The 72,089-nt window shown below is 43.3% G+C and overlaps 3 protein-coding genes across 3 annotated transcripts; 2 read left to right on the forward strand and 1 right to left on the reverse strand.

Annotated features, from left to right (window-relative positions):
• Positions 1 to 12,927: 12,927 nt before the first annotated feature.
• On the forward strand, positions 12,928 to 27,673 carry LOC149328948 (uncharacterized). The gene is made up of 2 exons (XM_089559148.1): positions 12,928 to 14,448; positions 27,641 to 27,673. Exons 1-2 carry the CDS (start codon positions 12,928 to 12,930, stop codon positions 27,671 to 27,673), a joined length of 1,554 nt encoding a protein of 517 aa, XP_089415274.1.
• A 4,260-nt stretch (positions 27,674 to 31,933) lies between these two features.
• On the reverse strand, positions 31,934 to 37,030 carry LOC149328949 (kappaPI-actitoxin-Avd3c-like). Its single transcript, XM_089559149.1, has 4 exons — positions 37,014 to 37,030; positions 35,206 to 35,300; positions 33,589 to 33,615; positions 31,934 to 32,112 (listed from the first exon to the last, which is right to left on the reverse strand). The coding sequence occupies exons 1-4, from the start codon at positions 37,028 to 37,030 to the stop codon at positions 31,934 to 31,936; spliced, it is 318 nt and encodes a 105-aa protein (XP_089415275.1).
• A 17,435-nt stretch (positions 37,031 to 54,465) lies between these two features.
• LOC149328950 (kunitz-like toxin PcKuz1) lies at positions 54,466 to 58,541 on the forward strand. The gene is made up of 3 exons (XM_089560613.1): positions 54,466 to 54,541; positions 57,259 to 57,285; positions 58,288 to 58,541. Exons 1-3 carry the CDS (start codon positions 54,466 to 54,468, stop codon positions 58,455 to 58,457), a joined length of 273 nt encoding a protein of 90 aa, XP_089416739.1. The 3' UTR covers positions 58,458 to 58,541.
• Positions 58,542 to 72,089: the final 13,548 nt, after the last annotated feature.

Here is a 72,089-nt window from a genome sequence, read left to right on the forward strand (position 1 = left end):
CTCGCTTTGTGTGTGCAAAGAAGCCATATGCTCCCTTTCTCTCTACCGTGGGCTCTAATAAACGAAAGAGGACGGAACAAGATAAGCCCCCCGCTCGCCCAGAGAAAGAGTCCTCATGCCGAAACGTTCGCAAACATCCTGAGGCTTTCCCCGCTCTTGTTCACCTCGTGTCTTTGTTTTATTTGTTAATGATAACGATGGCTATAGTCGAACACGGTATTACAATTTTCGGGATACTGTCGTATCAGCAGAGCACGGGTTTATTACATAGCGTTCACGAACTTTGAACTAAAGAAGCAGGCGAGCTCAATCTCTGCAAATGAGTCGGTGATTTCAACATCTTCAGTATTGAAATTGCATCAGTGCATTCGCCTCGGTATAGAAAGTGTTGGACGGAGTCTGCGGCAAGCAATAGGCAGGCCACGAATAGGTGATGCAGACGGAGCTTTTATTAAGCACTCATTTTTACTCGTTAGTATAATCTAGCATCATGATGTTGAGACCAGCGACCGCGAGGATTGGTGCAATTAGCGCGCATATTTCTTTTGTTAAAAAATATTTTAGAGTGTTCCAGTACGATAGTGCATAGACATAGGCAAGCTTTCTTTATATATTTCAGTAACATAACAAAAAAAGACCACAGAGGGGTTACCGCTCGCAAAAAAGTAGCTACGCTTTGGTCCGTGCTTCCTAGTCTGGTAGTGGAGCACTTATGACAACCCCCCCCCCCCCATTTTTTTAAATTCTAAAATTGTGTCAGGTAATGGCAACCTTGTCTCTTGCTTTTGAGACCTTTTCATCTTAGATGTTTTGTATTGGCCTCACTAGAGGAGGGGCAAGCAATTCCCTTTTCGAGGTTACTTCTACCAAGACGGCGCAGCGGTTATCGTGCTCGACTGCTGGCTCAAAAGACGAGGGTTTGATCCCACCTTCGGCGATCGAATATCGATGGAGGCGAAATTCTACAGGCCCGTCCACAAGATGCCAGTGCATATTAAATAACCTCAGGTGGTCGAAATTTCTGGAGCCTTCACTACGGCGTCCCTCGTTACCTGACTCCCTTTTGGCCGTTAAACCCCCATTGACCTTAGGTTTGTAGAAAGATTTTAAGATCGTAAAAATTGACTAGATCGATTGTTTTCAATCACCGATTGAACCTAATGAACTCACCTGGCCCTTAAATGTATGATAAATTTTTTGCATAGTTTTGAATAATTCATTTTTTAGCCTAACATTCTTGGTATTTTGAAACGATGGGCAGTGTACACGCAAACTGTTGTGAGTAAATTTTATTAATTTCCAGTCTAATGATGCTTAAAATGTATCAATTAGTATGGAAGAGAAATAAAATAGGAGCTAGTAAGCAATGAAACATAAAAGCTGATTTGGTTGAAGGGGTACATACTACATCGTATCTAAAGTACTATAGGGATACTGCTTGATACAGTGACGAGAGTCGATAGTTTTATCCGGCTATACATGATTTATTACATCCTCATCGCCTTTCTGCCATTTTTGTAGTGCAAGCCAAAAAAAATCAATGCTTAAAAACATACTGCGCGTAATGCATATTCTTTATGAGTTAATGGATACTTGTGCCCAAAAGGTCTGCATTACGCTAAGATTTGTAAAGTAGTACCGAAGTTAGGTATATTCCGTACTCATCAAAATAAAAATTTCATGATGCTAGGTTGGCGAATTTTGAAAACACTACTGAAATATTTAAACACTTTGTTGCCTTCCGACTCACTGCTTCTGTCTGTTTAATAAGCTGTTGCGTAAAATCTAGGTAAATTGTGCTACAGAATCGTGAAACAAAGCGTCTGAATGCGTTAAATGGTTATATGGAGGTTTGCGGTGGTGCTCGTCGCTGTCGACTTCGGCGGAAGACAAAACGCCTTCGCGTACAAAGCACGTACTTGAGAATGAGCTTGGTCAGAATTTGTTCTCTTAATACCTATTTTGTTTATTTGCTAGCATCTTTGAAAGACATGTGATGAGTTTGTGCTTCTTCTACGCCTGTATTCTTTTCATTTTTGAGTAGTTTCCGTAATAAACTCGTAAATACGATGGCGGAAGAGTGTTATATACAAGTGCTATCTTAGATGATGCGAAGTGGTCAAGCAATGGTAATTATTTTTGTGAACTTGGATGTGTGGTATGTTAGTGATGCTTTAGGCGAAGTTGGAACTTCATATTTTTTCTAGGTTACAGATAAGAAGGCTGTTTTTGTGATCAGTTCTATTCCTTATTTCCTACACCATATCACAACGACATGAAGAGCGCTGTTTAATTTGCCATTCCCAAAAATAGAGTTAATCGGGTTTTAAAGGATACCGTCATCAGCAAAATGCTTCAACTCAGGAGGGAGAGAGAAACACTTGATTAGCCATAAGCAATGAAATTATAACAGTCAGATTTCGACTATACTCAGGGTTGAAAAAGCATTGTCGAAGAGATCTTATGCTTAATTAAAAACTACTGAGATTGCTTAGTTATGTAATCGTCGATCCAACTAACAAAATGTCGTTACGTAAAGTGAAACCCAGGTTGCGGTCTAGTTTTGTGTTAGCTGAAGTTTGAAATGGCTCATTAATAAATTTAAACTATCTAGACGCTTTCACGGTAAATCGATTATCTCAGTATACTTCTTGAGAACAATGGTCTAGTTTTGTGTTAGTTGCAATTTGAAATGGCTCATTAATAAATTTAAACAAACTAGACGCTTTCACGGTAGATCGAGTATCTCAATATACTTGTTCCGAACAATGTTTACACCTCGAGGTTAACATAATAGGCCATAACCCCGCTCTGTTTACCATCAAACAGCTTACACAATCGCAAAAGTATCTCAGAGTACAATAATAACTGGACAAAGACATCAAGAAATTCCAATCTTTACTGCTCGACTATAAAAACAGTAACAAATAGAACATCGCCTATCCAAAAAAATTTTTTGATGCTTATAAATACCAGTGCATGAACAGTTCTTCGAAGGTTAAAAATTGCCGTATAAAATATTTCTCACCTATAACCCTCGGTAAGCAAAACGCTTCGTAAACTACATGCGTAAGAATAATAACCTATGCAAAAAATGGACATCTTTCAACCTCCCTCTAGATTCCTGGTTTAGAGTAAAGTACACTTTAAGTTTCTAATAAAAGCTAAAAGAAAATTCTCTGAATCGAAAATAACCAGCTTGGCAGTCACTAAACGAGAAGGGAAAAAAGTTGAAACATATTACATCTTATGAAAGCTCATCTTATGAGTCCAGGTTAGCAAACGAGCCGAACCCTTGCCAATGCGGTGGTATAAAGTTGCCTGATGCCACTTTAGTGCCCTGCTAACAATCAGATGTCTGGTGCACTCCGAAGGAAACTCAAATGTATGACGGCCGCACCTTCAGTGAATTCTTTTATATATACTTTGAAAGTTTTTTTTTTATATATGCCTAGGCAGGGCTTCACAGCAGAGGCTCTCTGAACCTGTGTGCCCAACACAGTTATGTGAGCGACTACGCATTGGAACAGCATACAAAAGCCCTAGAATTGCGTAGTGTGCACGAGTAACAGGAGATTTAAAGAAAAATTCAGGGGGCACTCTGACTGTCTAAAGTGCGTAGAGACGCAAGCGTTTTCCGCACCACCTTGACTGCTTCTGTGGCACTGGTGGCGTCACATATAATTGAGTACTAATTACTAAGTGATCACTAAATATTTAATTAATGGTTAATTACTGATAAATGCCTGAACAGTAATTAACTGGTAATTAATAACGCTTAAGCTTCGCCATTAAGAGTGGAACGCGACGGCGTGTTGTAGCGCTGCCAGAGAGTCCACGGAACCCCACCACCCGTTCGACGTGATGCCTTGCCCTTTGGATGCAACGCTTTTTGAGGAAAGGAAATGGCGCAGTAATTCTCTGCTGTCATCTCGGTGGACACCTGAACCGCACCGTAGAGGAAGGGAGGAAGTGGGAGTGAAAGAAGAAATACAAAGGGGGCCCCTAATGAAGAAAATGAAAGTTGTATTTGAGGACAGGAAATTACGCAGTAACTGGCTCACATATCTCGGTGGACACCCGTCAAAATTCAGGAGGGCACTTTTATGACCTAAAGTGCGGTCACTGATGTGTGGTTAAGATGTTAACCTTCGCCTCTAAGAGTGGAACGCGACAGCGTCTTGCAACGCTGCCAGGGAGTCCATATAACGTCATCGCCCATTCGGTTCTACTCGTCGGTAAATTGATTATTGAGCAAAGGAAGTGTATCTATCTCTCATATCTCGATGGGCACTTAAACCTCGCCGGAAGGGAAGGGAGGAGGATGGGAGTGAGCGAAGATACCGTATTCACTAGACGCGCTTTTGTTCATTCCAAACCATCGAGCTGGCATGGCGGAGTGGGTAGCATGCTCGTCTCGCACTCCGAAGACCGGGGTTCGATTCCCGAGCTCGACCAGTTTCCTACTCGGTTTTATTTATTTATATGGCCTGACTAGAAAAGTTAATTAGGCTAATTGGGCAATTAAGCAATAAACTAAGCTCAGTCCCACTTACTTGGAGCATCACTATAACGATCCCTTCAATTGGTTGCATGGTTACTAGCCAAAGTATAATTGGCCCCGTTTGAAATTCGCGCACTGTGACGTCACGACCGTTTCGACCAATTGAAAAGCGTGACATTTCTGTCGACAACTGCTGCTTACAATAATGAGACATTAAAGGCTTCCGCCTTAAAACCTGTCCGAGCGAACTCTACGCTGTAATCTTTAAAAGGCGGACTTTGAATCTCTCAGTATGACACCGGGCTGAGCCGAACAAGGCCATATCTTCTTTGAAGCCGCCGTTATGAAGTTTGTTAGTGATCCACAAAACGGCACCTTAAAACCCCACAGCAAAGCATGTTTTCGCTTTTATTCATTAAAACCCACAAAGTTACTCACACTTGCCAGAATGTCAGCAGGCAAACAAAATAGTAGGTGGTTTTGTATATTCAAGCTCGCCCTGCCCACCGCTGTCGAAAAGAAAGCGTTTCAGTCGCGTAAGAACGCAAAAATCTGTTTCTTAAGGCTACAAACTACAGTTGCCCTATTTCGAAGAACTCAAGATTGGGCGAGTTGTTGGTTATCTAGTGTGTTATTTATTGTTTTTTTTTTGTCGTACACTCGGTAATTTATTTTTCATTTTATGGTAGAGTTCTTCCAAGCTTCTGATACTCTTGAGGTCATAAGGCATTGCATGTACAAGGAGGCTAGTTTTTCTAATACTATCTTCTCTCCATCCTTCAAGTAATATGCTGTTGCCTAATCCCCTTACCGTCTGCTTTCCCCCTTTTTATTGCTCCTAGAGCTTTCTTTACTTCCTCTCATTACTGGCGATATGTCCCAGTGTTGTGGGCTAATGCCTCTGTCATTGGTGTCCTGATTACATTAGCTTCTGTATAGATTTGTGTGGAACACTTCGGACAGTACTTTAACTGTATTTACATTATTACTAATAACATTGCCTTCATGGTACATCTGGTTTTGCCCCAGGTTAGTAGCCTCTACTCCGCTTTTAGGCTATCTCCGCTCTTTATACCATGCTGGATTACCTCCATATTAAACTGCGTTATGTTGGCCACCTTCCGCTCATTGATCAACCTTGATAGCTGTACCAGTTCTATTTATCTGTGGTGTTAGATGTCTTCATGCACTAGCGTTTCTTAATGAGATCTTTTGTCTCCTGAGACAGCTTGTCGGTATCCAGCAGATGCAACCTACCGCATACTTCTACTGCGCATTCCGTAATGAGAAGTGCGGAATATTCGTTCAATCTTTATCATTAAGATCATCTTGCTTAGTTAGAGCCGAATATCAGTCCTTCAGCGATATCGTGAATTCTTCTATTCCCCTCTTGCCTATAACTTGGTAATGGGTTTCCGCGTCCATTCGCTAAGTCTGCGGTAATACGAGACCGCACCATCTTGTGATCTCTGCAACGCACCTGCCTGAGACACCCATATCCTGCACAATGCTAGGCTGAGCGCATAGTATCAAGTATATTGCCGTTTCGTTCTCACCATTGGGGTTCTTCCACGCCCACTTCAAGTTTTCTCGTTTGCGGAAGAAGGTATTCTTGATCCATAAAATATCCCACTGTTCTAAAAGTACTATTAACACCCCCGTGCTATTTCATGAGGCTATTTATAGTCCTCAACCTCTTGGTCTCCAGCCTTCTTGTTCCCTATCTTGGAGCTGATTTCGCTATTAATAGTGTGTAATGTGTTTTTACTTTTCTCATTGCCGATTCGACGATGGCGCAAATTGCTAAGATAGGTAATCAAAGCTAGATGTAGGAGCGCAGGCCTGTTCCACCTGCAGTTTGTACCTGTTACAAAACCTAATTACGACAGCCGCCAACCTCTCGTTCAGGCTGCTCTATACCTCTAAAACTGGAGTACCAGCTTCCCTACACTTCTTTCATAGTAGGTGGAAAATTCCAACTGAACCATCACGAAAGGCGAGAAGTGTAATGATGCACTACACAGCGCCACAATTCATTTATCCCTGTGCAACCATTTGGAATGATGTTAACCAGAATTCAAGCACGATGTCTTCAATCAGTTTTGAGGAAACTGCATGTTTTACCAGTTAAGATTTTGGATCTTCTGGCTCGCCTTAATGTGCGATGATCAATTCAAAGACAATTCAAGACTTTGTGGAGAGTCGTTCCTTCTCTATAGAATATAAAGTGCCGAAGATGTCTTCATGGGCTGACCACGGGTGTTGCCATCACATAAACTTTTGAGCATACTCCCCTGCAAATCCGTAAGGAATGGTATCGTTTGCTGGCTGCTTTCGAAACCGCCTCCATGGTAAAACGTTATACCAGCGAAATATCAAGCGCAGTGGTTGAACACAGAAATACATCGATATTCCGTAACAACCAGGCATCCAAACGCAATTGTTTTTTGCAGTTTATTTTTTTATGCTCCCTCTCTTTGTGGTGAATGGGAATCATGGAGAGACAACTGCGAAAAGCACGTTGTCATTACTTGCAGTATTTCTCACATTCTTTCTCACTCAGGAAAGTGTTGCAGGTTGGGCAGCAGTCTAGTCCAATTCCCATATGGAAATGCTCACACTTCTTGGTCTTAGGATTGAAATAATACCTGTCGAATAATCCCTGGTCCAACAAGCATGTTCCTTTGTGGTTCGGTTCGCTGCAACCTGCAAAGAAGGGTCATCATAACTACAGAAGCGTATACGTTTAACAAAACTGGCTGCGTCTTTGGTTTGCCTAAAAGTCGTCAAAAATGCTTGTTCTTTACATGAAATCTGCATGATGCGCTGCAAGGATGAATTTCTGAAAAATAATTACATTCGCTACACCTTTGTAAATGGTGTGCACTGTGCAATGATCCACTTACCAGAATGTGCGCAAACAAGGTAACATTAGCCGCAGAAGGAAACAAGTCCTCTCGTCAAATTGTTGCAAACACACTGAAGCTTCTCCCTACCCTGTTCAATTTGTGTAGTCAAGAAGCCGATCTAAATGCCCTCTCTCTACCACTCGCCAATTAAGTTCGTTGTCGTATATTTGTGCATGTAGTGATAGAAAACTGTGCAGATATTTTTAAACCAAGAGATCCGTAGAAATGTTCTTTTCTGTGTCCCTCCAGAATTCGACAAAATCATCAACCGTTCCTGCCGCTTCTGCTCAGCTTCTATGCCATACCGTACTGACGTTTTGAGGAAGAAATAACGAACAGCGTTCGAGCTTTTTACAGTGAATTGCCTGCCCTCCCTCTGTGCCACACTGTGGCGTTCTTGCTAAGCTGGTGTTTCGTACTTCGATGTGAACGTTCAGTCAGTATTCAATTCACCCTACAGAATTGCAGCAACACAACCGCAGAGTAATATTTATCAGGACCTGAATATTACTTTCCAATCTTAACCTGTATTTTACGCTAAATGACCCCCGTAAGCGTTACCCACGAGCTTTTTTTCTTTCTTACAAACATAAGTACCACCTGCATCTAGTAGGCGTGTGTCGGTGTTCATCATTTCTTATATTTCACTGGTTCTCGCAATTTGAAATTTCGTTTTCATCACGCTGTGCGCACACAAATGGCAACGCATCTTTTGATGTCTCCCAATTGTATTCTGTTTCAGGGCAGCAAATTGTACTTCCGCACAAAAAATAGGTCTCAGTAACACTGTAAATTAGCGCGATAAGACAGCCTATTTGTGCCTTCTCATAATGAGAGAAACCTGAGGCATGCTTCTTAAAGCAATAAAGAAATAAAGCGCTGGCCTCGTACCTGCAAACTGTACGTTCTTATGATTTTTTACTAAGAAGCAGCAAAAAACGTTGGAAGCATTAATTCTCAGGAGCAGTTTATATCTTTTTTTAACAAAAGTTTGTTTTAATTCTTTTTATGTCGTTAGATTTTGAATTCCAGGTTCTGCAATGCTGCTCATGCAATATCTTAATCAAAGCTAAGTTTTTTCACTGTACGACTGAAATCATATCTCGGCTCATATTACAAAATCTGCTCATAAATGCCACTGCGCTTCCAGTTTTTGATTCAGGACACACTCTGGTGGCCTGCGATTTCAGGACAGCTTTAATATCATGTATTAAATTTGGAGGAGTGACAGATTCTTTGACATCGAATAATTATTGCAGAAAGATTTCAAAACATACCTTTTGGCTAGGTGCATTTTAGATTGGCTGAAAGAAGATAAAATGCATAAAAAGGTTAGTTTGTCTTTTGCGCTATAATCACGTCACGTCCTGCACTACCTCCTTTTCTTTTTCTAACATAAGAAATTTTTATAACACATTGTGTTAGATACGCCTTCGTCTATCATCTACTTCGCATAAATATGCGTGGTAGATGCCAAGCGCCCCGCCCACAGTGCTTGTCTCATGAATATCGTCACCAGCCTTTAGCTTGTCTGATTATCTTCGTACACTCTAGTATACGTTTGTTACACCCTGCAATCCTCAAGTTTTTAATAATGAAAAGCAAAACCGGCAATAAAATGCGGCAACTTCCATTTGTGGAATGAAGAGGTATAAGTTTCGTGATGGAGTCCACTTAAAAAAATTGTGAAGTGAAAGGGGTAATTTGCTCCTAGAAGCATCTGGTTCAGTGCAACTCTAAGGACAGCATATGGACCACGCATGTGTATGTGTAAGCTTTGTGCGGGATGGGCCTAATATGACAGTCTCTCACCAGAGACGTCAAAATAAGGAAAAATGGCAGTTCATTCACCATGCAGAGATAAACATTTGCATTACATTTCATTCTCAGCACTGTTACAAATTCTCACTGTCTCAACCTATTTCAAAAATATGCATTCGATCTTCCCTTCCAAACTAGCTGGAAGCTTTGAGGTGTATTGCTGGAAAACCATAGACGCCTCAAACATGCTCCTTGCTGCCCACACTTCACCGCCAGATTTTGCTTTTTGCTTCAGAACCCAGCCCTGTTCGCGGCCACATCTCTTCTGCGGGCTAGGCAGCACGCTAGTCACCTTTGCAGCTTTTGCGACTTGACAAGCGCACTTCACCGCCTGCATGGTTCTCTCTCTTGGACGCCTTTGAGGGTTTACGTGTCGGAACTTTTACAATCGCATTTTTCATGCTGCGCACGATACTCAGCGCTCCTCCTTGCTCTCGCTGTTTAGGGCGCCACAGCAATACACCAATCATAATCGATCGCGCATAAGGCGTCTTTCCTAACCTTATCAGCATAACCGGTTTCCGTGTACACCACTTAACTCAACAGGCTAATTGTATATAAATGGCGGCAGCTCATGACCGAAGCGATGAAACGTTGAAATCAACTACTTGGCACGTGTCCCTCCAGGAACAACAGGCCAGGAATCGCAGTATTCGGAGCACGCTGGTCGTCATGTTAATCAAATTCAGATGACATTGCCTAGAGTTGGCCGCGGAATCTAAACGAACTTTAGGCTTAAAACTTTGCTCTTACTCATTATTTCGAACATTGGCGCGGCAAGTGTGTGAGTATCGAAGAATTCTCCCATTTCGAAAGCGTATTAAATATAAAAATACGCTTAATTTTTAAGAGGGGCAGGGAGAGAAGTGCAGGAATAAATTCTTGCTGCAAAAGAAGGTGGAGTCCCCATAATCGACGGCAGCCAGAAGTGCCACCGCAAATAGAGCCAGAGCTGCATTCATGGTGACAAAAGAAATAGTTTTCTGGACATAAAGAGATGCCTGCTCTTTTATACACTGATCTTGCATCCGAAAATAGAAGACACAGTAGTAATATGGAAGATTTTGTCAAACTTTTCCTCCACGTGGGATGCCTCAACACCCCAGTTGTCGCACGTGCTCTAGTATTTTTTTCCCGGGTGTTCCATGGCATGTTTGTCTTTTTTTGGAACCCAGCAGCCCAACCCACTGTACACATTGAAAGCTCATGCAGCTACCAGACACGTGTTGATTGGGGATAGGCGTAAAGTGTGCAAAATATTTTTTTCCAAACCAAGGTTGCTGCTCGCGAAGAATTTGAATAATACGCCTGGTGGAATATTTTCAGCATTTATTTTATGTAAACCATTTTATGATGTATGATGTACACGTGGGTGTAGATAGCTTCAAGCCGAACGAATATAGAAAGTTGCCAAGAAAAACATGCAACTAACTGGAGGTATTTTCGTTGACCCACGCTGACCATTATTCGCCGTGGTTTGTTGGTCAAGCTTCGCAGTGTGCCTTACGTAGAGCATGGGACTACGAGCAACGCTTGTTTTTCATGCAGCCTCATTCCCACAGTCGAAATGAGGATATAATTTAATGCATCAGGCGTAAGAATCATTCTCGCGAAACAGCCAGGACCAAACCTGCGTCCTTCTAAAGTTTGAACGCTCATGCCCGTACAGAATGGGGAGCTACTGATTTCAATGGTGACTTCACTCGAAACGCGTAACACCTAAAAGGTATTTTCAATTCCTTATACCATGGAACCGGCATGGCTGAAGCACTGCCGCTCACGGTTTTCCTGTTACTTTTGCAGACACATGGCGTCTCAGCTTTGAAGGAATGTTGCGGTTGCGCCGATTCGTGTTCATCACCTACGAGTTCACCCTTTTCGTCTGGGATATGCGCCGACGGATCAAGGAACGCAAGTTCGTCTGCTGCTGCCAGGGACGATTCGACGTGCATCGCCGCTGACTTCGACAGATGTGCCGTACCGGTCTATGAACACTGGTGCAGTGATTGCCTTATCGACAGCCTACAAATACCGGGATCTGGCAGTCAGCCAGGGGGGCGTGGAACCGGCATGGCTGAAGCACTGCCGCTCACGGTTTTCCTGTTGCTTTTGCAGATACATGGCGTCTCAGCTTTGAAGGAATGTTGCGGTTGCGCCGATTCGTGTTCATCACCTACGAGTTCACCCTTTTCGTCTGGGATATGCGCCGACGGATCAAGGAACGCAAGTTCGTCTGCTGCTGCCAGGGACGATTCGACGTGCATCGCCGCTGACTTCGACAGATGTGCCGTACCGGTCTATGAACACTGGTGCAGTGATTGCCTTATCGACAGCCTACAAATACCGGGATCTGGCAGTCAGCCAGGGGGGCGTGGAACCGGCATGGCTGAAGCACTGCCGCTCACGGTTTTCCTGTGGCTTTTGCAGGTTAGTAACACAAACTTGCACTGTTTTCGCGCGCATTTCGTTTTGCCGGTTCCACCCCATGTGTTATTTGCTTGTCTCAGAACTCGCTCGCAACCCAAAGGTTACTCGCGTCGTCGTTTTCGGTTATTGCGTCGTATTTCCTTTTATCTGTTGCTGCTACTTCTATGTGGTGATGTTGAGCCTAACCCAGGTCCGTCTACCGCAGAAACTCTGCAGATGCTCCTAGATGGCCAAGATACGATTAAGGCCAAGTTGAGTGCAATAGAACTGATCCAAGTTGAAAGTAAGAGAGCCATGCATGATCTCGGCAGCCGTATTGCATCGATAGAGTCAAGAATAGCGAGCCTTGATGAAACGAACTGTGCAGTTGGTGAATGGAAAAACCGATTTGAAGATCAGCAGCGGATGTTGAGTTCAGTAATGGCAAAGGTTGAGCATCTGGAGAACCAGAGGAGGCGTTGCAATTTGCTTTTCTTTGGTGTCGAGGATACAAAACCAAACGAGTCAAATGAAGACTCAGTAGAATGCGTAATTGACGTGTGTAATTCGAAATTAGGTGTTCAATCCGTAAAACTAGAAATTGCTCACAGGTTAGGCAGATTCAAGTCTGGTAGCAACCGTCCTTTAAAAGCGATTTTCGCCTCATACGCTGACAAGCAGAAGGTTTTAAAGAGGGCTTTTAAATTAAAAGGAAGTGATGTCAGTATTTCAAAGGACTTTTCTGAGGAAGTACGTAGAAAGAGAAAGTTTCTATGGCAGTTCGCAAAATCACGAGAACAAAGTGGCGACAAGATCAGCCTCAGGTATGACACTCTTATTATAAACGGCGAGAAGTACTTGTTTGATGATAATACAAATGAGGTCGTACCGATAGTAGGTGATAAGGCCAGTGCTACAAAGGAGGTAGTACCGGTTGTGTGACGGTGTCGTCGTAATGCAACGCTTGTTTCCTTTCTTGTAATTAACTGCCGTAGCATAAAAAACAAGGTTGATGAATTTGCAGCTCTAATTCATATGGTGAAGCCGTCTGTTATTCTCGGCACTGAATCATGGTTAGCAAATGAAATTGCAGATGGTGAAGTATTCCCAGATCGCTTTAAATGCTATAGAAAGGACACACTTGCATGGAGGAGGTGTATTTATTCTTATGGATGCTACAATTTCTTCTTACCAAATAAATGTTGCAGATGAATGTGAAGCTGTATGGTGTAAACTGGGCTCGGTGACTGCACTACGGCGCAGGCACCTAAACCACTCACTTTTGCGATGCAGATGACCATCCTTGGGTTTGCCAGCCTGCTGCTGCCGTCGCTGGCGTGCCTACCTATGGGGGCGTCATCGCCAAGCGTACTGCCATGCACTGGATATGGATACGGCTACTACAACCAAACACCCGTCAGCCGCACTCCCCCGCTGGATCTGCCGCTAGAGCAACTCCCGGAACTCACCAGACCATGGGCTACCGCATCATCATCGACATCACGATGTTTAAAAGGGCGTCATCCGCCGACACGGCTCTGTGGGCTCGGTGACTGCACTACGGCGCAGGCACCTAAACCACTCACTTTTGCGATGCAGATGACCATCCTTGGGTTTGCCAGCCTGCTGCTGCCGTCGCTGGCGTGCCTACCTATGGGGGCGTCATCGCCAAGCGTACTGCCATGCACTGGATATGGATACGGCTACTACAACCAAACACCCGTCAGCCGCACTCCCCCGCTGGATCTGCCGCTAGAGCAACTCCCGGAACTCACCAGACCATGGGCTACCGCATCATCATCGACATCACCATGTTTAAAAGGGCGTCATCCGCCGACACGGCTCTGTGGGCTCGGTGACTGCACTACGGCGCAGGCACCTAAACCACTCACTTTTGCGATGCAGGTCAGTAAACCGTATGTCCTCTTTGCTAAAAAATCAAGTAACTATATGCTAGTGCAGTTCCCGAGCCCCCAGTGCTGTGTTTCCATTGCTGTTGAGTGCGTTTGTGTAATTCATTCTTTGTTAATGCTATCAGGCGACGTCGAAACTAACCCTGGTCCCGAAGACACGGCTGCTGTACTGGCTGCATTAGAGAAATTAACCGCCGGCCAGACACAACTGATTGCCGAGATACAGGGCTTGAAAACCCAGCTAAGCAAGACGGATGAAACCATTACAGACTTAAACAAACGAATGGCTGAACTAGAAACACACTATCAAACACTTAATCTCTTAAGAACAGATATGGATGTCATGCAAGCAGACGCAATAGCCATGAATAATAAGATACACGAACTGGAAGCACACCTTGACGACGCAGAAAACAGATCTCGCAGGAATAATCTTATTTTCTATGGCATCCCCGACAATAGCACTGAATCATGGGCCGAGTCCGAAAAACTAGTTATTGATATTTGTCAGAATAATCTAGGTATACAGGTAGAACCTACCGACATAGAAAGAGCACATCGTCTTGGTAAACACTCAGCCGATCGAACTCGTCCCGTCATCGTCAAATTCTTATCGTACAAAACCAAAAACGCTCTTCTATCAAATGGCCGGAAATTGAAAAACACCGGTTACAGTATTGGTGAAGACTTTTCCCGCCCCGTTCAACACGCACGGAAGCAATTGCTAACATTCGCCAAAGCACACTCTGACAAGTACTCTTTACGCTTCAAAACACTGCATATAGGATCAAAACGCTACACTTTCGACGCATCGTCTGATACTGTTAGAGAAGTCGCGCAGCAGTTGCCCACTCACCGACCATCAACAAAACGTCGACCCACCACGCCCCGCAATGTTCTTTCGTTTTCCATAATATTCACTAACATCCGAAGCTTCCTTCCTAAACGTGAACTCGTATCAAACATCATCTCGTCATCCAGGAGCAACATACTCATATTAACAGAAACATGGCTAAATAGTGATGTAACAGATGCTGAACTCCTAACTGATTTGTCTGATTTTAATGTTTTTAGAAATGATCGGAAAAATTCGCGGGGGGGTGGTGTCCTTGCTGCAATTCATAGGGATATATCTTGCTCTGTTGTTGACGTCACTTCCGACATCGAATCATTATGGCTAATTTGTCGCACTGCCCCCGTAACAGTACTGCTCGGCGTTTGCTATAGACCTCCACAGACTAATCCTGACTTCCCACGTCATCTCAATAATACCATTCATAAACTTCGTTCCACATATTCAAATGCTTACATCCTTCTTTTTGGCGATTTTAACTACCCTGACATCGACTGGCAGAACTTATCTAGCTCTGAAATAACATGCCATGCAGAGGCAAAGAACTTTATCGAAATGTGTCTAAATTTTAACCTTACCCAATTAGTATCACAGCCAACCCGTGTGACACAAGAATCAGCAAACACACTCGACCTGATATTAACCAATAGCCCCGAAAAACTAACATCTATCAGTTTTCTTCCGGAAATCAGTGACCACAAAGTCATACATGCTCTATTTTCATTTCACTCTACTAAAAAACAGACATCTGAAAAAACAATACGTCTATACGATAAAGGAAACTACAACGCAATAACTGAAGATCTTAGCACTTTTTTTCCCGAATATGAATCCGCATTTCACACTCGCTCAATTCATGAAAACTGGTCAATCTTCAAGAACAAATTAAACAGTCTAACTGATACGTTTGTCCCGACGATTACTTTTCACACTAACCGCAATAAACCCTGGTTTACTCGGCCCTTAAAACGACTAGAAAACAAAAAGAAACGATTTTTTCGCTCCGCCAAACGCATAGACACACCTGCCGCATGGGAAAAATATTACCAAATCGAAAAATTATACTTACATTCCGTTCGTGATGCCAAGCACTCATTTTATCACCACGACTTACCAAACCTACTAATAAGCAACCCAAAGCAATTTTGGCAGGTCCTAAATCCTACGCACCGTTCCCATATTACGTTAACGAATGACTTGAATGAACCTGCTGCTGATAACAACTGTGCAGATGTTTTTAACAATGCATTCGCAACTGTCTTCACCACCGAGTTTGACGCGCCTCCACACTTATCATCCTTTAACTTGGAATCCTTCATGCCGGCTATCGCCTTTAGCGAAGAAGGCATCTCATCCATAATTCATAATATGAAACTGTCGTCTGCAGCTGGTACAGACCTAATTAATTCAAAACTTTTGAAGAACGTGAACACTATTTGCGCAGCCTATTTATGTCTTCTTTTTTCACAGTCACTGTCTTCAGGAATCATTCCAGCTGACTGGAAACAGGGCAAGGTCGTTCCAGTCTACAAATCGGGTAACAGAGACTCACCTTTGAATTACCGCCCCATTTCCTTAACTAGCGTACCGTGTAAAATAATGGAGCACGTCATATACTCACAAATCATGAACTTCCTTGACGCAAACGAATTTTTCCATCCTTCACAACACGGATTTCGCAAGGGCCTCTCATGCGAAACCCAACTAGCACTCTTCCTTCATGACTTACATGCTAATCTCGACCGTAACATGCAGACCGATGCTATTTTTCTAGATTTTGCGAAAGCCTTTGACAAGGTCCCTCACCGCCGACTATTACTAAAACTTTCGCAGCTCAACCTACACGCTAATATTTTAAAATGGATTGAAGAATTTCTAACCAATCGTTCGCAGTCTGTCTATGTTAACGGCCACCTGTCTAAGTCCGTCCCAGTAACATCCGGTGTCCCACAAGGATCTGTCCTTGGTCCCCTTTTATTCTTAATATATATTAACGACTTGCCCATGCATGTTTCCAGCAGCATTAGAATGTTCGCCGATGATTGTGTCATTTACCGTACCATTAACAATCGCGATGATCAACACACCCTTCAGGCAGATCTTAACAGTGTATTAAATTGGTGCAATAATTGGTTGATGTCCCTTAATCCTACTAAATGCAAACTCATGTCTTTTTCTCGTCGTCGCAACCCTTATCGTTTTTATTACTCTGTTTCTGATACACCGATTGAGCTAACAGAATCGTATAAATATCTGGGAATCACCGTCTCTCCTGATCTCTCATGGCGCGCTCATATCAGTAACATCATTTCAGCATCAAATAAAACACTAGGTTTCCTGAAGCGTCACCTCCGTCTTGCCCCACCTGAGGTAAAGCTGCTCGCGTACAAATCATTGGTAAGACCAAAATTAGAATATGCATCTGCCATCTGGAACCCACATCAAGTATATCTAATCACTGCATTGGAATCTGTTCAAAATCGTGCCGTCCGGTTCATTCATTCCTCATACTCGTACGACACCAGTGTTTCAACTTTGAAAGTGAAATCCGGATTGCCACTCCTTTCATTTCTTCGCCGCATCGCTAGCCTCGCTCTTTTTCACAAGTTTTTTTATTCTTCCCTGAATCAAGCACCGTACATCACAGCCGCAGCACGCATATCTCACCGCACCAGTCATCCATTGCAAGTTGCACGCCCATCGTCGCACACTACTACTTTTTCTGCATCGCTCTTTTCGCGAACAGCTTCAGACTGGAACGGCCTTCCCTATGACATCGTCGTCATCGCTTCGCCATCTGTTTTTCAAGCGCGTGTAACAAATCATCTTCAATGTTAATCATTGCTGTTTTTCAAGTGTATTCCCACCCTTTATGTAACACCCCCTGAAAAGGGGGCCTTTAAGGAATAAAACTGAACTGAACTGAACTGAACAAAGTTATAACTGTGTGTTCGTTCTACCGCCCGCCTGATTCATCCGTTGATGTGTTTGCGCAGCTGGCGGGGACAGTTGACGCAATTCAAACAGATTTTATGGTGATCGGAGGTGATTTCAATCTGCCTAGCATTAACTGGACTAATCAGCCTCACTTCCAGCCCTTTACGAGTCGCTCCTGCCAAGAACTGATCAACTTGGTTGAACTTTATGCATTGCGTCAAGCGGTTCTGGAACCGACACGTGGGGATCACATCCTAGATTTGTTGTTCACAAATCAACCTGAATTCGTCAATTCCACTCAGGTGCTACCTGGAATAAGCGATCACAGTGCTGTGCTTTGTGAAATGAAAGTTGAACATGTAAGGAGCGCTGGTACAGCACATAGGCGAGTATATAACTATGAAAAAGCAAACGTAAGGGAGATAAACGAAGAGTTGAATAAGTACCGAACGATCTTTGAAACGCATGCCGATAACTCTAGAGTGGTTGAACTATGGTCTAGATTTAAGGATAAGATGTTTGAACTGAGGCAGTGCTTTGTTCCGGCATGGATATTAACGAAAAGGAGGAGTAAAAGCAAACCATGGTTTACTCGGGAGCTACGCAGTCTTACGCGCAAAAGGCAACGTGTTTACGTTAAATTTAAAGGAAATGCGACGTGTGAGAATTGGTTCAAGCTGCAGGAAATTGCCGGAAGAATGAAAGTTGCTGTGGCAGCTGCAAAGAATTCGTTTGGCATTTCAATGAAGACGAAATTAAAAGAAAATCCAAAGGAATTTAAGAAACATGTAAAGAGAAATGGCAAAGACTCTGTAACTATACCACCTCTTGTTTCTGGTGACACCTTTGTTGATGATGATGCACAAAAAGCTGAGTTCTTTAACAAATATTTCAGCTCTGTTTTCAGCTCTGAAATCGAACATGCGGATATAAATACCCAGAGTTTCCATTCCAGCCAGTGGCGAGTGTTATGGATGATGTTGTGATCAGCATCAACGGTATACAGTCTCTGTTGCAGAATCTGAACATTGATAAGGCTGGTTGTCCTGATGACTTGCCAAACAAATTCTACAAACTGTGTGCTGAGTCGGTTGCGCCCTACTTAAAGATAATTTTTGAAAAATCGCTTGAAGAATCCTGCCTTCCAGATGACTGGAAAATTGCAAGTGTTGTGCCAATCTACAAATCTGGCCCTCGCAACACTGTATCAAATTATAGACCGGTATCTCTAACTTCAGTTGCGTGCAAGACACTCGAACATATTTTGTTCACCAGTATAGCAGCACATATGGACGCACATTCATTGTTTAATCCTCGTCAGCGTGGTTTTCGAAGGGGCCTATCGTGTACTATGCAGCTGACTGAATTTGCGTACGATCTGGCTGAGGCACTGGACAGGCGACTTAGCGTGGACTGCGTGTTTTTGGACTTTAAAAAGGCCTTTGATACCGTGACGCATTCTTTGCTAATTCAAAAAATGTCTTTTTACAATATTAGCCCTCAAGTGATATCATGGGTAAAAGATTACCTATGTTTGCGGCAGCAGTTTGGGGTTATGAACGGCGCCGAGTCTCAAAGAGTGCAGGTTGTGTCTGGTGTTCCCCAGGGCTCCGTGTTAGGACCACTATTGTTCCTGCTCTACGTGAATGACATTGGTGACGGAATAGTATCCCAAATGAGGTTATTTGCGGATGACTGCGTTCTTTATAGTGTTGTCACTAGAAGATTTGAACAGAATCTCAGAGTGGTGCGTTAAATGGAATATGAATTTGAATTTGTCCAAGACTGTCCATATGAAGTTTACAAGAAAGAAAAACCCTGATGTGTATTCATATGTTATTAGGAACACAATGTTAGAACAGGTATTCGAATTTAAATATCTAGGCGTTTATTTTACTCCTGACTTGAGCTGGCGCCGTCACGTCGATTATGTCTCTGCTAAAGCATGCAGAAACTTGGGATTTCTTCGCCGAAATGCAAGCACTTTTCCACTGTCATGTCGTGACATTTTATTCAAGACTTATGTCAGGTCGGTTCTGGACTACGCGTGCACTGTCTGGGACCCGCCTACTGCTAGAGATAAAGATAAGTTGGAGAGGGTGCAGAACATTGCCTCTCGTTTCGTGTCTGGCACTCGCGGGGCTCGTTACAGTGCATCGCGTACGAAGGATGCACTCAACTGGGAATTGCTTGACACGCGCCGAAAGAAGTTGCGTCTGAAGCTATTTCATACTGTTTATTATTCAACTGTTCGGGTTGAACGCGAAAGGTATGTGCAGGAGCCTTTTTATAGATCCAACCGTGTTGACCATGTTTTTAAAGTCCGCGAATTCGCGGCAAAAACTGAATTGTTTAAAATGTCTTTTTTTCCGAAACCCATTAGAGAATGGAACAGACTACCGAGCGATGTTGTGAGTGTGACATCAAATGATGCGTTCTTTCGTTCTTTAATGATGTGATGGAATTGTGATGTGTTCTTTTGAAGTGAGATGTACATGGCGAACGCTTTATGCTTGTAACTCTGCCTGCGAGCGGAGGTGTCATGTGTGCTTCTTTTTTGTACATTGCCCCCCCCCCCCCCCCCCCCCCCCCACTGTAATGCCACGGCGATGTGGGTTCCTTACTAAATAAATAAAATAAAATAACTAACTTGAGTTACTTGGTATTCTTATTAATCTCGCGAAGCAAAGGGTATATACCAAGAAGCGAATTATTACTACTAGCGAGCTTCATTGATATACCATGATTTGATCAAGCTGGAAGTCGAAAACTAATCGAATCCTCAGCATAAACTCGTCCTGCGGTTCTCGGATGGATCAGCGACTATCAGTTGCTACTTCTACAAGCAGTAGCTACAGCCGTCGAGGTCTACACGCTACACGGCCACCATGTAGACGAAGGAAGCATGCATTAAACACGTCGCTAGTTCTCACACTTCTGCAGCAGATATTCTTATAATTATACCTGTTACATTATACATGCAAGTTAAGTGTACTGCTGAAAATGAATTGATATAATTTTTGCAAAGCTTTGGTACAAGAAGCATGTCTGTTTCTTTAATGGTAAATCGAGCACCTGCGTAATATAACACAAATTCAAAAAATATATTTAATTAACTGTTTTCAAAGTGGTCTTCTGCACTACTTTTGCTTACCTTCTCGTGGCCATCATCTCAGCGGTGATAAAGCAGTGAAGAAAATTTTTTATGAGCCAATATTGGTTTCCTAAGCGCGTTTTGTTACGTGAGGTATTTACTGGGCCCCAGCGCCAGTTTTCAAATACCACCTTCAATAAGTTATACGTTGTGACGTACCATGAATCAGGACATTTGGTTAACGTAGCAAAGGATACCTTTAGCTCAGAACAATCTCGAATTCTGCTCCCTATGTTGATGCGGTACCAGTTTACTTCGAGACGAGACCATGTCGAATCCTGTCTTCGCGTTTGACACCACTCGTACACTTTATGTGGCGAAATTCATAATAACATTGTTGAAACCAGCGTTCCGTACCAAATTTTTTTACCTCTTGAGAAAAAAAAACGTCTTCTCACAGCCCTGCTGCAAAGTGTACACTATAAAATGATCCTTAACCCTACAAGCCTCGAAGTTACCAGGAGGACAGGAGCCACTTCAGCACGGTCTCTAAGTAAAACTATTAGGCTTTGAACAGACGCAGTATCTGCATTGCTTTGCGGATCACAGCACGCATATACCAAAAGCTGCACAGAAAAATTAAAAAAAAACTGCAGCGGCGCCTACTCGGATCAGGTTGGCACACTATGTCAACAGGTAAAGAAACCTGTGCGTTGATCTAAACTGAAGGACTGCTGAAATTCATCTCGTTTCGATGAAGGTAATTATTAATGACGCAGATACTGCAGCTGTTCCTCATATGCAGCAGTATAAAAATGAGGCAGCAGCATAATTTAACTACATAGCTCATGCAAAACAAAAAAAAGTCTACGTCTTGCTTTGTGTATAGCTGTTGAACAACCATTATCTTTTTTTAAGCGCACACATTCCAATGTACAGCGAGATGTCAACCGCACTTATGTGCATAACAGATTCGTTTCCCAACACCACATACCACTGGCGAAGCTGAATAATTTCTTTTGACTACGGTGCTTACTTTATTTGAATTGAATTGTAAATCCAAAAAATATATACGAAGAAACTGTGAAGCGAAGTAAACCCAACAAGACAAAAAGAAAACACGACGCCACACCTTTAAGATAGAATCGAGGCACTTGCGAGAAGGTGACAAAAATCGTGCGTCTGTCTAATTTTCAATAATTTTGGGTATACGCGCCCTTGACGTAGGTAACCATTTGCAATGGGGACTTTCAACAAAACAGGCTCGCAGTGCCTCATAACCACACAAAGTTGTAATATGCCGCGTAACCCATAGTGAAAACCCGTGCGAATCACTTCATGATTAAAGTGTTTCGCAGTACGGGTGCACATTGTGCATAATTAAAGGCATACAAATGCCTCCACAGAACCTCCCAAAAGTGCATCACAGCTTTACAACTGATTAAGCAAATTTGTTTCAAAAACATTCCAAAGAAAACTACACATACTCAAAAACAATCGTTCGTCTAAAGACTGGTTGTGCTAAAGTATTTTCTCTCTATGGAACAATCCTACATAATCATGCAAGTACTGCTAGCAATGAAGGTAATACTAGCCGCATTGATTTTACAAGCCGGCCCCGGAAATTCAGTTGCCTAGTTCCAGACATACGAGGGTCGTTTGATAAGTGTGGTAAAAATACAAGAGATGGCGATACAATTGTGTTTTCTTCTAGATGGCACGCGAGAAGCACACTTCATATGACGCCACGACATGTTTAGGCTTGTACCGACAGTTAGCAAGCTTCCGACAGCCATTGGCGCAGACCTCTGTGGTGATAACATAAGAGTAGCGCAAAACCAGGACGACGGCCACAAGGGGAGAGAACACACACCAACAACACAGGGGGTATATGGATCAATACCGACTTGCCCAAATTTCCACCGTGGTGAATCTGTGGTGATTCACGCCAAAATGGTAAATTTCGAATTTCTAGCAGTGATCAAACATCTTTATTTAAAACAGTGGACGGCTGCCCAAATTAAAGCCGACTTGAGCGAAGTTCATATACACTCTGCACAATCACAGAAGATAATTTACTACTGTATAAATCAATTCAAACATGGCCGAACTTCGACGCAAGATGAAGCACATCCTGGGCATCCAATGGAGGTCACCGCGCCAGAAATGGTACCGAAAATTCATAGAATGGTCATAAAAGACCGCCGAGCGAAGGTACATTAGATAGTTGAAATTGTAGGCATCTCAGCAGAGACAGTTTCCAATATTCTTCATGAAAAATTGGAGATGAAGATGGTCTGTGCACGTTGGGTGCCGCGATTGCTGACGATTGACCAAAGGCGCATCAGGACAGACATCTCGAAGGAGTGTTTATCGACGCTTGATCACAATCCTCAGGACTTCTGGCCAAGATTTCTGACAGCTGAGGATACAGGGGTGCATCATTACACTGCAGAGTCTAAACAGCAGTCAAAGCAATGAACTGGGCCCTATTAAGGTGCTCCTAAGGCGGCAAAGACTGTTTGTTCAGCCGGAAAGATGACGGCGACCGTCTTTTGGAATTCACGTGGAATCTTTGCAGACTGCTTACAAAAAAGCTAAATGATAACAAAACCATATTATGCGACAGTCCTAGAGCAACTGAAAAACAAAATTGCGCACTAAACGACTAAACGACGAGTCCTCTTTCACCAAGACAATGCTCCATCCCACAGATCTCTTGTTGCAATGGCCAAATTGCACGAATTAGGCTTCGAGGTGGTACCTCATTCATCACATTCTCCGGATTTGGCCCCATGCGAAATTTTTGTTCTTGCAAACCTAAATGATTGGCTGGGTCGAAACAAATTTTCTTCAGATGAAGATGTTATCTCACTGGTGAATGATTACTTCAAGGGCATCACACCGTTCTTTTTTTCTGAGGCAATGAAAAAATTGAAGTGAAGTGAAAGTGAAGGAATTTCTCCTGAACCACTCGCAGAATTTTTCTGAACCTTGATTTCCACCCTCGACATGATTTTTAAAGCATCGCTACCCAAGAGCAAACGTTACAATTCAATGCTATTGTTGAGATGTCTACAAAACAGCTTTAGTTCCCATACTGGTCAAGCACGCAGCGCGAGAGATTGCGCCCGTGGACAGTCCCCTTACGTTTTCTGTCTAGCGCCGGAAAGCACTGGCAAGCGGTGATACTCCGTTTTCTTCAGAGACAGTTTGTATCCTGTTCAAGAGTGCAGCACTGTTCCAATTTCTCAGTTTGCGGCTCCCTCCCTTTCCATCTTCTTCTCCTCCTCCTCGGTTACATTCTTTTCAGAAGCCGAAAAATTGAGTAAAAACGAAAGGTCAGACTTCATGTTTTTTAAGTGCAGACGTTGTTTTGCTGATTGTTGCCGAGAATGGAGAAAAGAGCATTTCTTTCTTAAAACGTACCTCAGGCTGATTATTCCTAATAATCCCGTATATTTGGTACAATTTCTTGTCGGGCTGCAATTCTAACAACACGGAGTTTGGAAATAGAAACAGGGGCCATGAGTCAGTTGAACCAACAAGACTTGTAAACAACCAAGCACCCACAAGGGCATTTTATGTAGGACCCTATGTTTTTCGAGGAACATTTTCACATTGCTTTACATCTTCTTCCCCTGTAATTAAACAATCTCGCCTGAAAATATTTTAAAATCCCCGAGAATTTTACTATACTTTACCGTAAAGTGAGCTGGGTTCTCAAAACTGACGAAGGCTTCGGTTTACACCTACTACTTTGTGGAGTCTGAAATTACATTTTCATTTGTGTCGGTCGCTGCTTTGCTTCCTTGCGTGTAGGGCATCGCTTGCGTTCTCGAGAAAATTTCACACTTTTCAGCCAATTAGGAGCGGTGGATAGCGGGGGCCCTTTTTTATTTTGGCTTTCGCAACAGTTGTGACGAATTATATCCCACAAAAGATACAAACATTGACCTTAACGTCCGCTCCTGATCTTAGGTAACAGTAGCCCTTCACAAGTATCGTAGAGGAAAAGCTTTGTAGTAGACGCTTTCCGCTGGAAACAACAAGATATCAGAATTTCCTTTATGGAGAATATTCTGGGTGTTTCAATTTAATCATTACAGATTTTCCTTTTGAAATGTCGTGATAAATCAGTCTGTGCGGGCGGTGCATGACGACTGTACTTCATGGTGGACATTACTTGCGTAATAGAGTGCAAAATATTTTTTTTCATAACAAAGCCGTAAGTAATAAGATATGTTTATTTAGGGGAGGTAGTGACAGGTGATCAGGATCATGAGAGGGAAATAACTAGAAGAATAAGAATGGCGAGGAGCGCATATGGCAGGTGATCTCAGATCATGAATGGCAGTTTACCAATATCCCTCAAAAGAAAAGTATACAACACCTGTATCTTACCGGTACTCACCTATGGGGCAGAAACGTGGAGGCTAACAAACAGAGTTCAGCTTAAGTTAAGGATAACGCAGCGAGCTATAGAAAGCAAATTCATAGGTGCAACGTTAGGAGATCAGAAAGGGCAGAGTGAGTGAGAGGACAAACGCGGGTTAATGACATCCTAGTCGAAATCAAGAGGAAGAAGTGGGCTTGGGCAGGGCATGTAATGCGAAGGCAAGATAACCGCTGGCCCTTAAGGGTAACGGAGTGGATTCCAAGAGAAGGCAAGCCCAGCAGGGGGCCGCAGAAAGTTAAATGGGCGGATGAGAATAAGTAGTTTGTGGGGATACGGTGGCTGCAACTGGCGAAGTACAGGGTAAATTGGAGAGGCATGGGAGAGGCCTTTGCACTGCAGTGGACGTAGTCAGGTTGATGATGATGATGAACAAAGGTGTGGTTCCAAAAGCGTGAGAAAAATACGAATATTTAAATCTTTTATGAAATATTGCTTCTAAAAGTTTTTATTCTCGATAATGCCAAAATGGGAGATGATAAGCTACAAGCAGCACCAATACAAGATGTTGGCTAAGAAAACAATGAAGAAACCGTCACTTGAAACTTACGGGCTATTCTTTGAATCATGCTGGCCGCTACTAGCCACGGTTCATTGCTCAAGATTGCTAGTCGAATTAAATAACTGAGTGATCCACCGAGTGATGCTCAGCTCTCGATGTGGCTGTATAATTCCACACTGCACTTGCGGAACAGAACTTTTCATGACACAAGGTTGTCGAATGAATGTATCATTGGTCCGTCCTACGTTCCACATGATCGGTTACAAGCTGCAGCCTTGACCATACGTTCGAGACGGCAGCGTTAAGCCAGAAGTACCTGGCCATTGACGCCTCCAAGGGAAATGGGATGTCCTCCAAATGTGCAGCTGTGGCTGAAGAACATTTGATAATTGCTTTGGCGCGTCAAACAAAGAAAACACGCATACACGCTGGTCGGTATGCCCAACGCAAAATGATGCGGTCAAATTTGCTGGGGCATGAAACATTAAATTCACCAAAGGTAGAGAAGCGGCTTTTTCTATCGCGGATTCCCCTTATTCTGTGCAAGCCGCAGCCACGACTACCTGTGCTGCCTAGCTCCAAGACGTGAACCGGGCAAGAACAGGCACCTAAGTGAAGCAGACGTAATCGGTGTCACTGCACTGCCCTGCCTAGACTGAGTCCTTGCCGACAATGTCCGGGGAAACGATTGGTTTGTCCACTGACTTCGCCACTGTGACAGCAAGATGCATTAATGTACGCCATGATGTATAAGGCGCGCCAGTCCAAACCGGTGCGGCTGGAACTCTCCTTTGAGCTTCATGCACTTGAGCTTTCTAGTTACTCTTAGTTTCTATATATTGTAAGGTTGGGATTACTTGGAGAAGCTTCGGAACGTGGGGAGGGTGCACACCACTCCGAAATCAGCAAATCCTGCCAGGAACATGCACTAGGCGTTGGCCATGCTCATCGCGAGTATGCCAATCTTTTTCTTTGCAATGGCCCCCGGGGAGAAGAGGAGCCATCCTCGCCTCATTAGAGACGGACACGACGGCGGGGAATAGTAGGGCTTGAAGCGCTTGATATCTACAGTATCGCGGAAGCGGCGTGATAGATTGGGAACGAGTTCAGTAGCTCAGCCGTATAGCTGACAGATGTCAGCTTCAAGATGCAATAGAGGCCGTTATATTTAGCTGTAAGTTTTCGGGAGAGGCCCTGAGTACGGGGAGGCATCCATATCCAGACAAAAGAGCCCGGTGGGAAATGCTGGGAAGGTTGATCGTTGTTCGGGGGTATTGGAGCTAATGGGTGGCTGCCGCGATCGACCGGGCGATCTGGCGGCAATCTTCGGCGTGTCTGGTGGGATGCGAATGGTCGTGCACGCAGAAGTGTCAGTGTGGTAGGGGGAAACAGAATTGATGGGAATGGATGGATGTCGACCGTAGAGATGGAGAGGAGGAGAAAACCCTGTCGTAGACTGCGTGGCGGTATTGTACGCGAAGGTAAAGTAGGGGACATTCAGGCCTTAGTTCGTGCGGTTAGAACTGACGTACATAGCCAGCATGCACTCATAGTGTGGTTAATAAAGCGTTTAGTCAGGCCTATTGCTGAGGGTGGTAGGCAGCGCAAGTCCAATGGTTGACGTTGGACTCATACAGCAGGGCATTAATGACGAAAGGTAGGAAGACGCGGTCTTTGTCGTTGAGCACCTCACGAAGGACAGCGTGTGTACGGGTGAACCACCGTAGAAGAAAGGATGCCGATCGCTGAGATCTGAGTCAGTAGCCGCTGTTTCTTCTGTATGTAGTGTGATTGTCGGTCCATCGTCTGGCTGTCTGCTGCGAGTCCAATGCCAAGTAGACGAGCACCTTGAAGGAAACGAGTAGTGAAGACGGAAGAACTGGGCGGCTTATTGTGAGAATAGCAAGATAGATTGATTTGGCGGATTGTGCACAATCGGCGGCAATTTTGTTCCCGCTCGTTCACGGTTACAAGAGCGTTTAGCCCATAAAAAAATTAAATGCTTCGTTCATTGACGATGTAGTTCAAAAAGTAGTCAAAAAAGTTGTGTTTTAGTCCCTATCCTCTCGACATTCAGCTTAGGAGTAATTTAAAAGATAACCTCGAGGAGAAAAAAATCATAATAAATGGTTTTGTGAAACTCAAAGATTTCTTTTTGGGTTACACGGCATAAGGAGAACCAGTGCGGTACAAAGGTGGTGCTATTCACATCTTGCTTCGGAATTCCAATGTGGCCTCTTTATAGTGCCTCAAGGACGCACAGCGGCCAACATTGTGAGGATCTTATTGAGGCTAAACTTTTACTATCTGGTCGTCAATGTGTTTATTATTTGTTATAATTCTGTCGACGAGTTTTGAGTTGTTGCTTTGGGTTTCTGTTGCATAGTAGTTTCTTTTATTCCTTGAAATTGTCGACGTGTTTTTGTTGTTGGTTTAGTTTTTTACTTTTTCGTAGTTTCGTTGCGAATAGTTCCTATCAGTACAACAGTATAATTGCGCTATATTAAAAACTATCCTGAAAAAATCACCTTGCTGCCTCAGTACTTAAAGATTTATATAATCTGATGTGCTCTGAGGTAATGTCCGGTTCTCGCTTTGTTCATTGGTGGTTCTTATGGGTAAAGATGCAACAACTAGTTGGTTACAAATGAAGGAAGGAATAAACCGGCTTTCGTTTGTCAGCATGACTATGTTCTTTAGAATTTTTGGAACTGACTAAATTGACTCTCGCATTGTTACAAAAACTGTTCAATCTCCGTGACTAGGACTCACCTTAGCGCAAAAAGCAAATGAATTTCAGTGTTCCTCCTGTCTTAGACCAATATGTTTTTTTTTCTCTGATTGTCAACGTTGGCATAGTAGAACCGAGCAACTGGATCTGAGGTGTTGTAGTGAAATTTTGTCCGAAGCTGGTATAATATGAATGCGGCAACCACCTTCGAGAAAGAAAACACTGCGTCTCTTGTGAGCTCATCATTACTGGCTACGGACCATGGTGAAGGTCTTCGTTACCTCCAAGAAATGTTCCTGTAACTACTTATGCTAGTTTATGGGGCACATTGCAGGCGCAGCTTTGCGGGGCCCATGAAGCGAAGGCTCTTTTATTCGGAGATAAATAGAACAAGACAAACGACATGTTGTCATTTTTGTTTATTGCACGTGTGTCGCACGTGCATTTTCCAAGAACCGTAATAGCGAGCAGTCGTTGGGAATAATGTTTCATGATTATTGAGTGCATTGTCAAAGAGTAAGCGGCCACCAGGTGAGAATAAGTATTTGTTTTGTATTGAGCGCAAATGGCTATTGGTCTAGGCGAAGATCTACTAAGGAATGTTTCCTCAATGCCTTCAGTAATAGTTACTATCATAGCGTAAAACTGATTAAGATTTAATTTTCTAGATTAATCTTCCAAAAACCATCTGGCATAAAGGACCCTAAGCGTACAAGCCACATGCACACACCAGAGCAATGTTTGCGTAATTTATGTTTTATTTATTTTAGCTCACTATAACAAGCACAGGAATGACATGGAGTGATGTACATCTATTTGAAATTAGGAACTGAAGAGCATCTTAAAATTTTGATTGCTTGAAGATGCAGACACAATTTTTAGACGTTAGGCATTCAACACGCCTACGTATATTGCCAATTTAGTGCGAAGAAGCGAAATCATTTTTCTCAATAAATCTATTGGCAAACGAACTCTGACAGTGTTGCTAAACTGAGCATGGCTACAGGTATAAAGCACGGAAATTCTTACTTGTACTGCGCACTCAAAAGGTACCAAAGTTCTTAACTACCTAGAACAATGAAAACCAGCTCAAGTTCTATAACATGTCTCTGAAGTGAAATTCATTGGCCTCCAAAAGTTTCATGTAGACTAACGGATCTGCGTTGTCGTAGAAATAGCAGCTGAGAGTGGTAAGCCCTTACATAACTTTTGTGACATTTCTCGTGAGTTTCTGTGAAACTAGCGAATGGTTTCCAGAGCCTTTTTTCTATATACCGATGGCGGCAAAAGTTTAGTCATAATAGCTCAGGAAAATACCAAAACCTGACGATTCGGCTTATATATTTGCCTTATCAGTCTAACTGAATGACATAGCATTTTAGGGATCATGGTTTAGCGGCAAGTTCCCTTCAATATCTTTCTCTGTTCTTAACCAAAGCTGCCCGAACTTTGAGAATTCTGAAGCCATATATTTGCTGATTCCGACATCATGATGATTCCTAGTTTTCTCCGGTGCAACAACTAAGAACGAGTAACCCTAATGTGACGGCAGGCACACGAGCAACTAAGCCTCTTTCGTTGGCCTGCGCACAAAACTGAATTTTATTGTGAAGTTCAAACATATAACGGCGACAAGTAGCGACCAGCTTTGGACCTTAGATATAACGCAGCTTTCTCTTCACTGTAATTTGAAAATTTTCCTTGCGACAGTGTATGTTCGTTCCGCTTTAAGCCAAACTACTCCCACGTTGTAATATTCGAGAAGATTTTGAAAAAGCTATGCGGGGAAATGTGTTTAAAATTTCTCTTTCTCTAACTTTTAGGGAGCCTTGATCGGCAACAATATTTGGCTGGCTTTACACCACAGCTCACTTTGCATGGTTCAGTCAGCTTCCTTATTATAGAAGGTTAGCAGTGGTTCGGGCTGTTGGCTGAAAAAGACAAAAAAATGAAACGCCGCGCCATGCGCGGAAAAAATATGCGATGCGCACGTGCTAACGCGCGAGCGCTGAGTTGTGACCCGGAATGAAATATTGTCTCAGTACTTCCTCGTTTTTCTGCGTCGCGGTTTCGAGCATACGTGTTCAGCATTTAAAACCGCACACTGTACCTCCGATTAATAAAAAAAGTTCATTTGATTTCAGCAATGCAGCTTTGGCTTTAGTTAGATTTTGTGGCGGTTATCGCTATCTTGAAATTAGATATATATCTTACCTCTTGCTTTCGTACATTGTCACTCCTCGTTCCTTGCAAGTGTTAGAACAATTTTCGGCGCTACTGTTTTCCTTTCTCGAGTACAATGAACCATGTAGCCCACATAGAAGTTCTTCTAAACAATACGTTAGAACAATGCAAACTTTACCCCTTAATATGCGATCCATCACTTTCTTATTCTCCTAGTATTTCCCTCTCATGCTCATGATCAGCAGCCACTACCTACCCTGAGCACATGTATTCCCTTAGCACTTTCAGCCCCTCGCCATCAATTGTGAAGTGCTGGTCTCTTGCGAGACAGTTGAAGATTACTTTGTCCTTTTGCATGTTAATTTTTAGCCCTACTGTGCTCCTCTGCCTGTCTAACTCACTGATTTGTCCTGAGTGTTAATGTCCTGAGTGACTTGGCAAGGCAATGACATCAGTGAATCGTTGATTACTTAGTAATTCTTCATTATCTCTTATGCCCAACTGTTCCCATTTCAGTCTCCTGAATACGTCGTGTAAACAGGTGGCGAAGAGCATTGACAAAATCGTGTCTCCCTGCCTGACACCCTTCTTTATTGAAATTTTATTCCTGAGAGTATGAAATATTATGTTAGGTGTGCAGTAGTGCTAGATATCTTCCAGTCTTTTCACATCAGGCTCTTCTACATCCTGATTACGCAGTGCCTGCATGACTGGGGAAGTTTCAACTGAGTCATCTGAGTCGATTGGAACTCCGGGAGGATTCATCGAAGTGCTATCTATTGCAGGAGGCAGTACCAGAAATCTTCTATGTCCAGGAAATGTGGAGCGCTAGAGATCCATTAAGAACGACGCACTTTGGCTCAAAAAAAAACCCCCTGGGCTCCAAACATTTAACAAAGGCTGTACTTCTTCATATGTACTTTCATGTCCACCTACCTAATTATGCCTGCCTTCCCGAGCATCCGTGCTTTCACAAAATCATTCATTCATGAAAAAAGCTCAACCATTTCACTGATTGAGCGAAACAGCTAATACCGGAGTACCAGCTTCCCGACGCCTGCTTCATAAGAGGCAGCGATACTAACTGTACCATTAGAGAGCCAGGAAGTGTTATGATGCCCCCCCCCCAATTATTTTATCTCGATACAATTCTTTTGGAATGATCTGAACCTGAAATCAATCCTGATGTCTGTAGTCATTTTCGAGGAAACTGCATGTTGTGCCAGCTTATCTTTCGGATCTTCTGACTCGCCTTAAAGTGCGATGCTGAGTTCTGAAGCCAATTTACGACTTTATGAACAGTATTTCCTTCTATATATAACATAAATGGCCGGAGATATCTTCATAGGTTGACCACAAGTATCACAGCCATATAAGGTTATGCGCATGCTCACGTGCAAAATCGTAAGAAATAGCACCCGTTGCTGTGTGCTTTCGAAACCGGCTGCACGACAAAATCTTATTCCGGCGAAATATCAAGCTCAGTGGTTCTACAAAAAAGCATCTCGATATCCCGCACCAACCAGGCATCCAAAGACAATCATTTATTGTAGTTTATCTTTTACACTCCCTCTCTTTGTGGTGAATGCGAATCATGGAGAGATAACTGCGCAGAGCATGTTGTCATTTCTTGCAGTATTTCTCGCATTCTTCCTTCTTTACGAATGTGTTGCAGGTTGGGCAGCATTCCAGTCCAAATCCCAATTGGAACAGCTCGCACTTCTTGGACTTCGGATTGAAATAATAGCGGTCCGAAAAGTGCTCGAAGTAGCATTTTCCGGTGGACTGTTGTTCGTAGCAGCCTGCACAGAATAGCCATCATAACCACGGCAGCGTATACGTTTAACAAAACTAGCTGCGTCTTTTATTTCCTCGAAAATGGTTATCTTTTCATGAAATCCGCATGATGCGCGACAGGAATGAATTTTCCAGAAATATTTGCATTCGATACATCTTCGCAAATGGTGTGCGCTGTGCATGAAGCCACTCAACAGAACGTGCGCATACAAAATAACTTAAGCCGCTGAAGAAGACAAGTACTGTTGTCGAAACGTTACAAACACACTGAAGCTTCTCTCTATATTGTTCACTTTGTGTTTTCAAGAAACCCGTCTAAATGCCCTCTCTGTACCACTCACCAATAAAGCTCGTTGTCGTACATTTCTGCCGCAAGTGATGAAAAAATGCGTTGATGTTATTAAACCAAGTAACACGTAGAAATTTTCCTTGCCCTGCAGAATTGCACAAAATCGACATTCGTTCAAATAGCCGCTTCTGCTCAGCTTGTGTGCCATACCGTACCGACCTTTCGAGCAAAAAATAATGAACAACATTCCAGCTTTGTCCCAGTGAATCGCATGCCCTCCCTCTGCGCCACAGTGTGGCGTTTGTACTAAGCCAGTGTTTCGTACTTAGATGTGAGTGTTCAGTTACATTATTCAATTCAACCTGCGTAATTGAAATACCAGAACACCACGGTAATATTTATCAGAAGCTTAATTGTGTCTTCAAGACTTAATCTGCATTGTACTCAAAATGACCACCACAAGCGCTGCCCACGAGCTTTTTTTTTTCTTACGAACAAAACACCACCTGCATCTCGCATGCATGACTCGGTGTTCATCATTTTTTATATTTCACTGCTAGCCGCAATTTGAAATTTCATTTTCATCACGCGGTGCTCACTCAAAGGACAGCGCCCTGTATTGATGGGCTCAATTTGTGCTTTGTTTTTTAGCAGCCACTTACACCTCCGCACGTCAAACAGGTCGAAACAAACTTGTAAATTAGAGCCATAAAACGTCCTCTTTGTGTCTTCTCATAGGGAGAGAAACTTCAGGCAGGGTTCTTAAAGCAATAAAGAAATAAAGCGCTGGCCTCGTACTTAAATATTGTGCCACTTCAAACTTTCGTGACAAAGAATCAACGAAAAACATTTGGAAGCATCAATTCTCGGGAGCAGTTTATTTCTTTTTTGCTATCGCGGTCTATTATATTTTTTAGGTTGTTAGCTTTCAATTCTAAGGTCTACAATGCTGCTCAAGGAATATATTCCTCACTGCGAAGCTTTTTTATGCACAACTGGAACCATATCTAGGCTCTTGTTAATAAAATTTGCTCATAAGTGCTGCTGCGCTTCCAGTTTTGGATTCCGGAGACACTGTGGTGGCCTGCTATTTCAGGACATCATTATATAGCACGTGTTAGATTTGCAGGAGCGACCGAATCTTCGATATGGAATGACCATGGCATAAAGTTTTCAATGCTAGAACACATACCTTTTGGATAGCTGCATTTTAGAGTTTCTGAAAGAAAAAATGCATAAAAAGGTATGTTTCTCAATTGCGGTGTAATAATGTCACGTCCTGCACAACGTCCTGTTTCTTTTTTTATAATATCCAATTCTTATAGCACATTGTGTTTGGTATGCCTTCATTTATGACGTACTTGAGATAAATATCCCATGTGGACTCCGAGCTCCGCGCACACAGTGCTTTTATCAGGATTATCGTCACAAGCCGTTAGCTTGTCTAACTAGCTTCGTATACTTAATTGTTCATTTTTTAGATCCTGCGAGCCTCATTTTTTAAGTAGTGAAAAGCAGAACCGGGAATAAGCTACCGAAACTTCCGTTCTCGGGATAAAGAGGACTATGTTTCATCATCGTGTCCTGCTAATATTATTCTTAAGTGAAAGGTTCTATGTCCCGCTTGTATCCGACCGACGTCGGCCGGCAGGACCGACGTCGCTGTACGATTGCATAGAATGATCCGGTTCAATTCAACTACATGGAGAGCATATGGAATTACACTTCTTTCACCATGCAGCGATAAATATTTGCGTTATATTTCGTTCTCAGCACTGCTAGAAATTCTGGAAAGTAAGAACAGCGCTAAATTTTACACAAGTCACACAGAAAGACGGACAGGACGGGCGCTGTCCTGTCCTGTCCATATTTCTGTGTGGTTTGCATATAAAATTTAGCGCTGTTTTCACTTCCCTGAACACAATGTCACACCAACTAGCCCAGCAAAAAGTACCGTTAGGAATTTTAGCCGTCTCAATCTATTTGAAAAATATCCATTCTATGAACCATTTCAAACCAGCTGGAAGCTTTGAAGTGTATAGCTGGAAATCCATAGATTAATTCTGGACGCCTCAAACATGCTACTTCCTGCACTCGCTTCACCGACACAGATTTCGCTTTGTGCTTCAGAAGCCACCGTTGTTCTCGGCTGCATTCCTTCTTCGGGCTAGACGGTACGTTAGACGCCTTTGCAGCTTTCGCGACATGACGAGCACACTTGATTGCCTGCATGCTTCTCTCTCTTGGACGCCTTTGAGGGTTTACGTGCCGGAATTTTAGAAAGCCTCTTTTTCGTGCGGTGCATAATGCTCAGCGTTCCTCCTTGCTCTCGCTGTTTGGAGCGCCACAGTAATACCCTAATCTTAATCGCTCACGCATTACGCCTCCTTCCCACCTTTATCTGCGAAATAGGCTTCTGTGTAAATCGCTTAACTCCGCCGGCTCAACTGTATAAAAATGGCGGCAGCTCACAAAGGCGTATTTGGTGCTCATGAGGGAGGCGATGATATATACCAAAATGAACTATTTGGCACATGCGCTCCAGAAGAAGCTAGCCAGAAATCCCAGTATTAGGAGCACGCTGGTCGTCGTGGTAATCAACTTCAGATGACATTGCCTAGAGTTCGGCACGCATGGAGTCTAAACGATCTTTAGGCTTAAAACTTTGCCCGCTCTCATTATTTCGAATATTTGTGGGACAATTGTATCACTCTTGTAGAATGCTCCTATTTCCAAATAATATTGAATGTAAAAAGTACGCTTCATATTTAAGGGCGCCACGGAGAGAGGTGCAACAGTAAAATCTTACTGCAGAATATGGTGGAGTCCCCATAATCGACAGCAGCCAGAAGTGCCACCGCAAACAGAGCCAGTGCTGCATTCATGGTGCCAAAAGAAAGTTTTCTGCTCAGAGAGAGATGCCCGCTCTTTTATACACTGATCTCGCATTCGCATAATTGAGACGCAGTTGTGATAAGGAAAAATTGTCAAAATTTTCCACCACCTAGGATGCCTCACTGAGTCGGAATGCTCTAGTATTTTTTTCTGTGGTGTTTCATGCTGTATTTGTCTTTTTTTGCCAGCCAGCAGCCCAACCCGCTATGCACCTTGAAAGATAATGCATCTACCAAACACGCGGTGGTTGAGGGTTGTTGCAAAGCTGGCAAAATATTTTTTCCAAAGCAAGGTCGCTGCTCGAGGAGAATTTGAATAATACACATGGTGGAATATTTTCCAGCATTTATTTTTTTATAAACTATTTTATAATGGATGACGTGCACGTGGGTGTTTACAGCTCCAAGCCAAACGAATATAGAAAGTTGCCGAGAAAAACATGCCACTAGCCATGACGTAAAACTGGAGGGATCTTTTTTTAACCCACGCTGACCAATATTCTCTGTGGTTTGTTGGTTAAGCTTCACAGTGTACCTTACGAAGAGCGTGGGACTGCGAGCAACGCTTGTTTTTCATGCAGCCTCCTTCCCACTTCATTCCATCGCGGTTTCCTGATTGCTACTATGTACCGCTTGGACTCGCGTCATCTAACTGAGTCCAACGATCTGGGGCCTTGAACACAACCTTCCTCACAAAGGAAAGCGGTGAAAGCGCCCCTGAGATTCTTAAGAGACTCGGAGTGGTATTCCTGTCTATAATCTTTAAGTTTTCAGTGCTCGCTCACTGTCTCCGTGACATAGTGGTCGCTGGAAACTTAGAAAACTCATTTCGATGCCGCCCTTTTTCCTTTTTTCCCCTTTGTTCCCCTCCCCAAGTATGGGGTAGCCAACTGGGCATCGCCTGGTTAGCCTCCCTGCCTTTCCGTTCATTTCTCTCTCTCTCTTTCCCCCAGTCGACATGCGGATGTAATTTAGTGCACTAGAGGTAAGAAACATTCTCGCAACAGCTAACTTCAAAGCTGCGTATTTCTAAAGTTTAAACGTTCATGCCCCTACAGAAAGGGCAGCGACTGATTTCAAAGGTGCCTTTGCTGGAAACACATAACACCTTAAAGGTATCTTCCACTTTTTTATACAGCCATTTAGTTAACTGCTGTCACTTCGTATTGCTATTAATCTTGTGAAGAAATCGGTATATACCAAAAAGCCTATTATTACTACTAGAGAGCTTCATTGAAACATCGTGTAGATTTGACCAGGCTAGAAGTGGAAACATAATTTATTGAATCCTCTGATTAAACTCGGTATGCAGATCTTGGGTGGATTTGCAACTATCAGCTGCTACTTCTACAAGCAGTAGCTTAAGCCGTCGAGACGTACATACTACACGGCAACCACGTAGACGAAGGAACTATGCTTTAAACACTTCACTAGTTTTCACACTTCTAAGAATGTTGAAAAAGGCATCACGTTGTGGTAACATATTAAATCTAGGACGGGCATTATTGCATAACTGCCGTAGGTACTCTTATAGTCATACCTGTTACAGTGTACATGTATGTTAAGTGTAGTGCCATAATGCATATACATATATTCTTTGCAAAACTTACATATAAGAAGCACGTCTAGTTCCTGCACAGTAAGTAGTGCACGTGATATAACAAAAATTCAAAAACATTTCAGTTCCTGTTTTCAAAGTTGTCTCTCAACCGTTTTTGCTTACCTTCTCGGGACTATCATTCGAACGCTGAAGAAGCCGTCACGATAATTCTTTATTTATTTATTTCGGAATACTGTCAATCCCATCTTGGGATTTTTACAGGAGAGGGCAAAACATACAAATACAGGTTCAGTGCTATATTTTTTTTAAGAGTAGAAAATAAAGGCAAAACATGCAATACAAATGGCAATAATAAAACAATCATGTCATCAAACTGATGATGTCACTTGATTACAATAAATACACTGAGAAGAGTACTGCAATACAAGAATACGAGCAAGGTTATGATGTGAGGAATGAGAGTACAGAACTCTCAGCGAGGGTAATGTGCCATTATGAGGCTTCTAAGCACGATTTTACTTCAGATATTTTTCTGGATGCCAGCGCCGGTTTACAAATCCTAGCTTCAATAACGTTACACATTCTGACTTATCGTGGATGAGAACATTTCGATACCGAAGTAAAATGCAATCTTTATGTCAGAGAACTCTCAAATTTGCCGCCGCGGTGGCTCAGTGGCTATGGTGCTCGGCTACTGACCCGAAAGACGTGGGTTCGATCCCGGCCGCGACGGCTGGAATTTCTTTGGAGGAGAAATTCTAGAGGCCCGTGTACTGTGCGATGTCAGTGCACATTAAAGAACCCCAGGTGGTCGAAATTTCCGGAGCCCTCCACTACGGCGTCTCTCATAGCCTTAGTCGCTTTGGGACGTTAAACCCCATAAACCAAACCAAACCAGAACTCTCAAATTTAACTTTCTATGTAGATGCGGTACCAGGTTGCTTCGAGACGGGACCGGGTAGAATCAAGTCCCCACCTTCTACACTACTCATTCACACTATGAGCTGTTAAAAAACGGACCTCCAAGACAACCGACATCTAAACTCATAATAAAATAATGCAATAATGCAAACCAGCGGCCAGTAAAAAATCCTTCTTGCCTCCAAGGAAAAAAAAAACATCTTCTCACGCTGCTGTTTGCAACGTGCACCCTCTAAAATGATCCTTAAACTAAAAAAAAGCCCAAGGATCCATGAATCATGGATCAGAACATTTGGATGACGAAGGAAAAGCCAGTCTTTAGGTCAGAGAGCTCTCAAATAGAACTCATTATGTTGACGCGGTACCAGTTTGTTTCGAGGCGGGACCGAGTAGAATCGTGTCGCCAGCTTCTGCGCTACTCATTCACACTATGAGTTGTTAAAAGACGCATCTTCATGACAAACGCAATCTAATCTCATAATAAAATAATGCAAACAAGCGGCCAGTACCAAACCTATTTTGCCTCCTAGGAAAAAAAACGCCTCCTCACACTGCTGTCTGCAACGTGTACCCTCAAAAAAGCCCCGAAGGAACCAGGAGGATGGGAACTACTACAGCATCATCTCCATGTAAAACTATTGAACATAGATCACCTGCATTTTCTGCATAGTGAAGCAGGTCACAGAACGTATATACCAAACGCTGGGCACAAAAATCACACATGAACGCTGCAGCTGCACCTACTCTGCTCAAGTAGGCACACTATGTCAACGAGTAAAACAAAATGTGCATAGAACTAAAACTGAAGGACCACTGAAAGTTATCTCTTGTGCATGAAGGCCGTTATTAGTGACGGAGATAAAATGGTTGTTGCTTATAAGCAGCAGCTGAGAAATGAGGCGGAAGCAAGTTTTTAACAAAAATACTGAAACAGAAAAGAAGAGTGCATCTTCCTGTGTGCTTAGCTTCTGATCAAGCATTGTTCTGTAAGGACACTCATTCTAAAGAAGGAAGAAGTCAACTGCACTTGTGCGTGGAACAGACTCTTTTCCCAACACCTGAGACCACTCACGATGCTGGGTAATTTCTTTGCGCTTTGGTGCTTACTTTGTGTGAATTAAGCTGTAAGTCCGCAAAATATATACAAACAAACTATCAAGAAATACACAACCCACGCGGCAAAGCAAGAGACGACGCCACATCTTTAAAGTGGAACTGAGGCAATCGTGATAAGACAATAAAAATTTGTACATTGGTTCGCTTTTCACTCATTTTGGGGATATGCGGCATTGATGTACGTAAGTGTTTCTCAATTCATAGCTAGACAGAAAAAGGTTCGCTGTGCGTCTTAACGATAAATATTTGTCGCAGGGCGGGTAACTCAGAAAGAATAAGAGTGTGAATCACTGCATCAATCAAGTGTATCGCAGGACCGGGTGCATTGTGTATGAACTGAGCCTATTGGAATACAAATGCCCCCGCAGAACTCCCAAAAGAATATCGCAGCTTTACGAGTCATTAAGCAGCATTGTTTCAGGGACACCTCAAAGAAAAAATTACACACTGAAAAACGGTCGTTTTTATAAAGGTCTCTGTTGAAAAGCATTTTCTCACTTTTGAAGAGTCCTATCTAATCAGAGAATTACAGCGAACAATAAATGTAGCATTGGCGAAACTGACTGTATGCAAGCAAAGGAAATTCACTTGCTTAGTTCCAGACATATTGAAGATTGGACACTTCATCCATGGGCCAGATCCTCTCCTATTCCTTTCCGATTCTTTTCTATCTTACTGTTTTTTAGTATGACAAACACTACACACAGGAACGTTGGCAGAAGATACCTTTTGCAATAAAGGGCAGTTTGCTGTATTGCAAATGAGAATTTTTATGCCCATACTCAGGCACTATTTAAACGCTTCTATATTGTGCCTTTACGTAATTTATATGAATATTGTTTAAGTATTAGGTGCAAAGAGTCTGTCAAAATAGTCAGGATGTATTTTTGCAGTTAGCTAATTTAAAGGCAAACGTTCCTACTTACCAATTTCGACGCCAAAAATTTTCGCATATTCCGACAGAACTACACTTGTGCGCCAGATGTGTCTACTACACCGCGACGTATCAATGCCTTATATTCCAGCACCGTACAGGTAGAAAAATGTAACTCCCGTTCCATCAAAGCCAGGTTCCTATATGAATGGGGGAAGGCTGATACATAACTTGTTCATTTGCTTGTCCTCTTGCTATTTTGCTCATGTATGAATTATATTTGCTACTATTTTATTTGATGTATGTTTGCTGTATGCCATGTATGCTGTATACTGTATTCTATGTTGCTCATGTGCTATTATCAGAGAAGGAATTGATATGTTAATATTTTATTTTGCTGCATGTTCACTGTATGCCATGAGCAGGGGTGATCGAATGGTCTTCAAGCGAAAATTGTTCGCTTTTTGCCTGAACCTGCCCACATCTTTATGGTGTAAATAAAAATGAAATGAAATGAAACAAAGACCCTGCATATCCAGTGGACATTTTTTGCCTCTTTTAGTGGCCCTTGCTTTTAGGCGTGTTTATCGAAGGCTAAAGAGAAAGGCCTTTCTCCAGCACCTTTGTTGAAGTTGTCTCGTGCTTCATTTCTGCACTCCAGAATTTTTTGGGAAAGGAGCTAACCGAGGAAAATGTTTGGCCCCTATCAGCACCCCGGGAGATGTGCTAAAACTAAAAGTCGTTAAAGAGGTACAGAGAGAAAATTCGGAATGCCGATAAACGATACTGTTTTTTATGGGAGTACGGTGATCAATTCTAGTAAGTTTCCTGCCATGTCTTGCACAAAAAAAAATTATTTCGAGTATCGTCAAAGTAGCCGCTTGGCAGTTCCCCGCTTCGAGGAACGTCAGGGTGCACGTTTTCTAATTATCTTGACGTCAGTGAACCAACAGTAAGTAACCAATTCCTGCTAGAAAGTTACACATTCAGGGTTGTTTTCTATCAGGTTGACCTGTCGACCGTCATATCTAGTTGCACTATAGCGCTGGTGCTGAGCGAGGCCAAAACTTGTGGCACTGAAACGCTTCTAATCAATGATTGAAAGAGCGGGCTAGTGTTTTCAGGTCATTTTCTTGATAACTGGGCCAGTAAGCCGCTTTCAAGGTAAATGAAATGGATGCCCCAAAACTTTCGCTCTGTGCACTTTAAGAGCTACACCACGGCGCCAGTAGTGGTGTCCGGACTACCAACGATCTGTGACCATACAGTCCAGCGCTACCAATTGAGCATATACGGGCATTAACTCATTAACCCTTCCGCATAACTCCCATAACCCGGATCTTAAGTGTCACCGCCCGCTTTTTTTTTAACTGAAATGCATAAAGGCAAATCGTTAAAAGTACGCCATTTGGAACAGAGAGAGAGACTTTAGTGAATAAAGGAGAGGTCTGCCTGCTTAAGAGCGTAGCGCGGAACTCCAGATGAGGCTGAAAGCGGAGGGTGAAAAAGAGAACAAAAGGGAAAAAATAAAGGTGACATGAAGCATACTCAACACTCACGCACTCAACAAACACACATAATTATCAAAGAATGTATACTAGAGCTCTGTCCCTAAGAGAAACTAAGAATGTTATTGTCCCTCGCGCAGCCAAAGTCGCATTACTCCAGGGTCCTAGCCCATGCTCCAGGTGCACGGGCCATCTTTACGGAGTCCTAAAGCACTTAGCAGTGTATTGCGATGGGGATTAAAGATTTGGCAGCAGCAGGTCAAGTGCTGAAAATCCTCACGCACACATGTCGAACACACAGGACTACTTGATACACCAATTTCTTAAAAGTAAAATTTAGTAAAGGCAACTTCCAGACGAATCCGATGCTGGCGATTACAATAACGTCTAACTAAATTGCGTGGTGTGCGAAATTCCCAAGTGGGGTTGCTGCGAAGAAGGGGCCTAAATTGCCGCTGCGGATCACAACTCAAAGAGTGTTGCATCTTCCGAGATTTTAACAGCCAGAAGTCTCGCGCCCTCACCACGAGAAAAGGGTATGGGTAGGAGAAACGAGGTGTCGCGATGCGCCGACCTCGCTGCAACGTCAGCACGGTCCTTGCCTTCGAGGCCGCAGTGAGGGGGTAACCACAGAAGCACAACACGGTGACGTAGCTCAGAGGCCGCGCTGTATAATCTGTTCAAATCACCGACGATCTGCTCTAGAAGGCTTCGTGATGACTTTATCAATAGTAGGGCAGGGCGAGAGTCACTGAAGATAGCCCACGCTGTTGGCGGTTGTGGTAGAATGTAATCAAACACTGCTCGCAGAGCAGCCAGCACGGTAGCAGTAGTCGAGGTGCGGTGACTGAGTGTCGCCGAAATTGTGGTGCGTGTTGACAAAATTCACACGCCATCGCTGATGAGATGGATGTGACATAGCCATCACTGCAGATGAGGTGGTATGCCCTGTAGCAACCATAAATGTGCCCAAGAAAAAGTATTTAAGTGCAGGATCGGGGGTGTATCTGCCAGACATTGTGGTCTTGATTTTCCATGCTGCGTACCTCCAAGGTGTGGAGAAGGTTGTGACGGGGCGCTGGTACTGTGATGGAAGAATGTCAGTGACGTCCTCCATGCACTACTCTGCGAATGGATGGTTAGGTACACGAGCCACAAACCGCACCTGGGCACGAAAGAGCTCCTGGGTTAACAGTGCTTATGCAGATACACGACTGCTGTCTGCTAGAGTACCCACTGTGGAGGAGTTTTTAGGAAAGCCGAGTCAGATTTGCAAGGCTTTAGCTTGCATAGCTTCAAGGATTTTAATGTTGATTTTCGAAATGCCCTGAAGAGCTGGAGTACTAACGGAAGACCTCCACAGAGCGCTTCATACAGTCGTAGTAATGAAGTTGTAGAACAGACTTTTCTGATGGCGGATAGCATACAAAAGAGACAGGCCTAAGAGTAGAGCGTGATTTTCAGCTGATCCACATGTGAGGACCATGGCACTGACCTGTCAAACGACACCTCCAGATATTTCTGGCCTGTAATGTACAATGGAGTGTATATTACAAAAGCGCAAAACGACGAGGGACGAAGAGAGGAAAGCACAGGACAAGACGCAGAACTTCAACTAGGGTTTACTACACGAAAACCACATTTGTACAGGAGTCGTAATCACACCTGATGAACAGCCGATACCATGAAATAACACAGGCACGTGGGCGCGCGTGGCACAAGTTAGCATCTAGATAGTTAAATTCTTTCTTGGATAAAGATACGGAAGTGGAGCTGATGCAACGGTCATTTTCTTTTTTTATGCAGTAGGCTTCGACAATTTCCCTGCTAAGCTGGGTCGTCAATTTTTTTCAAGACAATTGTGTCGCGGAACCTGGGCGTGCAGTTACTACAATGGCGACAATGTTTTGCCAGTTCCCCGCCCCCCGCCAATGATTCAACAGCGGGCGATGCTCCTGAAGTCTTACATTCAGGCAACGTCCTGTTTGCCCTATGTAGCAATTCCCACATGTGAGGGGTATTTTGTACACCACCCCAGTTTTGCAGGGAACGAACCTGTCTACGTGCTTAGTGCGGCACTCATTCTTTTTGCCACCTCCCTGCACCATATTGCACATGCCCGAAAGCTTTTTGGGCGCCGTGAAAACCACCGGGACATCACATTTCATGGCCACTTTTTTGAGGCGATGGGAGATCTGGTGGAAGTATGGCATTGCCACGGGTCTCCGGCGTTGCGGTTCTTCACTAGGGCTGTGCTTCGGTGGGCAACGAGCTTCCTTGGCAAGGGCTTCTATCACCGAGGTGACCATCTCTCGAGGCAAACCAGCACTACTCAGACGTTGTAGCTGAAATCGCACGCTATTCTGCATTTCATGTGGGCAAGACTTATCAAGAGCAGCGCGCAGGCAGTTTTTTGCAATTCCCCTTTTAATAAGCTTTGAATGAGCTGATTGGTGGTTTAAAATACCTTTTTTTGAGCGAGGCTGGTACCTCCAACACACCTGGGTTCCACTAGCACTCGTGACAATACATATGTCCAAAAACTGTAAGCATCCCTGCGATGGCAACTCATTGGTGAAGTTCAACCCAAAGGCACACTCACTGAAGATTCTAAGGATTCCGTTCACTACTGTAATGGCTCCTTCTGGAGATACCCCTTTCAAGAAAATGGCATGATCGTCAACATATCTAAAAATCTTAGCCGAGTGGGCTGTGTCGAGGCTTGCAGCGGTTCGCTTGTCACAATATGACAAAAAGATGTCACTTAACAATGGGGTAATACATGAACCGATGCACACACCATGCTTCTGAATGAAATTCTTCCCTCAAAATTAACTATAGTCGCAAAAAGACAAAAACGGAGCATTTATACAAAGTCATCCACCCTCATGCCACATGCATTCTGAAAGGCCACTGAGCCGTAGTTATCTATGGTATCCTTAAGAGCCTTAAGCAGTTTGTCTTGCGGTATGGAATAAAAAAGGTCAACAACGTCAATTGAAAAAGGAAACAACGATTCACCTGTGCTTACATGGTCACTAAGAAATAGGATAAGATCTTCAGAATTCTTAATCAAGAACGGGTCCTCAAAGCTGAGCATGCGTAGGTGTTTCTGAAGAAACTTCGAGATTGCGCCCTGCCACGTATCACGTTCGGATACAATGGCTCGAAAAGGAACATCTTGTTTGTGGGTCTTTGCGGAAAAGAAAATGCTAAGTGCTCCGCTGGACGCACCTTTCACGGTCGAACAGAGCCCCTCGAGATTACATCTTTCACACAAATCGACCGCTAGTTTCTTCAACTTAGCGGCGCTTAACTTCGAGAAGGAGAAGTTTTTTGCAACAGCTTCTCTCGCTTTTTGACGATATACTGAATTAGGCATAACAGCATAACTACCCTCTTTATCAGAGATCATTAAGGCAAGATCATTCTGCTTAAGGTGCTCAACAGTCTTTTTTACATGAAGTTTTTGTTTCTTTTGCGAGCGCTTCGTAACAAGGGAACTTACACCTTCCGAAATGCACCAGCCTTTTTCCTCTTCTGGGGCACGTCTAGCGATATTTCTGACAAGCGACAAAAGCTCTACCTGGGAATCCTCAGGTTCTGTGCAGAACTTAGGACCCTTGGACAACACCGAATCAACATATGTAGGTACACCACAGTCACCAATGTATGAAACTTTACGTGGTTGCGGATTAATTTTTTTCCGACTCTTAACCCAATCGAGGAGCCCGGGCAGGCATAGGGACCACAGAAATTCAGTAATAAAGCCACACTCACGAGAGTACTGTCTATACACTGCATCACAGTTCTCCGCTCCGCCGACTTGGAATGCTGCGAGGACCCGAAGGCAACCTTGAAGATGTCGGACTTGCCTCCATAGTTCAGACAGTAGTAGCTTCATCAGTCTGGTGGAATGCCTTTGCGAGGGGATGCATGGAGGCAAGGGGAGAGTGACCTCTGGAAGGACGAGTCGGTGGTTCAAGGCGAAGGCACACACGCGCGCAATTTAAGTCCACTGAGATCAGCAATTTAAGTCCACTGAGAATTGCTCCAGAATACAAGCAATAAAAAATAGGTTGTATACTCGAGCAATGTTTCTCTTGCTCATGCTATATTCAGAGGAAACAAAATCACATACGAAGTGTGAATTGTTAGCAGGGGATAATTTTCGTTTCCAATGTAACCCCGGTCTAGAAATGTTTCAGGCTGCTAGGCTTCTATAATAGATCAGCACTGCGGCTCGTGCTGCGTTTCCATCACTTCGAAATATTTCAGGGTGAGGCTCAAATTACACCTTGCCTGTTCGGAGCAAACATAGCTCGCTAGTGCTCTCAAGTTTCTGCTTTCGGAATAAGGCGAAAGTGCGGTGGCATAGAAATTCCGCACAGCACAAAGTGGCATTTAATATTTTCCTGGGTTTAGCACAGTCACTTAAATAGAAAGAATGCTGAAGAATGATTTTAGGAACTCGAATTCATACCTTATAGACTTGTGCATTTTGAAAACTCTTCAAATGAAATCGATCAGAAAGGGTAATACTCAAACATAATTTCTCATAATTTCAGACACATGAAACGTGTCGGAAATGTGCAAATCGACTGATAAGTGTCAATTTATTCCAACCGCAATCTATTGCTTATGAAATGCTAGACATAGTGTCCTTAGTGGGCCGCCAACCAGTGCCAATGTGTCTGTTTATATGTGCGTTCGTCTGTCATGTATGCACGAAAAAGAAATTTTTGCTGGCATGACGGTTCCCTACAAGGATGACTGTGCACCATAGAATTTTACTTCAGCTGGCTTGCTCCTGTGCTCATTGTAGCGTCCTTTTGAATATAAACTTTGTTATGGCATTTAAAAATTTAGTAAGTGAAGTCTGTAGTGATGAACCTTCGAATCGCTTTAGACGGTACATCGGGCAAGTTCGCGCTTTTTATTCTGAAGACGGTGAAAACAATTGTTGCTTCAAGAGTCTCTTGCGCAGCCGACCGAAGGTAAGATCGACAGCAAGATGCTGTTATTTTCATCCCTAGAGCCAACAGCTCTGTGAATCGTGATGTTGTCATGGCAATTTCCGATGTAAAAGGTACCATTCTTTCCTAGCAGTGAATGCTGGCAGGACAGCCAATGGATCATTTAGCATATAGCATCATTGTATATGTGCGTGGAACTAAAAAGGCGCAATTTTCGCGCCTTTGTACAGGTTACATCGGGTTGAGCAGTCTCACACCAGGATGATAAGAACATTAAAAAGGCTGTTTATTGACCATGTAAAGTATAAAGGAGGGGAAATGTTTTTGACCCAGCTCTACTAAATATTTTCTACTAATAAATTAATCATGTGGGAAATGTGGTTACAGTCTACAGTCCCCTTCTAAATTAGCAGCAAGCTTTGTAACGCACCGTTATAGCTGCTCTTTTTGTGTATTTTTGGTGTAGCAGCTATTTGTCAATCATAATGACGTTTTGATTGAAGAAAACATAAGCTTCCTTGCCCGCTTATTGTTTTCATGCTGCACGACACAACGACACACCCTTGCTGCTTTCGCAGCTTCCGGAAAATCCACAATGTGACAGCGCGCTGGTCTTCAATGGGGGAATTTGAACCGTTTCGTTCCCGCCCCATAATCCGCTTCTTTTCTGGGTTGAGCATAACGATCAGCCTTTAAGATTCCTTTCGCTCTTAATGCGGTGAAGCAATTACCCCAAACTTCTTCGGCCTTAGCTGCACGTTTGGCAGCCTTCTCGAATTCATCTGCAGATGCCTAAATTCATGGTTGACGACATGGGCCTTGGTTAGGTTGCTGAACTCAACCAGGTGACTCGCGTGCCTATGACAGCAGCTTGGAAATGAGAATGTGTAATGCAGATTTAAATTTTGATAGATGCGGAAGAAGACAGCGTGGAATGGTTTGATTAGGTTTGTAGAATTTAATTTCCTAAAGCGACTCATGCAATAAAGAACGCCGTAGTGGAGGAATTCGGATATTTCTGAAGACTTTGTTGTTCAAGAAGGTACTTGCTAAGCAGTCAGAGCCAAAGAATCAGGTGAAGTTCCAGAGGTCGAAAGTACTGGAATACTGCGCTGATATGTTTGCAGTGGCGCTGATTGAAGTACTGCTTTTCACTGAAAATATGAAAAGAAAGTTCTTTTTACCGCTGTATGCTCGAACACCATGGATTGCAATATGTTGGAACGTTTTGGGCACCAAGTTTTTCATGTTCATACGACGTTCGTTTTTGTCTGTAGACCAGAAGGACTGAGAATATTTCATCTCTAAATATTGATCGGTCTATATAATATCAACAATGCTTACTATCTCACACACACCAATGTTAAGCTGCAGGCATTGTCACTGTGACAAGTCTACAAAAGCTCAAGCTGTCAATTGATTCCAGTGGAAAGTTTGCCAGACATTTATGCTAACTATTTGCTTCAGTCGGTATCAATATTTGTTGAACAATCTGGTGAGAAATTACGTTTTCGTGCCAACAAATATTTGGCAACAACCATTGTAAACCAAGCAGCCCTCTGAGAACAAATGGAGGCAGGGCATCCTACCGATTATCTCCTCCAATCTAGAGATGCTTTAGAAAAACATTCAACAAGATTTGTTTCATTCCTAGCAGCCAGATTTTTTTTTCCTTTTTAGAATGCAAGGCTTCACCTGGTTTCACCTCGCTATCCTAAATTTCTGAGACATTCATAGGAGCAGAAGGGTTTCATTCTTTTTTTTTATTACGAGTGGAGAAAAATATTGCTAAATTTGATCTCACAAGAACAGATAAACTGTCTGGAACAGGTCTTATACAACATTTCCCGTCAAAGGTATCGCAGAGTGTGAATGATAATGAGATAAATTTTTGGTGGAGAACAAAAAGCATCTCCATGCGGATTCCCTTTACAGCGGATTTGCCTTGAAAACAATTACAGGGAAGTGACTACCTAAACATTCTGATCGAGCTGCGTTGACGCTTGCCTCGGTGTAAAGTATCGCTTTGCTGTTGGCATTTTTCTCGACTTAAGGTTCTCGGGGGAGGGTAAGTTTTCACCTGGCGGTGGTTCTTCATCAAATCCAGTATTCTCTAGAGCCAAAAAATAACAATTATTTGTAAGGTTTATACAAAATCAAGAGCAGTACATCCACTTAGAACGCATTGCAGTGCACAAACTACACATTGCTCTAGCACTTGCTAAGAACGAGAGTTGACCAGGTAAGAAAGCAAGAGGTAAGATATATCTCATTTCAAGATAGCGACAACCACCACAAATCTAATTAAAGCCAGTGCTGCGTTGATGAAATCAAATTAAATCTTTTACGATCTGAAGTAAAGGTGCACAGCCGCGGTGGCTGAGTGGTTACGGTGCTCGGCTGTTGTCCCGAAAGACGCGGGTTGGATCCCTGCCGCGGCGGCTGAATTTCGATGAAGGCGAAATTATAGAGGCCCGTGTGCTGTGCGATGTCACTGCACGTTAAACAACCCGGGTGGTGGAAATTTCCGGAGCCCTTCACTACGGCGTCCCTCATAGCCTGAGTTGCTTCGGGACGTTAAACCCCAACAAACCAAACCGAAGTAAAGGTGTGCGCTTTTAAATGCTGAAGAAGTATGCTCGAAACCGCGACGCAGAAAAACGAGGAAGTACTGAGACAATATTTCATCCCGCGTCACAACTCAGCGCTCGCGCGTTAGCATGTGCGCATTGTATATTTTTTCCAGGGATGAAGCAGTGATCCATTTTTTTCTTCCCCAGCCAACACCACGAACCACTGCTAACCTTCTAAAAGAGGCAGCTGAGTGAGCCCGTGCAAACTAAGCTCTGGCGTAATGCCAGAAAAATATTTTTACCGATAAAGGCCGCGTCTTCACAAAAGTTAAAAAAGCGAATTTTAAATATATATTCCGTATAGCTTTTAAATCTCTCTTGTTCTCGAATGTGACGACCTAGGAGTAGATAAGCTTGAAGCGGAACGAATATACACTGTTGCAAGGAAATTTTTTTAATTACAATGAAATTAAATGTGCGTTATCTATATTGACTAATGCAGGTCGTTACTCGTAGCCGTTCTTTGTTCGAACTTTACATTGGAATTCAATTTTGCGGGCAGCCCAACCAGTGAGGCTTGGTTGTTCGTGTCCCTGAGGTCACATTTTGGTAACGCGGTTTTTGTTGTTGCACCGGTGAAGACTAGGCACTATCATGGTGTCGGGATCACCAAAAAAGGGCTTCAAAAATTTCAAAGTTCGGACACCTATGGTTAAGGACCGAGAGATAGCGAAGAGAACTTGCCGCCAAACCGTGAACCCTATGGAGTTATGTTTTTGAGATGAGCTGATAAAGCAAATATTAAACGGAATCATTAGCTTTTGGTATTTCCTGAGCTATAGTTAATAAAGTATTGCAGCCATCGGTATATAGAAAAGAGCCTCTGGTTATCATTCGCTGGTTTCTCAGAAACACAGGATAAATGTCACAAAGGAAGTTCAGCTCGCTTCAACGGCAGTCACTTTCCATTCCTCCTGTCTCAATCGGTCAGTATCTAATAGAAGCTAGCGATTTCGCCTTATTTCTGGGTGTGCATTTAGACAGCAATCTAAAGTTTCACAAACACATAACCAGTATAAAGAAAAAATGGCATACGGTTTGAGAATTCTTATTAAAGCTCGTTCGTACTTTTCTAACAGTACATTAATATCCTTATATTACGCATTTATACATCCACACATCAGTTACTGTATAGTATGTTGGGGAACCACGTATGCTACTCATCTAAGATCATTGCAGATAATTCAAAATCAAGCCATTCGTATACTTACCTACAGTTCTTATTACACTGACGCAGCCTTCATTCTTCAGGATCATAACATCCTCTCCGTATCACAGCTTGTTAGATATTCTCTTGGCATTCTCATGTACAAACTTGTCAACAATCTAATCGCTATTCCTCTCATACCACAGTGTTATCTTGTAAAGGCCAACATAACTCGGTTCGCACTCAATAACAATATTGTTCTACCTAAAGTACGCACCAATTACGGGAAACAGGCATTTCATTTCTCATCGGTTGCTGTTTGGAACACTATATCGATAGAACTAAAAAATGCTCCTTCAATTTTCAACTTTAAAGCACACTTTAAACGATCAATACTTAGCAATGAGCCCTAATTCTGATTAATTTGTTTTCATTTCTTCCTACATGCATTTTGCACTGCTTCATGATCTTCATTATAATTCAGTATGAAATCAGCTTGCTTAGATATGTACAACTTTATATGTTTCGGTGGTCCTTTTTAATAGCTTTTATTTCTCTCCCATGTGTCTGCATTAATTGTATCTCATACGTGTATATTCTGTTTTGTATATTTATCTGATCTGTCATAAGCTGTTAAATGTTTTACTAGATGTATTTAATCAGGAGGTCCCATTACAGTCTCTGACTTCGGGACCTCCTTCTGCATAATATGCTGTACTCTAAAAATGTATCAAGAAATAAAGACTGATTCTGATTCTGATTCTGAAGGCTAAGTAAGGATTTACCAATTGAGCTGCTATTTCTACGACAAACCAGAACCCGTAGTCTACATCCAATTTTTGGAGGCCAATAAATTTCCCTTCAGAGACAGGTTTTACAAACTGAGCTAGTTTTCTTGGTTCTATGCGTTAAAAAATGTGGTACCTTTCGAGTGCGTAGTACAAGTAAGAGCTTCCATTTCCATTCGTGTTCGTGGAGTCAATAGTTCGTGAAGTCAAGTTAAGCTAATCTGTTTGCACCAACAGGGGTTCGAAAACTAGTCACCGAAATATATATTTTATTTCTGCACTCATCTGAGAGACTTTAGAAAAACATTGCCTTTTCAGTGCAGTTGACTCCTCAGGTCACTATTTTGTATACTCTAATGAAAAAAGGCGTATTTACTATCTAAATACGAAACAAGAATCCAGATTACTTTATTTTCTGCTTATGTATTTTTGTTAGGACTATGCTTCCGCCTCATTTCTGTATTGCTGAGTATAAGTAAGAGCTCCTTTTTCTGCTTTCCTTATCATGACCTTCAAGTAAAAAAAAACGAAATTTGGTGGGCGTGCACGTTTGGTCCAATGTACTTTTTTTGCCGTTTACATGGGCTGCTTACATAAACGGCTGCAGAATTTTTGTGCAATTTCTTTGTGCAGCTTTTGGTACACACGGCTTTGCCATGCGAATACTGCAGCCTACCTATGTTTAAAAGTTCTACCTAGAGCGGATTCTGAAGTGGTGCGCGAAGCTCTAGTTCTTTCCAGGGCTTTCTCCAGTTTCGGGACCAATTGAGAGGCGCCACTTTGCAGACTGAATTCTGAAAAGATGTTTCTTTTAACAGGGAAGAATAAATAGAAACTGCATGCTTGTTGCCTCAATTTTATTAGGAGCTTAATATGCGCTTGTCATGGAGATGCATTTTTAAAAGGTCATAATGACAATGAGTGGGTTAGGAGATCGCGACACGATGCTCCATGGTCTCGTGTCGAAGTAAGCGAGTACCACATCAATGCCTCTCGTTAGTTTGAATAGGGAGTTGAACTTGAGTGTGCTTAGAGCAAAAGCGTTGTTTTGCTACGTTATCTCAATGTTCTGATCATGCTAATTACGGGTGTGCAACGTTAATAAACATCGGATTTGAAACCTTGCGAGTACACAGGGAATATCTGAAGTTAATGAACGCGCTTAAAAGCAGTATAATTGCGCATCAAGTATTTTTTTACTGTTTCTTTAACACTCACATGATTGTCATGAGAGGATGAGCAAAAGCGATGCAGGAGACCTGTTTAAAAACGGAAGTTCAAAGATATTTTGATTTTTTTTGTCCCAGATAGGGGCACTACATACGATTCTCTAATTGTACACGCATATTGTACCTAGTTTTTGAAATAAATTATGCATACACATTTTCCGCACTGCACTTATACGCATGTACCTACAGCCTTTGTGAAAAGTAACCAGGCTGCACAGTGTGCTACTAATTTGTATAACAGAGCCCTCACGGCTTCTCTAAAAATCAAGAAGTTCTTTGAAGGTGAGAACAGGGGTTCTTCTTACCATACAGAGAATTAGAGCTTCAGGGCTGGCATAATAGCTTTAATATACGACTGAGAAGAAAAAGGTGCAGCCTGGTTACTTTTGACAAAAACTGTACATTGTAACATGTTGTACGCTTATTAATTTACCACAACAAGCCGCTTTCATAAACCATGCCGGAAGTGACAGAAGTTGGAAAGTGTTCATTGCATGTTTACAACGGGCGCCATGTGGCCGCGCCGAGTGCACGTCAAGACTGGTCAAGCTACTGATCGACGGAACTCGAGCTTGTACTGCATGCCTACTTTCCGTAAATTTTTCAATAGATATCTTCTGACTTGGAACTTCGTGAAATATACCTGTTGTTTCCCGGAAGCACGCTAGGAGTAATAATAGATTTTCTGTATATACCGATTGCATCGGAAGACAAATAACAATAGCAAGTAATTCAAATTAAGCAATTGAGGCTTCAAAAAAATTAAAAATATTACTGCGCGCTGTAAGTTTTTCGAGCCAAGCCATCTTCGAAATTTGACGCTGCCCTTTTTTAGGGCCAAGACTGTTTAGAATGTAGAAAGCCGCAGCTTTGGTCCTCGCGGTGTCGCGAAAATTTCTCTTCCGCGCGTTGCGAAAAAGCATATTGATATGTCCACAGTGGAAGCGCGGTTACACAGAAAAAAACAAAATAAACGCTTAGGCAGAGTATGAGCATCGAGAGCTGGCAATGTCGAACAAATATTGCGTGGTTAGGCATCGCCATACGATACGAATCGGGTACGAATTTTTCGTTATATCTGGATATTTTGAAATGAATTTAAGCGCACAAGAACACGCACACAAGAAGAGGAACACGCAGGACAGGCGCTAACTTCATCTGATTTATTCGCAGGTAAGAGAGCAAAAGTATATACATAAAACGAGACATGCGCAGTAAAGAAACACATCGTCAGCTCACAATACGTGCTCAAGATATCTGTACTCTGCCTGCAAAAGATTAACCGACGTGTCACTCACACAGTCATGCCGCCTCTTCCTGATATGAAAGGCTTCTTATAATTCACGTGCCGTCTCATTACCGCCTGTGCCAAGAATCTTTACCTCCTTCAGCCGCGGCTCGCACACTCTGCAGTTCGCACAGTGGTCTGCCAAATGTGTCCCTCCACCCTTTAACACCCGCAAATGTTCCCCCGCCCGGTCATTGACACACCGCCCAGTCTAGTCTTTGTCCGGATATCTACTTTTCCTTTGCGTACGTATACTGCGCAAGAAGACGAATCGTTTGACACAACTTGGAATGTCCTGCGTCGGTTAGTTTGACTGTAATGGACGTTTGAAGTTTCAAAAAGTTACGGTTTGAGGAATTCCTGTGGTATGCTGCACTTTCATTCCACTAATAATCTTATGCTCCATAACACACTAATTGTTTTCATACCACTCCAAACATTCTGCGCCTATTAGCTTGTTCACAATCTGTGTACCCGTGGTACCATCGACTGGTCCCACTTGAATGACATTGTGTTTCATGCTAACGAGTTCTCTAATAATGCGTGTATTCGAGCTAACGCTCCAAAACCTGCATCAGTCGCAGTACCACACTCTTCTGGCATAGATGAAGCAATGACCGGCGACCAGTGGAGATGAGGCTGGGTCAAGGATGGCCCCTCCGATTTCGCGAGATGATTAGCTGAGTGCTTTTCTGGGCAGCTTTCTATAATCTTTCTGCTTGAATATCGTCTACAACCACGTGGCGATCATGCAAAACAAAATGGATTATAAAGAAAGGAATGCTGAAAAATATCCGAGAATGCGTAGTATTCAAACCTTTTTTAAGCAGCGACCGTTTTATGTCAAAATATTTTCCAACTTTGCGGGAGAGCACTGTGAGCACGTGGCAGTTTGCGGCCTTATTTAAATAGGTTCACACAGGTTTTGGGTATCGGTTGGCAAAAAAAAAAGAGAGTAATACGCTATCGAACACCGAAAAAAAAGTAGACCACGTAAAATAACTTCACCGGCGGTGCGTGCCACGTGGAGGAAAATTTTCCCAATTCTTCCTTATAGCTACTGCGTCTTGTTTTCGTGATCATCGTATAAAAAGCAGGCACTCATGTGAGGGCTAAACCATTTCGTTGGGAACCATGAAGGCAGCAGTGGCTCTATTTACGTTGGCGGTTCTTCTCGCTACCGTCTCATTTGGAGACTCCACATTTTGCCGTAAGATTTTATTATTTCCACTCGCGCTACGGATGTCCTAAAAGCGAAGCGTACTTTGCACAATTAATATGCATTCGAATCAACAAAATTGTTCTAGGTTCTGTGCAAGGATGATCGTCAATGTATATTATTCGTCTGGCAGGAGAATTATTCTCTATTAGAAACATAGCTGTGAGTGAGCTATCAGTGGAGACAGAGCAAAAAAGAACTGTACTTTTCTTTTGCAGTGTCGTACACAGCTCTCTGTGCCGCCGCGGTGGCTCAGTGGCTATGGTGCTCGGCTGCTGTCCCGAAAGACGCGGGTTCGATCCCGGCCGCGGCGGTTGTATTTCTTTGGAGGAGAAATTCGAGGCCCGTGTACTGTGCGATGTCAGTGCACGTTAAAGAACCCCAGGTGGTCGAAATTTCCGGAGCCCTCCACTACGGCGTCTCTCATAGCCTTAGTCGCTTTGGGACGTTAAACCCCATAAAGCAACCAACCAACAGCTCTCTGTAGAGGTCACCATTATAAGTTTGCAACACTGATGATAGGAAGAGTATATCAAATAATTCGATCTACGAATGATGTCAGAGATAGCTAGGACATGAATTCACCCTGCAAACTGCGACCAGAAGCAGATGAGGGGAAATGAAAAACTGTTTCCGCGGGAGAAACACTTCATTTTCCGCTAACGGAATTAGTTTACTTTTCGGCACACGGTGTTGTCCGCATCTTATGCAATCCTGTGCAATGTATTGGCGCCACTGACCAAAGTCAAGGAACATTCAAATTAAGGCATTTAGCGAAGGAAAATACCAGCAAAATTGCGAAGATTTAACTCAGAGACGAGCATAAACTCAGCTCAAGTGCAAGGTATATATTTTTAATGAAGGAAAACGTGTACAAGGTTTTGGCCGCATAAAGAAAGTTCTGAATAGCGCACAAGTCTGATGCGCAGTGCTGCACTACATCAGTTATTTGGTCCGGCGCTTGTAAACTGCAACTGTAATCATTGCTGCGCTGTAGATGGCAAAGGCATTGTCTGTAGTCGGAATGAAAGGCAATTTAGTATCGTTTTTGGTCCAGTTAAAATGAAAAAGCACCCACCCACCCCTTATGATGCACCAATAACTGTTCGCCAAAAGTGAAATTTAGTGTAGAAAGTAGTACTAGAAAAGAAGCCGCCAGCTCATAAGTAAACACCTGTTTTTATACTTCTAATATATGCAGCTTCAGAATGAAGAAGTTAAGTGCTGAAAAACGGCGCTCAGATCGGTTTCCAGGGTGCAGAATATTTCAAGTTTAGTGATTTGTGCTCCTATTCTTTGGTATAAAGGATAATTTGAAGAAAAGATCTTTAAGAAATGATGCCATACTAAGTAAATTAAGCTGAAGCGGTCATGAAACTGTAAAAAAAAATAGTGCCTTTACGTTGCAGCTGCCAATAACGACTCTGATATGAGTACTTGAAAAGCAGTAGGGGACTAGTGCGGAATAGCGTTAGAAACTGCAATTTGAAGTTACCGGCCCTAAGACGCTCCTTAAGCAGCGATGGTCATATTGAAGCAACCTGAGTCACGTCGTTTGCTGAAAAACTGCTCCGTGCAGGGTGGGCGTGGTGCCGAGCTCCCACTTACTCCACTCTAGACGTGTCACATTTTGGTACAGTTGACAAAACCGGGAACCATCTATACAAGAAAGGACGGAAAAAGACAGGCGAGCTCCTGAGCACTGTAGCGACCCCGCAACGTCTCTACAGCTGCGTCAAAGACAGGGTTTCACCATTTCCTTGAGGATGCGCCTCATGTTACGAAAGCTGCAAGGGTGATTAGCGCACTGACTAGCATTAAGAAGAATTACGGCCGAGAACAGCGGTGCGATCTCCATCAAAAATGTAAATCTGGCGGTTAAGTGTGTGCGATTAGAAGCATTTATCAGATGTCCAAAAATTTCCAAAGCTTTTTCTGCGAAGTATATCGAAGCTTCTTGCTAGTTTGGAGGAGTACAACCCACTTCAAAAGTATACAGCCTAAGGGGTTTTGTATGCGAGGCTTATAGTGCGCCTCGTTATGCATCCTTAGCGACCGTAATCTCTCGGAAGAGGAATCGCTCCGCCTTCTCAATTCTCCTAAGCTTCGGACTACTAGATGTGCTATGGCACCGTGCTAAACAACTTAGAGGCAAAGCCTTTGGGCTATCTACTTTTGAAGGAGGCAGTATATACAACGCATTTATCTACGAAGCTAAACTGAGAGTACGAGAATTCCTTACAATGCTGAGTTGAAAAAAATGCTTCGTGTTTCTTGCTAAAACGGGCAATGACCTTCCTCTTTTTCGTTTTCTCAGGTACATATTCTCCTTTCCTTGAAAAATTATAACAAGAAGTCAAAGGGCAAGATTTTAGCCTCTTTACGCCTGGAATTGAAGAAACCGCATCTTACTGTCGGTTTTGCTTCGGATTATATAATTATTCAGGCGGCAACATACAAGAAAGACGAAATGTAGCAAGATAATCAGACAAGGTATCGGCTGGGGGGAGATTCTCGACGAAACGATTTGCTGTTGCGTCTTAAGTGCCAGAAACACATAATTTTGAGGCATGCCTGACAGATGAAAAGTTGTCTAAGACAGAATGTGATAAAACAGAGAAATAAACGAAAACAGGACGGAGAGCAGTGCATGATTTGACTATACAGAGAGTGAGAAAGTAACATTCTTGATGTATGCTTTCTTTCAGTGCCGGAAAAATGCGTCTATAAAAGAGGTACGTACGCAAGGTTTTCACTATTTTTGATGTAATCATGACGTTTCACAAATGGCCTCGTCCCTACAAATTATATTTGTTTTTGTATTTACTGTTGTCCAGAATTCTAAGACTGCAACTATTTCACCTCAATTTAAAATTAGAAGCATAGCCACATTTCCGTACTATATTTGTTGAGAAGAGGCGAAGTCGAAATCCACCCTTCCACTACAATGTTTTGCAGTGAGCGAGCAGTTGCAGAAACCTTAATACGGAGCATGAATATAAACCTCAAGACCTAAAATTATTAAATAAACTGCTGAATGAAAACAAATGACAACCAAGTGGATAGATAATGTGTTTTATTTTCCGTCTGAGTCAAAAAACGCAAGGAGGGACAATATGCAAATATGAGGCCTCCACTTTCTTTTTTTTGATTACTTGAAACATTGTTTTGTGTGTTGTTTTCGCGTAAAGAGAAAATTCAAATGATTCATCTGATAGGCGTAAGTGGCAACGCTGCTGCACACTGGTTTTTGTGCGAAGACCTAAGTAGCGGCTTTAAAACGGACTACATTTCGAAAACAGCAAGAGCCCTGTATGGGTGCCACGGGTTGACAAGAAAATTTCTTATCGCGGAAAACATTAAAATATAAAAAATAGTGAATACCGCGCCATGCCTACCAGATGCAGGTGTTCCCTCACTTTGTAAGACGAAGAAACGATTCATGGCCGCCACTTAAGGTTCTAACGTTGCGTAACGTAGAAGTTAAAATCAGAAAGTACTATTGAATTTCTGGCGTTTTTTCCCAGCTTTTCGTGCAGGTGAAATTCTGCAGGATGAATTAAATGTGTGAGCTGAACTTGCGCCGAACGCGAACATTTTTCTACAGCTGAGGGTTGTCCCTTATCTTGAGGAGGCCATGTAAAAGACAAGCATAATTGTCTGTTTCAAAAAGCAAAAAGGTAGCCATTTTTGCGAAATAATTACGCCTGTACAGTTACTATGGCTCTTCTGTGCAGATTGCGCACAACCAAAACCAGGAGGAGCATGCATCTTCTTTACCGTCATCGACAAGTACCGTTACAATTCTGTGACCAAGAAGTGCGAGAAGTTCCAGGTTGGATTCGGATGTTGCCCCAACTGCAACACGTTCCAAACGGAGGCAGAGTGCGTGAAGTACTGCATCTAATGATGACATGCTTTGAGCAATTGCCTCTGTGATTTTCATGCACCACAAAAAGAGGCAGCGTAAAAATAAATTGTATAAAAGGGTTGTCTTTCAATGTCTGGTTGTTGCGCCATGTCGAGATGCTGCTTTGAAGAACTTCTTCGATTGGGACCACACCCGAATAACATTCCTATTAGGAGGCGTTTTCTTAAGAAGCTAGCGACCAATACATCTTTTTAAAAATTTTTAGCTGATTGTGTTCATAACCGCACATCTCGGTGGCACCCGTGATCGCTCCATGAAGGTATCTGAGGCCCATTATGTCCATTATATTGGGAAACAAGTTTGCCAACGTTTGCCGCTTTTTCCATCTGGAACTCCCACCGTTGGTGCAAAAGTGCAAAAATAAAGGTCAAATTGCCGCCCCCAGTACATAGGTGAATACGGGTAGCGCAAAAAAAAGATGAAGCAGAACCAACTGACACCTAGAGCGGTGGTCTATTAACTGCTCATTATTATAAGAGATATATGTGTTTAAAATCGAACCTCGAATCGAACGCAGAAGAATATGATATGAAAAAAAAAAAGAAAGGTTCATGGCTCACTGATCCAGCTACTCAAATTCAGCATCATGAAGGTAAAATATGAATTAATGGCCCAAATTATGTCCTGCTTGTTTATTTCGTATGCCTCAGTTGCTTACCTAATCAAATGGTCCCAGTGGCGAAATATCACTCGCTTCTTCGAACACAGGGCAGCAGGCACAGCTAAAGCAGTGCATCGCTAAGCGGAAAGTTGCGTCTGCAGTCGAGGTTAACTTGATCATATTGAGCCACGTGTTTAAACAGTGACCTGCTAGGCCAATAGACACGTCTCCGCATGAAAAAGGAATCCGACAGGCCACCCTCGATCGGCACGAAACAATTTCTTTTGTACGTTTAGTATAGAGGTATGCTTTGAACGGTTTATTTCTTCGATCCGCTTGCGAATTTGTGAACCACAGGACAATTAGCGATCTCAGCTAGTGTCGATCCGCAAATAAAATTTCCGCCCCGGAACGCGAGCAACCTTTTTCGTATTATGCAATTCATAGGACATACCGAGGCAGCACAACACCATTGGCCGAACGTCGGGCGATTGTTGGCAAATTGGGCACGAACATCGGATCTACACTGGCATTTGCGCCGAGCACTGCCATTTTGACACATTGGCTCTACTTTAATGCCAGTTTAGGGCCGACGTTCGGCTGATCGAACGGCCAACGCAGGCCCAGCGTTCGTTCTGCAGCATGGGCCAGTAAAGGTCCCATACTGGAACCAAACTTTCGAATAATGGCATCCAGCTTTCTAATAATGGTATCCAGCTTTCGAGCGTTGATATCCTGCTTACGAAAATTGGCACATGAAATTAACCCACTCGCCAATGACCGGCACTGTGGGTGTACCATTCTACCTAGCAAATATTCATAAATGCGAGTGTGAAGGAATTTCAGAAAAAAAGACCCCTTTATTGCATTGAGTTACAAGAATCACGCTTCCAGCGCACACAAGATGGCTTGCGCTACCACCAGCCAACCAGGGGAGTAAAGAAAGGGGGCCCAAGTGCAGGGTGGCAAAGGCTGAGGGAAAATAATTTATTTTCAAGTTTTGTGCATGCAGATCATTCAGGTTGGACAACGCAGCTCGGAAAGCTGCTGTGGCACGGCTAAGACATCCATAAAGTGCTCTACGGAGTTGTTTTTCAGTGACCTGATCAGTGATATCCGAAGTAATCGTTGCACTCCAATTGCAAGAGGACTGTTGCATTGTATTCGAACAAATTCCTCGTCCAGCTCTTGCACGATGGCCTCACGAAGCTCCAAGCCTGCAAAGAGATGCGTGATGTCATGATAAGTTGAATTGCGGCCATCACAGAACAAAAATGACTAAGTAACATTGAATTCTTGAGACACAGGGTGCCTGAAGACACTAGCAACATATTTTACCGGATAATTTTTAATTTATGCTCAAGAACCAACACCACATTAGTTACATAAAGTGGAATATAATTTACTAAACTTGCCTTGTACCAATTGCTTCATTTTTAGTTTAGTGCGCTTTGTCGCATTCCCAGTAAATATATTCAATGCGACATAATCAAATTATTGTGATATGGAAAGAAGATTAATGTATTATTTTGTTTTCATATCATAGCTCGTATCTCTAAATTGCGAGCTAACTTTTTGTTCAACTAAATACGCACAGGTTGGAGCGTCTCCTCCATATAGACGTCAAAAGAACATTTTTGATCAGTTTTTTTTAGTGGGGTTTAAAAATACGGCTTGCGATCTTTTGCAAAATACACTGAACGCAAGAAACTCAGGCACCGTTGCTTTTTGAAAAAATCTAACAGTTTACCTTTGTCGCTTCGCGTGCATGCTACAGTTGGATTCGGAACTGCGACATGAAAACTACACAAAAACACTCCTCTGATAGTCCAGACTAATGCCCCTTTTTCATTGAGAGAAAACTTGGTCAAAAGCTTCAACCATAAATTGCGGGTTTTCTGTTGCGCCTGCAAGTGTGAAGGGAAAAAGAAACAGTTCGGAAGAATTACACATATTCTTGCCGACTGGTTTGCAGTGCAAAATTAATTAAGTGGTTCTGATTCCTGTCGTACATAAGCGGTAAAGGATATATTCCCGAATGCATCCGATCTCAGGTCGCATGAATTCAAACCCGCTGTTGGAAAAAGTAGTGAATGTTTGGTGAGTTTATTTCACCCTCATCTTTGCTTGTTAAGTTGTTAAGTATTCGTGTTTTGATTATGTTTTTTGTGTCTTGTCGGTGCCTGAGGTTTGTGTTCACCGATAATTAAAATAAAAAAACTTCCCCTGTTATGGTCCTCAAGTGAGAGCTACAGTACCCCCTCCTCCCCCCCCCCCCCAAAAAAAAATAAATACAGAAGCACTCAGAAGTGTTTGGTAGAACGCCACATATTCCTGCTCACAGTTGTGAAACTGTGTATTTAGGCAGTGAGACCCATGCTTTTGTTTTGGTACATTTCTCTCATAGCTTTTCTAAACTGTTCGCAGGTTGAAATGTGTCACACACAGTACTCGAACATTCAAAACAAATTTCTGGTAATAATTAAGCACTTTTGGTCACTGGGCTTTGCGTTGGACACATTTCAATATCTGTCATAGAGGCTCATATAGTAATAAGCTTTGTTTTTGTTCTAACGTACCACTTTTGAAGCTCCTATGTGCATTTTACATTTTTCTTTTACATTCGGTCCACCCTTTGTAAAATCAGTTCACTGGAAAAAAAGAAAAAAAGCGCCGTTGTTGTCAATAAGCACTTGCCCTGCGTCGCCGTCTCTTGGCCTGAGGCTTTGTCTAACCAATAAACTAAAAGGCCCTCAAGCAACTTCACTGAACGGCATTTGTCAGAGTTCTGCATGTACAAGAATGTAAAATCAACAGGCTGGAGAGACAATCTTTCGCCTTTGTTCTCATGTCATGTGTGGAGGAATGTGGAATATTATGATACCTGGTGCGTAGATTACAATTCGAAGAGGTCAGTCCTGTTCCTCCAAGACTCTGGTCAAGACAGAGACAGCAACAAATAGTGGAACTTTTTTTTGTGCTTGTGTGAGTGGCGACATAGACGTTGAAGATCATAGATCTTCATATCAAATTCTTTAGCTGAATTGCCATCTAAGTCATGCTCAACGGGTAACAATCGCAAGGCTAATTCCTTCAGTAGCTACCGTTAACCTCAGCTTAAATCAACGCTGCTTCCTAATTAGCGTGAGAAAAGCAGCATAATGGCCACTATGCCATCAAATTACGGTCCTGTATTGAGCTGATGGCAATATAAAGTACATTTTTTAATAATTTGCGCTTCTTGAAGGTTAATTAAGGTAAATGTGCAGAAATTTCTCAAACGCTCCTTTCTACCGGATCGTGCATTTTTCCCCGAGTTTCAGGGCTTACTCCTAGACTGTATACCCAGAAAAAAAATTGGCTGGGGGTTAGCTAAGGTTAAGCCGGGTTATCTCGAAGCGAAAAGCAGCGGTGATCCGCGATAAACACGCGCTTGCGATGAACATCAAACGATGACGCATAGCGCGTGGCAGCGTGCGCCTGTTCTATGGGCAAGCGCCTTATATACCCCTCCTTCCAAATGCCCACTGCGCACGGCTGCTGCGAAAGGTCAAACGGTGGTGACGAGAAGAAGCTGCGGCACACATGCGCAGTAGCCTGCGCCGTTCGTGACGTCACTCGTGTTTCGAGATACGCCGGCGCACTCGATGCGCGGTGTTGACTAGCGTAGGGAAGCTTTTCGCTTCAAAAATGTGCCCGTCTCACACACTTGCGTGCTAGTTTTCACCTTGAATCATTATTCCGCCAGAACTAACTTACTGATTCACAGCTCGTAAATGACTAACAGTATATTGTATATATTAGGCGAGTTATGTAATTCTGGCTAGTGTCAGCTCTTCACGGCTGCCGTATATACTACAAACCTGGTATGTTATTCTTTGCTCCACACCATAAGTTTCTAAGCTGAATAAAAGCAAGAACGTTTAGTATTGCTACATTTTGCCCAAAAATCACATCGCGCTAAAAATAAAAGCCTTCGGGTGCGAAACTGAGGAGCGGCGTTATGTAGCTGGGTCCCATTTGTGCCTGTCACCTGCGTGTCCTCTGTGCATCCACGATATAAGGGATACTAGATGTAAGTCCAGAGAAGTTTTTGTTAAAACTGTTAGCTCATACCTGCCGTAAACGGTAAACTTATGTTCGGCCGTCATATTGCCCTCCAAAGATTATTTTTGATACTCCGTTAAAAATCATTGAAAGAGTAGCCCATACAAAATTACCAAAATAAGAACAATTTAAGGTTACAACTCTCTTCTGAAATAAATTCAGGTGTACTTAACTAACAGAACTTAGAAGGTCGTAGTGAAGGTGGGAGGTTCCTGCACTCCACTAAGCACGTAGACACGCCACACTAAGCACGTAAACAGGTTTGTTTCCTGCAAAACTGGGGTGGTGTACAAAATACCCCTCACATGTGTGAATTGCTACATAGGGCAAACAGGACGTTGCCTGAATGTAAGACTTCAAGAGCATCGCGCCGCTGTTGAATCACTGGCGGGGGGCGGGGAACTGGCAAAACATTGTCGCCATTGTAGTAACTGCACGCCCAGGTTCTGCGACACAATTGTCTTGAAAAAATTGACGACCCAGCTTAGCAGGGAAATTTTCGAAGCCTACTGCATAAAAAAAGAAAATCACCGTTGCATCAGCTCCACTTTCGTATCTTTATCCAAGAAAGAATTTAACTATCTAGATGCTAACTTGTGCCACGCGCGCCCACGTGCCTGTGTTATTTCATGGTATCGGCTGTTCATCAGGTGTGATTACGATTCCTGTATAAATGTGGTTTTCCTGTAGTAAACCTTAGTTGAAGATCCGCGTCTTGTCGTGTGCTTTCCTCTCTTCGTCCCTCGTCGTTTTGCGCGGTTGTAATATGCACTCCATTGTCAACCACCAACTAGCCCGCCTTCACTTGTTACTTGTAACGTACGGCATTGGGGTACCAGCAACCTTCATCACGTAGCGCGAAAGATCGCGCCTCGAGAAAACAATTGCTGAGATTTTATAACGCGACATGGCGAAACCGCGCTTACTTAAGAATTATTCAATGCTGCCTACTGCCCTATCTAGTCGGGCATGCACAATGCGCCTATTGCGTCTGGAACACCATCAACAGATGTCATTAGCATAAAGGAAGGTTTCAACTGTCGGTGGCAAGCATTTTTCCGAGCCAACAAGTCAGATATTAAAAAGGGTGGCACTTAACATACCCCCTAAGGTACCTGGCGAGATATTTTATGCAGAGCGGTGTCACCTTCAATTGTTGACATAAAAATCGGTGTTTCGTGAAGAATTTCCCGCAGCCAGTCATAAATTTGTCCACCAAAGCCAAGAGATTGTAAGGCTGAGTGAATTGCCTCATGTGTGAGGTTATCAAAGGCTCCTTTCAGGTCAAGAAACACGGCAATGGTGAGAGACCACTCTGCTTCGCTGCGTTTGACACAATTGGCAACGGCAACAACGTTCGGAATGCTGCTGCGTCCTTCGGAAGCCATACATGGTAGGCGGGTAAATTCCCCTATTTTTCAGGTCCAAGGTTAGACGGCAGTGTACTATTTTCTCCATCAATTTTCCGACTCAGCTTAGAAGCGCAATGGGACGGTAGGCGTTTAAGTCAATTGATGGTTTTCCAGGCTTGAGGGATGGGTATGACAGGCTCTTGCTTCCAGCACCTTTCAAGGCAGCCGGACTCCCAGGAGATGTTATAAACTGCGAGCAGCCGAACCATGGCTCTAGTTGCCAGGTGAGAAAAGGTAGTGCAGCCTACACCGTTCGGTCCTGGACAGGATCTTTTATTGGTAGCTGCCAGAGCCGCATGAAGGTCATCCATAGTGAATGGTTAGTCTAGGAGGGCAGTGTTAGGTGAATGGATAAAGCTTTGGGGAGGAAGTGGCACAGATATGGCTGTTAATTGAGCAGTGATTTCTGAACGTAAAATCTCCGCTGCTTCGAGACGACAAAGTTTTGCACTTACAGCTACGCACTCAAAAGCATTTAATGGCGTGGGCTGACTGCTGAGGTCGCGCACAATGCTACATACCTTAGAAATAGGTTTTCTGGGATCAAGCTTTGCGCAAAAGGATCGCCATTCCCTTCTTGCCGGCTTGTCCAAATAGCGCTGAACATGCTTCTTTGCGCGCCTAGCAATGCTGATGTCTCTTTTGTTATTTGTCCTGCGTTCTCGTCTCTCTGCTCTGCGACGAACTGCTCGAAGGCGCTCATATTGAGCATCTGCAGTTGAGTACGCCTTTGGTAGAGTTATGACTTTAGTGCTGGACCTTTTTGCAAGTGCGATAGCATCAGGAAAGTTTTCATAATCAAGGTTGAGAGCTGCACTTCTTCTGCTATGTCAGTGAAAACTTCCGAATTCGCGTAGCGCACCTCACGCGGTGTGAACTTAAAAAAGCATCACCAACCTTAATGTTCGTAGGTAGATAGTCACTGCCATGAGATTCTAAGTTGAAATTCCAAGTTACTGAAGGCGTTGTTGAGCAAAATTAAATTGTTAAGCTGTGCAAAATCCAATAACTCTTGTCCTCTTACTGTGGATTTGGTGCCTCCTCATGCAGTATGGCGTGCATTGAAGTCTCCCGTTATGATGTGCGGTTCAGGAGCACTGCCTGCGATGTGGTGAAGGCGGTCAACGTTAAAGGTGACACACGGGGATATGTACGCCACGATCACGCTGAAGGACAGGTTCCTGATCTTGACGGTGGCTGCAAGATATTCATTCCGTGAGTCGGCAGTTATCGGTTGTGAGATGGAAGTGACGTCTTTCTGTACAGCAAAAAAAGAGCGCTGCTGATGTCAGTGCCTGCCATAGAGAAAGCCTGAAAGACGAATAGTTGCACGCATTCTGGCATTCAGTTGGAAGACGGTGGCTTTGTTAGGGATGCTTTGCACGCTAGGGAGAGCAGCTCGTCTATTGACTGCTACCGTCATTGTGCAAGTAGAGGTGAAATGAATTCAAGGATTGTAAGGATGGCCTGCGCACCAGCGAGGAAAGTGGTGTTAGAAAACCGCGGACAGCCTCAGCAAGCAAGCACACTAAGGACATGGTACTGTCGTATTTTTGGCGAATAGATCCTTAGGCGAGTGGTTCCAGGTTGCATACTGTGGTTGCCGTGAAGTGTTCACATGTGTACTTACTATTGGAGGTGGCTCAACGTTATGGAGCGGTAGAAGAGGAGTAAACCGAACCTTGTACTGAATGCGCAGGTGACTCGCTTTATCTTTGTCCGGTGATTGAGGAGATTTCTTCTCCGGTGATGAATGTTCTCTGCGCTGATTTCCCGGATTTTATTGTGGTCAATTAAAGCGGTTCTTTATGACTTGTAATCTTTATTACTGGAACTCTTGTACTTATAGATAATCTCCTTTTGATATGAAGTGCAGCGGATAAACGTCGCCTTATTCTGCTTACCGCAGTTTGGACAAAAGGGGGTCATCACTTGTTCATTCATTTCGGTCATGGGTGTCACCACAACTGGAGCAGTGCAGCACAAGTCGCCAAGCGCTAGCAACATGGCCGAAGCGCTGACATTAGATGCATTGGCGGGGTTTTGAATGTACTCGTGCACACGGTGCCTTGTATAGCCGGGAATAAAGTACTGCGGGGCATATTCTGTCGCAGCTACAATGCGGAAGTTTCCTGAATTACCAAGGCGACGGACAGATTTGATCGGAGCTGTCTGTAGCACTACAGAGTAGATGTCTGATTGAGGAAGATTCAAGGGACACACATAATGACACCCACACCGCAGTTGCTGGGACGGGGCTCATAGGCTTGAAATGCAACTCCAGCTATGCTTGGTATTTCCATTCGCAAGAGACGTTCAGTAGAATGCTCTGTGCGGGTGTCAACTGCCAGAAGGAGTAAGCGCTTGTTAGGACGAATTCAAGCACACCGTCTCGAGCCACAGATTCGAATCGTTGTCTCAGTGTCAGTGGATTGAAATCGTAATGCGGTGCCCAGAATGCATTGGCTTGATGACAACTGTAACGTTGTGCCTAGGTGTTTTTAGTCACGTGCGGAGTGTATATAGTGAAAAGTGACCGCTCTGATCTGCTGCTACGCTTTGAAGGTACATGAATAAATCTCTCAAACCCTTCTCTGGTTCTCGCAGTAGTGTCCATGTAAATGATAGTAAAAGAATTTAACGAATTAGAAAAATCGCCCTGACCTGAAGGTAGCGGCACATCACGACTTAAATTGGAAGCGTCAGAGGTGCGATGTCCATGAGGGTCTGAATATGCTAGTCCTGATGCAAAGGGAGCGGAAAATTGACTGCAAGGCACTAGGTTCGAGGTAGCAGGTAGGGCTTGCACAGCAGACAGCTGAGTTAGGCCTGACGGAATGCCAGAAGAACAATCAGGTGGGAGCCCGGGTGCTGCACCGGAGGAGCCGCACCCACCGCCGAAATCATGCCAGGATGTCGTAGTGCATGTTATCTGAATACAAATGCTCAGCACTGATGAGAAATCTTAAACAAAGATTGGCAGAGACGAGCGCGCACAGCCCGACAGCTCCCTGACTTCTTCGTCTTCTCGATTTGGAACAGGGCTATATTCTTAAATATTACATACGCAAGAAGTGCAGGAAACTTCCATCTTCACTACGACCTCCTAACTTCGATTGGTTAAGCAGACTTGGATATAATTCAGAATAGAGTTGTAGCCATAAACTGTTCTCGTTTTGGTAATTTTTTAGAGGCTACTCTTTGAATAATTTTTGGCGCAGTACCAAAAATACTCTTTGGACGGCAATATGACGGCTGACCATAAGTTTACTGTTTCCTCCAGCTATGGGCTAATAGTTTTAATAAAAACTCAGCTGAACTTGCATTTAGCCTCCCTTATATCGTGGAGACACAGAGGGCACGGAGGTGACAGGCACGAATTGGACCCAGCTACATTACGCCGCTCCTCAGCTTCGCACCCGAAAGCTTTTATTTTTAGCGCGAAGTGCTATGCATGAGTTTTGGACATTGTACACCAGTAGTATACGTCCTTGCTTTTATCCAGCTTAGGAACATAGGGTGCGGAGCTAAAAATAACATACCAGTTTTGTAGCAGGAACGTGAGCCTTGCAGAGCTGACACTAGCCACAATTATATAACCCGCCAAACATATACGTCGTACTGATAGTCATTTATCAACTCTGCCTCAGTAAGTCAATTCTGGCAGAATAATGATACAAGGTGAGAAATAGCACGTGAGTGGTGATGGCAGGCACATTTTTTCTGGATATGCCGTCTGGGAATAAGCCCTGAGGCGCGGGGAAAATGCAGGATCGAGTAGAGAGGAGTGTTTAAGAAATTGCTGCACATTGACCTTGATTAACCTTGGTGAAACGCAAATTATTGAAAAATGTTTTCTATATTACCACTAGTTCAATACAGCACCCTTCCTTGATGGCAAAGTGGACATTATTCTGGTTTTCTCGCACAATTAAGCAACAGAGTTTATTTAAGTTGAGGTTAATGGTAGCTACTGAAGCTACTTGCGGTTGTTCTTAAAGGCATTGTTCCCCGTTGAGCATGACTTAGATGGCAATTCAGATAAAGAATTTGCTACGAAGATCTGTGATCTTCAATGTCTATGTCGCCACTCACACAAGTACAAAAAAGTTCAACTATTTGTAGCTGTAGCTATCTTGACCAGAGTCTTGAAGGAACAGGACTCACCTCATCGGATTGTAAACAATGCACCACGTATCATAATATTCTACATTCCTCCACACATGACATGAGAACAAAGTGGAATAATTGTGTGGCCAGCCTGTTGTTTTTACGTTCGTGTACATGCAGAACTCTGATAAATGCCGTTCAGTGAAGTTGCCTGAGGGCTTTTCAGGTTGTTGGTTAGACAAAGCCCCAGGCCAACAAAGGACAACGCAGGGCGAGCGTTTATTGACAACAAAATCGTTTTTTTTTCTTTTTTCCAGTGAGCGGATTTTGCAAAAGTGGACCGAATGTGAAAGAAAAGTGTAAAACGCAAACAAGAGCTTCAAAAGTGCTACGTTAGAAGAAAACAAAGTTTATTAATATAGGAGTCTCTACGGCAGATATTGAAATGTGTCCAACGCAGAGCACAAGGACAAGAGTTAAGTCAGCGACCAAAAGTGCTTAAACATTACCAGAAATTTGTGTTGAAGGTTCGAGTACTGTGTGTGACAAATGACAGCCTCCGAATAGTTTGGAAAAGCCATGAGAGAAAATTACAAAAACAAAAGCATGGGTCTGACTTCCTAAATACACAGTTTCACAGCTGTGTGCGGGAATATGTGGCATTCTACCAAAGATTGTGAGTGCTTCTGTATTTTGGATGCCTTACCTATTGCGCTTGAGATCTGTTCCCTGTTGTCAAGTGTTAGATGAAGTCTCGAACAAGGGGAGCAATCAGAGCCCCGACGCTTCATTGCTAAGAGAGAGCCTGCGTTTGCGGTCAGTGTATATACGTGCACTTTTAACAGTGTGTGTACAAGGGACTGATATTGCGCTCTACATGCCTCTCTTAAAAACAGAACACTGCCACGCCGCAATTGTCGCCCAACTGTCGCCCGACCTTAAAGTAAAAAGTCCGGCCTGCATAGTGAGGGAAGTATTTTTGAAAATATTTTTTTTTATTTTTCCTCTCACGTCTTTCTCTGATCAAGGAGTGTTGGTTTTGCAAAGTTGTTTTCTCACTCAAAAAAGCATATGGTTCTGCTGATAGACCATCTGTTCAATATTTGCGATTTCCAAGTCAGAGAAAACGACATATGTTTCAGTTTCGTGCGTCGGACCCCAAACACTCTTGCGCACAATTAACATATTTCGTTTGCGCGTTCCGTGCTGTTTCGTGTTTGTACTTGGTATTAACTTCTTATGATTCAAGGTATGGTTCTTTCTGCTGTTTTCCGATCTCCCGTACTATGCTCACAGCTGCAGCGTACTTCGGTAGTAGAGGTGAGAGAAGTGCAAACAAAGGTCATAAATCTGTTGTAAGTACTTTGCTCTAGACGATACTTTAGAGCTAAAGGTCTAATGAACATGCAATATTTTGTTGCATGCAATTGCGTTGTTTTTGACCAGATGTTGGCGCCTAGGCCGCTTTTCAAAAATATTGTATAAAGTCTATTTTTCCAGTTAAAGTGCCCGATAAGTGCAAACGTTTCGGATAAAAGTTCCTCCTGGATTAAAAGACACGTTATGTACATGGATACTAACTTTGTTATACAGTTCTAGAAGTTATATGTAACGAAAACGTTTTTCGCTTATCGAGTTGACGTGCATCATTTATATTCAGCAATTATGGCAAGTCTTCTAAGGAGTAAATATGTCTCTTTCTCTGGTGCAAATTTGTAGCTTTTTTCAGGTGTGCGTACCTCTGCATACGCCTTCATCGCGGTATTTTACCGGGTCCTTGTGGCGCGAATGTTGAAGGAATGCAGCCAGGTTTCCACCGCCCGCAGCTTGTTCAGTGCAAGCGGCAAAACTACTATGTGTAATGTAACTAGTTTTTTAGGAATTTCAGATCTTTGGCTCTAACAATAACATACGCAGCGTGTATTTTTTACCAGAAAACTTTCTGGACGTTCTTTTGACTAGACTGAACAACTACCGCAACACTTTTAACGTTGAGAATAATTAGTAAATGCACTTTCTTTTACTTACCAGCAAAGCGTTCAATCGCACGGAACATAGGCCATAGACGTTTAGCTTGTACATATGTTATTGTTTCCTTCTTCTCATTTGCCAAGGGAACAATAGTGAAAAAACCCTTACGGTGCTTGCGAACGCTCTGACAAGAGGACTTGCCGCCGTATTCAGCCAAACGAAGGAAAGACGTTTTGCTGCAGAGTTGCTAAGCGCCCTGAGGCATTTCGTTTTGTTGTTCGCTTTGTGTGTGCAAAGAAACCATCCGTCCGCTCACTCTGTACCATGGGATACAATCAACGAAAGATGACGGAACAACGTAAGCCACCCACTCGCCCAAAGAGTGTTCTCGCGGAAACATTGCCAAACACCCTGAGGCTTTCCACTCTCTTGTTCACCTCGTGTCTTTGTCTTATTTGTTAACGATAATGATCGGCACACTCGAACACGGCACGCGGGGTACTGTTGTATCAGCAGAGCAGCGGTTTCGGTTTATTCCATAGTGTTGACGAAATTCTTTGAACTAATCGAATCAGGAGCGTTCAGCCTCGCCAAATGAATGGGTAACTTCAACATCATTAGTATTGAAATTGCCTCAATTCGTTCCTCTCAGGCACCGCCGCGGTGGCTCAGTGGTTACGGCGCTCGGCAGCTAACGCGAAAGACTCGGGTTCGATAAAACACGATCGGGGAACTGATGGAGGCCCACCGAGAGGCCCAATTCATCAGGCGCACACAAACTTCCACAGGTCGGTATATCCTGGACTCCCTCGTAATCAGAATATCGGCCAGCGACCCAACCCTCCTCGCCATCCCACGACCCCTTCACCGGGAACTTCTCATCAAGCCGCTCCCGAGGAATATGCACCCGTCCCACCATGAGCAGCGCTGCAGAGCACGTGCGAAGGCACTCCATCGAGCGTACGGCTCCGAGACGGACGCCGTACGGGTGGACGCTGCCTGCATTGGTGATGAAGCGACAGCAGCTGTGGTGGACTCCTCTTCATCCCCCCTCGTCACACTACCTCTCCCTCCAGAAGTCCCCAGAGGCTGCAGAGGAAGCCGCCATTGCGCTTGCTATCACCCGCACGGAAGCCCGGTAAATTTTAAGTGATTCTATAACTGCGATTCTAAATTTTTCTCGAGGCCGAGCCCATGTCCCTGCTTTTGGCATACCGTACTCGCTCGATGCACCCCCACTTCGCCAAGTGAAGCTCATATGGGTGCCTGCGCACTCCTGGAATCCCGGAAACGAGGCGGCCAACTTTATAGCCCGAGTTTCTTTACACCGGGCTCGCGTGGCCTCGGATCCGGGATTCACGATCGAGCGCATGCACTCGTTCAGTGAGATAACGCAGGCCTACAGAG

Source organism: Amblyomma mixtum, chromosome 9 (assembly GCF_055824585.1).
Source record: "Amblyomma mixtum isolate Tamu chromosome 9, ASM5582458v1, whole genome shotgun sequence".
Lineage (NCBI taxonomy): Eukaryota > Metazoa > Arthropoda > Arachnida > Ixodida > Ixodidae > Amblyomma > Amblyomma mixtum.

Excerpts from the sequence above, each read along its gene's own strand:
- LOC149328948 (XM_089559148.1), top strand. The coding sequence starts at position 12,928 with ATGCAGATGACCATCCTTGGGTTTGCCAGCCTGCTGCTGCCGTCGCTG. Across the intron at positions 14,449-27,640 it reads GACCCACCACGCCCCGCAAT|TGCCTCAAGGACGCACAGCG; the intron begins GTTCTTTCGTTT and ends GCCTCTTTATAG.
- LOC149328950 (XM_089560613.1), top strand. The coding sequence starts at position 54,466 with ATGAAGGCAGCAGTGGCTCTATTTACGTTGGCGGTTCTTCTCGCTACC. Across the intron at positions 54,542-57,258 it reads TGGAGACTCCACATTTTGCC|TGCCGGAAAAATGCGTCTAT; the intron begins GTAAGATTTTAT and ends GCTTTCTTTCAG. Across the intron at positions 57,286-58,287 it reads AAAATGCGTCTATAAAAGAG|ATTGCGCACAACCAAAACCA; the intron begins GTACGTACGCAA and ends TCTTCTGTGCAG.
- LOC149328949 (XM_089559149.1), bottom strand. Across the intron at positions 33,616-35,205 it reads GGACTCCACCATATTCTGCA|AAACTCTAAAATGCAGCTAT; the intron begins GTAAGATTTTAC and ends TTTTTCTTTCAG. Across the intron at positions 32,113-33,588 it reads AAAATGCAGCTATCCAAAAG|GCTGCTACGAACAACAGTCC; the intron begins GTATGTGTTCTA and ends TATTCTGTGCAG.